This window comes from Zootoca vivipara, chromosome 6, assembly GCF_965207765.1.
Source record: "Zootoca vivipara chromosome 6, rZooViv2.hap1.1, whole genome shotgun sequence".
In the NCBI taxonomy this organism is placed as follows: Eukaryota; Metazoa; Chordata; class Lepidosauria; order Squamata; family Lacertidae; genus Zootoca; species Zootoca vivipara.
Genome location: NC_142589.1, coordinates 80,290,207 through 80,359,750, shown reverse-complemented (window position 1 = coordinate 80,359,750; position 69,544 = coordinate 80,290,207). Strand labels below are relative to the sequence as shown.

Genomic DNA, 69,544 nt, shown 5'->3' with positions numbered 1-69,544 from the left:
AGAGAGAGAATGGCTGCTGGCTAGGGGCTTTTCTCTGCCAGCTAATCCATCTCATCTGCATGTCTCATCTGCATGTCTGGAGGAACAGGAAACTGACCTGGTCAGGTGTTCCTCCAGGTGTTTCTCCAAGTTGACACTCTAGGAACTGTTGTGACTTGTCTGCTCCCAGTATTCCATCTCACACCCTTGTCACCTTCCCTGGCATCAATTTTTTTTGGGTGGCGGCGGCAGAGGCTCCGGAGCCTACGAGGTGTGTTTGTGTCCATTCTTTAACCTTTCTGCTGAGGCTGCCACTTCCAGGCTCCCAGGGTCTCAGGACTGGGCAGGCTGGGAGCTGGGGGGCGTCTGCTCACTGGTGATGCTTCATTAGGTGAGCCTCAGTTCTCAATGAATCCTCTTGCAGCATTTAATGTGCTGGGAGATTGATATCTGTACTGAATCCTCTTTTCTTATCTACTTTAAACACTTCATTTATTTGGTAGTATTGCAACCAACCTGTAACTAGCTGTCTTATGTCTTCCATATTTTTTAATTTCAATTGCTGTTCTCTTTCAATGAGCTGCTCTTTATAAGCTGCCGATTCTGCTCTTGCATTAACTTTTTTAAAGGATATCGCTTCAATTGGTGAGAGCCACCATGGGGTTTTCTGTTCTAACAATTTTTTATACTTTCCCCATACACTATAAATTGCATTTCTTATTACATGATTAAAAAACCTTTATGCACTTTGGTCTTCTCATACCACAAACATGCATGCCATCCAAATCTGTTATCATGACCTTCAAGGTCTAAAATATCTGTGTTTTTCCAAGTTATCCATTCCTTTAGCCAGCAGAGACAGGATGCCTCATAATACAATTTTAAATCTGGCAGAGAGAAGCCCCCTCTTTCTTTATCATCTGTTAATAATTTATATTTATTCCTTGGTTTCTTCCCCTGCAAGATAAATTTAGTTATATATTTTTGCCATTGCTTGAAGTCCCCCTCCCCACTGGCCACAGGTATTGTCTGAAATAAAAACAACATTTTCGGCAATACATTATCTTTATAACAGAAATTCTTCCCCAAAGTGATAAATTCATTCTTCCTTAAATCTCCAAATTCCTCTTTTATTTTGTTTGTTGATTGGAAAGATTGAATAAAAGTTATTTTATATATAAAAAACAAGGTCATATGTAAATGCTCTTAATTTATATTCTTTGCACCCACTTTTTGTCCAAATTTTAAGCACTAAGGTGTGATTGATTGATCTCTTGGCAGCTCCGGAAGCAGTATGGCCCAATCTTCACTGTCTACATGGGCTCCCGGCCAATTGTGGTGCTGTGCGGTTATGAAGTCATCAAGGAAGCACTTGTGGATAACGCAGAAACATTTGGAGGAAGGGGACCAATACAGGACTTGGATGACTTCTCGTCGAAATACGGTGGGAGAAATTTGCCTTGCAATGTTAGAGGAAGGCAATTAATTGATTGATTGATTGATTAATATGTATACCACCCTATACCCCTAAACCTCAGAGTAGTTCAGGAAGGCTTTTGCATGCAGAATGTCCCAACTGCAGTCTTTGGCATTTGCTCGAGACCCTGGAGAGCGGCTGCCAGTCAGTTTGCTAAGTTAGATGGACCAGGGGGTCTGACCCGGTGGAAGGCATTCCTGCATTGCAGAGGGTTGGACCAGAAGACCAGGGGGATCCCTTCCAACTCTATGTATATAAGGAAGATTCCTATGTTCCTTTTCTTCCTATTATCCCTTTTTGGCTTTGTGAATGTAGCTGGAGTGATGGGAGACAAGGATGAGGCTCAAAAAATCATGAGGAGTCTGAAGAGAGGTGCAGGCATGAATTTGCCTTGTTCGGTTGTGCCATCTCCAGGGGTAGCACTACAGGACTTGGTTTCCACTGGAAGACAGGATTCCAAAGATTTTTTTAGGTCTTCTATGACAGTGCTTCCTAATCACCTAATTACTAAGGAAGCCTTGTTTTTCAAAAGCCAAGCTATGAAGCCCCTACTTTTGAAAATTTGATAATTCTATGGTAGTTACCTGTGCAAAGCAATCTGTTGAACAAAATGTGGGGTAGCCTACCCTAATAAACAAAGCATTTTAGGTGCACTAAAAACAGACTAGGGCTGAGCGATATCTGGTTTTCAACAACATGATAAATCAGCAGCTAAGGACTGTGAAATTTCGATATATCATGATGTCTGATATTGGAGAACAGGCGTGGGGATGATGGAAGGATGGGATGGGTGGACAAAGTCTCTGTCAGTGAGGCAGCCAGTGGTGGCAGCCAGCGAAGATGCATATCCTCTGTGGCTGCTGCTGCTTTCCTGCCACGGTGCCTTGAAGTGAAGGCAATCAGCTGCCCTGTTCTCCATCAGCGTGAGGGAAAGGCAGAGCCTTGCAATCAGCTGCCTTGTTTTCCCTCAGCGTGAGGCAACTAAGATCACCAGCATTATTGGTATATTGCTGCACATTGCTGGGTCAAAATCATTATTGCAGTGTGATTTTGGCCAATATATTGAAGAATTGCACAGCGTTAAAACAGTCCATAAAATTTGTTACAATACCATGCAAAAATGCCATTAAATTAGTTTGGGGGGAGGCAAGGGATTCGCGGACCTCCAGGGGTCCCTGGACCCTGAATTGGGAGGCACTGTTCTATGAGGTTCATTCTATTGATAATTGCATAAGCAATGTATGTTGGATGCAAAGAGGCACTTTCATTGTAGGCAGCAAATTCTCTGACCTTGTAGCTCAGGAGTGGAGAACCCTTTTCAGCCTGAAAAGTGCAATCCTGCATAGGGGGAACTTTCTAAGGATGCTCACGACACTGGTGGGTAGAGCTGCAGTCGGGGGGACGGGGAGGAAAAAGTTTCTAAGCCCAAACGTCTCCCAACTCGTTCCATTCTTAATCTACCCCTGCTTCATTTTCACCTCCTTTATTTCTCTGATTTTACTGCTCTGCTACTCCTTTCATTCTGTCATTTTACTCTACTGGTGTTTTCCCTGTTGCCTTCTCTGATTTGTGGAGTCTCTCTCCATTTCCAGGAGTGGTTCCAACCAATGGGGAACGGTGGAGGCAGCTCCGTCGCTTCTGCCTCACAACTCTGAGGAACTTTGGGATGGGGAAGAGATCCATCGAGGAGCGGATCCAGGAGGAGGCCCAGTTCCTGGTGCAAGTGCTGCGGAAAATGGAAGGTGAATGTTCTTGTCACTCGTCTATGCTTTCCCTCAACTGAGTGAAAAGGTTTAATATTGCCACAGTAATCAAGAGAAGGATTGCTCTTTTTTCTAAGAAAACAAAATGGAATTCTGCTCAGATTTGGCGAATCTCCCAGATACAACGTGTTTGCCTTTTGATTCTTTTTCTGAATGTGGGCTGGCACTCTTAATCCTTTCATCTTCTTAAAGCTAGGGCTGCCATACACCTGCATTTTCCCGGACCCAACTGGGATTTGGACAGCAGAGTGGCTTGCAGGTAGATTTTTGGCGAATCTGCAAAACGTCTGGGAAAACCCAGACGTACGGCAAGGGGAGTTATCTTTTAACAAATTCATTAAATTACCAAAAAGTTCCAAAACTTAATTTTTGGGGGAGGTGTTCCCCAAAGCTCAACAACTTTGTCTGGATTTTCACTTTTGGGAATACAGTGGTACCTCAGTTTGTGACCGCAGTCCGTTCCGCGGAGGAGTTCGCTCGTGTGCAAAGGGCCGATAGAGCGCTTCTGCGCATGCGCGAGCTGCACAGATCGCTTCTGCACGTCTGAGCACCGCGGAACCCGGATGTAAACACTTCCGGGTCCGCGGCGTTCGTAAACGGAGGCGTTCGTAAACGGAGGTAGGCGTAAACCGAGGTTTCACTGTATAGCAACCCTACTAAAAAGACCACTCATGATTTTTAACTGAGTTGAGTTTTAGGTGCAGAATGTTTGTGTGTACACACAGACTGGATAGATTTCAGTTAAGACCCAGGGTCTGTGTCCCTTTAGAGAATTGAGACTTGGTGGAGACCATTGTTGTTGTTGTTGTTTAGTCGTTTAGTCGTGTCCGACTCTTCGTGACCCCATGGACCAGAGCACATTAGGCACTCCTGTCTTCCACTGCCTGCCGCAGTTTGGTCAGACTCATGTTGGTAGCTTCGAGAACACAGTCCAACCATCTCGTCCTCTGTCGTCCCCTTCTCCTTGTGCCCTCAATCTTTCCCAACATCAGGGTCTTTTCCAGGGAGTCTTCTCTTCTCATGAGGTGGCCAAAGTATTGGAGCCTCAGCGTCACGATCTGTCCTTCCAGTGAGCACTCAGGGCAGATTTTCTTCATAATGGTTAGGTTTGATCTTCTTGCAGTCCATGGGACTCTCAAGAGTCTCCTCCAGCACCATAATTCAAAAGCATCAATTCTTTGGCGATCAACCTTCTTTATGGTCCAGCTTTCACTTCCATACATCGCTACTGGGAAAACCATAGCTTTAACTATACGGACCGTTGTCGGCAAGGTGATTTCTCTGCTTTTTAAGGAGACCATTGTAGCTTTAAGGAAGTCCAGATCTTTCAGCATGATCCTTTCAAGAGGGGCCTGCCCAAGATGGATCCCAGTCTTTCTTCTTCCTTCTTCTTCCCAGCAACCCTTGCTGAAGTCTCCCTTTTTGTGTAACCTGACACCCGGTTACCCTGTCAATCTTCCATATCCCCAGTCTCTGTTTACACCTCAAGGCAAGGGGCGAGGGGCAGTTCACAAATTACAGAGGAAGGAAAGGAATAGAACCACAGCAACACCACCATGTTGGTTACATGAGGCTGGTTTTCTCGAACCTTGTTATGTACTGCACAGATGCAGATATCTGAACAGCCAGAGTTCGCCCACTCTGCAGCAGTCATTTTACAGCAGAAACCATGCTGGGAGGGAGGGAGGGAGGGAGACTGATCGGATAAATCAGAGTGTAGTAAGGATTGGAGAAATCCGATTTTGCATAGCCTCTCTTTTGCTGGTTAGCTGCAGGCATTTCAAGAAGAAACTATGAAGGGGTGTGGGGGCCAGAGACACTGGACAAATCACAGATCAGAAATGATCCCATAGGAAAGAATGGATTTTTTTAGCCCATTATGTGAACACTCGCTTAAGGAACTATTTCTGGGGAATACCTTGGGTTTGGAAAGCGGAACATATGTGTACTAAATATCGTCTATAAATGGTTTTAGGAAACATTAAGTAAAAAGGAGGCTGGCAGTGTTCACAGCATGCAAATCTACATATGGCAGACACAGGCCTCAGAGGCTACCCAGTAAATACACACTCCAGTTGTACCCCTTTCCCCCTCCGCAGGGCACCCATTTGATCCAACCATTCACCTCAGTCATGCTGTCTCTAACGTCATCTGCTCCATTGTTTTTGGCAACCGGTTTGAATATGAGGACAAGGACTTCATCTTTTTACTTGACACGATGAAGGAAACCTCATCAGTTCTGTTGTCCACCTGGGTACAGGTAAGGAAGTGGAGGGAGGGGGTGCAAGTCCTAAAACTGGTCTCTTGGATGTCACAGGACGCTTCCTTTATAACCACAGGAAGTAAGGAAGAGTGTCAGTTGGTTCATGTCCTCAGCTGCCTCTCCCTATATTTTTTGTAAGCCTAATTGCTCATTTTGCTTCTGGTGGATGGGACATAGTTCAGGAGCTGAATAATAAGGTCTAGACCAGGCATCCCCAAACTGCGGCCCTCCAGATGTTTTGGCCTACAACTCCCATGATCCCTAGCTAACAGGACCAGTGGTCAGGGATGATGGGGATTGTAGTCCAAAACATCTGGAGGGACGAAGTTTGGGGATGCCTGGTCTAGACCATGGGATGCATGGCAATAAGGAAGGGTAGGTCTTGATGGGGCTGAATGACCTTTTTCTTCACAGATCTGCAATTTTTTCCCAAGCTTAATGAGGATCCTGCCTGGGCCTCAGCATAAACTGTCCAGGTACAGGAAGAAGTTTATAAACTTCATCTCTCAGAGGGTCAAGATGCACCAGGAGTCCTTTGATCCAAATTGCCCTCGGGACTTCATTGACTGCTTCCTGGCCAAAATGGAGCAGGTAGGAGTATTTGGGATTTGTATGCTAATACTATTCTTTTATGACTTCGTTGTGTCTTCCTCATCTCCTCTGTGACTCAAGGACCTTTGTGGTGCTTTCCAAGCTTACAATTCCATGATTCCCTAGGTTCTGCCAAGCTCTCTCTAGCTATCATTTCTTTTGTAGAAGACACAACTGGGGAACCAGCACAACATCCTAGATATGCCCCCAAACACCTGCCACCACTCTTTGAATTAACACCTTCCCTGCTCAAGGGCTAGCTTCTACCTGCACAGTGGACCACTTGCTGTAGTTTCACCTGGTTCTTGAGCTTGTGAGTTTCTCATTGGCATCTTGTTGGTCATTGTGAGAACAGGATGCTGGACTTGATGGGGCAGCAGGATGCCGCTTCTCATACCTCTGTAACTCAGCGATATTTTTCACCAGTCAATTCTGTGATACTTTGAATCAGATTGGAAAGGAAATCTTGCCAGCCAGCCTTCCATAAAACCTTTCTGTAGACGTACAAATTAGCCCCAGGTTTGATAACATTGCTCTTTTCTTCTTCTTCTTTCCGTGTCAGGAGAAAACAAACCCAGCTTCAGAATTCATTCATGAAAACCTGTTTGCTACAGTGCTCAACCTATTCGTTGCAGGGACAGAAACAAGTGGCAACACCATCCTACAGGGCCTTCTTGTCCTCCTCCGATACCCAGAAATGGAAGGTAAAAAAAACACAAGATTAAATCCGTCTCACTCACTCTTGTTTCCTATCTGTTTGTATGGCTGATGGGTCCTCTCTTGCTAAATACTGTAAACCAGGACTCACTTTTCCCAGCTCTAACTCATGGGATCGTTGTTGGAAAAGCACTCAGGGCAAATGCCAGACAGCCCCAGAGTCAAAGCACTTTCCTGTGGCCATTCCCTGGCTGCCGCTACCGAAGCAGTCCTTGGGAGAACACTTAACAATAGTGAACAGTGGTTCTTGCCATTCCAGATCAGCTTGTTGCGAAGGTCTGGACCTGTGTCAATAACTGTGTCAGAACTCTGTGTGATGCTCTCACTGTCACTATCGGTGTCAGAATCCACATGTGTGTTGGCATCAATGGGGAAACTCTGGAGAACATGTGTCTTCTGTTTTGTAGTGCATTCTACCTCTCTAGTAAGAATCACTGTACCTGAGGAAGGTAACAAAACTCTGTACTGACCTTTCTCATAACTCATGAAAATGCCTCAGGCTGGTGTGCCCTCTTGTGTTCCCACACACGTCAGATCCAAAAACCTTAAAATGCTTGACAAATATAGCACTGAGGGCAACACTCCACTCCTGTACTTCCCCTGCCTCCACACTGCTGCAGAGCGCACCTTCATTTGTCATGTGCAACTGTCTGTAGGCCTCTCCTGGTCCCTGGCTGCGTGCAAGAAAGGTCCTTTCCATCTCCTTCTATATTATTCTGTTAACCGGAGAAGCCAGAGAACAAACCTTCTACATGCAAAGCAGGAAGTGCATCTTGCTCATACTTTCTTTGCTGCCTTGATATTCAATTGATGTAGTGTTTTACAAACTCCTAAACTACTGAGCCATGATTCTCCCTCCTATAACTATATCTAACAATTCCTAATTGCATGTTAGCTCTAATGCCACCGTATTGTTTATAGCAAACATTCAAGAGGAGATTGAGCGGGTCATTGGGAGGAACCGCAGCCCCTCCTACGAGGACCGGAATCAGATGCCCTACACAGAAGCCTTCATCAATGAGATCCAGCGATTTCTAGACCTCTCCCCAATGGCAGCTCCTCATTTAGTCACCCAGGAAGCACATTTCCGAGGGTTCACCATTCCGAAGGTAAAGTGAGTTGTGTGGCTCACAGATATATTAGTTCAGATTTACGCCTGCAGCTTAGGGCTTACCCACACTTACCTTTTGCCCCATTCTTTCCAAACAAATGTCTGCATTTAAAAGCTCAATGTTTGGGTTTTGTTGCTTTTTGCTGCACAAAAACCTGCTCTTTGCCACTCAGTTGGAGCAAACATCAATTTGGGTTTTCTGTGCGTTGCCATTTGCTCCAATTGAGCTTTAAAGAATGGGTTTTCACACGGAATGTTCCCCTAATTGCCTAAAAGCAATCCCTCATCAGTGGGAAAGGACTCTAGTAGGGCAGTGATGTACATCAGTATACATCATTACATCCTGTAATAACTGCACTTACTTCAGCCATCTTTACTCCTATATTTGAAGTATTGTAGTTTGAACTAAAGCAATGCTAGTATTTTAAAGGAAACAAGAGTCCTCTCCCCGCTTGCGTCAGCCCAGCCACTGGTGCTTTGAGGTATGCTGCCTTTGACAGTGGAGGGAGTGTGGGGGTGAGACATTCATTCCCAGAAAGAACATTCAAAGTTGCCAAAAGTTACTGGAAGTTTCCAGAAGCTGTGGGCATACTGGTTTGTTAACACCAGGGGGCAAGGTCATCCCAGTGAGAACTGTTCCTACACATGCACAGCTTCTGTGCTGGAGAAGGAGAGATTGTTTCATTTGTACTCCACTCTCAAACTGGAAGGATGTAATCCAGAGAGGTGGGGTCTTGAGGTGGAGTCTTGCAGCTACCCAGGGCAAGGCCTGCAATGTTTTAACTGAACCTCTATCAGGGCTCCCATAGAGGTTTGTTTCCCTGTATAGTTCTGTGACTGTTACAGTTTTCTAATGGTTTCAGGAGTCGAACAGACTCTCGGAACGGATTACTTTCGAGAACCAAGGTACCACTGTATGCTCCTGGCTCCTGCTAAGCCATACTTCCCAGGCCACATGTTGAGGTTCAGATAAATTGAATGATTACCTATGGAGGGTACCATCTCCTAATCAGCAGATTAGGTCCAGTCCTTGAGGGATTTGAACAAGGGATAAAGGCAGGCTAAAGAGGAAATATCTGAACTGGGTTGCTTGCAGTAACCGTTGCCCCCGGGGTCTCTGCCTTTCCTCTGCAGGGCACCACCGTTATTCCTTTCCTGTCAACCATCATGAAGAGCTCCCAGTACTATGAGACACCCAGGAAGTTCAATCCTGGCCACTTCCTGGATGAAAACGGGGCCTTCAAGAAGGTGGATGCCTTCCTGCCATTCGGAGCAGGTGATGGACCTCTGTTTTATGTGGCCAGAATGGAGAGAAGGGGCAAATGAGAGGGGTGGCTTGGCTTAACCTTAGGGGGAATATAAGGATCTGTAGTGGGAAGGAGAGGGGGATCCAAAAGAAGAGCAAAAAATGTTGGATTGTATAGCCTGGGAAATATTGGGTTAGGACTCACCCTGTATATATAAATGGAACTCCTGTTTCTTGCTTTTCTAGGAAAAAGAGCTTGCCCTGGTGAAGGTTTGGCCCGTATGGAGATCTTCGTGTTCCTCACAACACTGTTGCAAAACTTCCATCTGAAAACGCTTGAGCAGCGGGACGAAATAGACATTGCACCAGAAGTGGAAAGTAATGGACATGTTCCACGGCATTATCAACTTTGTGTGGTTCCACGGTGAATGGTCCTTGATACAAGTGAGCTGAGATCTCTGGGGACTCGAGGGACTTTGAAAATCTCTTTCACTAGAAAACCTTCTGCATAGATTTCAGTATGAACGTTTTGTGGTTGAATACAGTGGTACCTCTGGTTACAGACGCTTCAAGTTACAGTCCCTTCAGGTTACAGACTCCACTAACCCAGAAATATTACCTCGGGTTAAGAACTTTGCTTCAGGATGAGAACAAAAATTGTGAGGCAGTGGCATGGCGGCAGCAGGAGGCCCCTTTAGCGAAAGTGGTACTTCTGGTTAAGAACAGTTTCAGGTTAAGAACGGACCTCCAGCACGAATTAAGTTCTTAACCAGAGGTACCACTGTAACTGTTTTGAAAATCTCTATGACTAAATTGCCTTATGCATAGATCTCAATATAAAAGGAATCTCTCCGTTCTGAATTTCTTCTGTTTCTGATTGTTCTCATGGTAGAAAAAGGTAAATGGATTATTACCCAGGAGAAGAAAGCAAAGATCTTGAAACTGAAAATGAACTTCATAATTTGAATATGAAGGAAATAGGGGGGAAAGTTGAGGTATTAAATTTGAAACTGAATCAGGCCAAATGAGAAGAAGTTGGACTTACTAAAGGAGCTTGATAATCCACAATGTAAACCAAAAAAGCACCAGTCCAGAGAGCAATCTTAAATTCCAGACAACAAAGCTTAGTTCAGAAATGTCAGGTGCTGACCCACTTCATCAGGAGAAAGATTTGGAGAAGGAGACACTATATCAGTGACAATGACAAAAAACCAGTTCCAAGAACAACCTTGACATTGACATCATGTTAAGGAAAAGCAAAGATTTGGGAGTACCGCCTTCTGTAATTATTAAAAAGCAAAGCAGAAAGCTTGACTGATGGTGGAAATAAAAATTTAAACAGATGATATCTTTTTTGTTCCCTGCCACTAAAGAACACGAAAAAATGACAGTAGAGCAATTATTACTGGCTGTGAGAAGAAGAAGAGGAAACAGGAACACAAGAAAGTGTGAGCAAGCCCCATCTCCCTTGATTTATATCTACAGTATATCTATATAAATGTAGGCATTGCACACGCGGATTAAACAGCCTTTCTCTATATCTGTAATGTAACAAATTTTTCCACAACGTTCCATGCCCATCAAGGAGGGATCTGGCATAATCCCCCCCCCAAAAAAACACACACCTTTCATACCTAAAATAATGATTAAACACCAAAAAAGTGGTGCCCAAATTAGATGCCACCACCAGAAGCTCTGAAGACTCCTGAAGCTGCGCTGCCAGTTGACATCACAAAGTTCCACAGGAACCAACTGAAAACAGTCCTTTTGCAGCAACAAGGCCCAGCTTTTTCAATAGGCCACAGCATTGCCAAGCAGGGAAAAACAAACAGAATAGGGCCTTTCACAACGGGGGGGGGGGGGAGGGGCACAGGGATGAGGCACAACAAAGGGAGGGGGGAACACATAGCCATGGGGGGGGGAGGACCCTGAGTCAGCCAAAGCAGTGGGGGGTGGGTTGGGACAGGGAAAACTGAGTAGGCCGACCGCCAAAACGGCCATTCCACCTCCAAAGCCCAAGCCCAAAGCCCTCTCTCGGCGGCTGCATTAATAAACACCTGGCAGCATTAGGCAGTCATTCATCATTTCCCTTAACACGCACTTGGAGACATGGCGAGGGGTTTTTGCTTTTTAATTTAGTGGGTGTTGTGTCAGATATGAGGCTACGACGACCATTTTAAGTAAGGGCAGTCATGCCCCTTTTAACCTAGGCTTTATACTATGACTGATTGCCAGGCTCTGCGTCTTTAAAAAAACCCCACAACCATGCACTTTCTCTCCCCAGTTTAAGTCCTCAAACCAACACCACATCCTACATTCAAAACACCTACTCCAAAATTAGAAAATCCAAATAACCAAACAAACAAACAAACAAACAAACAAACCACAAAACACACAACAACGCCCAAATCATACAATACCCACCAAAATAAATGACAACCCCAAAAATAAAATTAAACAATAGTAACTTCTGCTTCTCATGTTATTATTTCAAAAAAATTTAATCTATCTATATATATAAATGTTCACGATGCTTGCAAAGTAGCCAATGTATGGAGATACAGGGGGGAGGGGGACAACACTCCCCGGGGACAACATAGGGCTCAGACAAAAGTAAATACAGTGGTACCTCGACTTACAAATGCCTTGACTTCCGAAGGTTCCCAAAACCAATCAGAGCCTGCTGGATCAGGCCAAAGAGGGCTCATCCAGGCTAGCATTGTCTTCTCACAGTGGCCAACCAGATGCCTCAAGGGGAAACCCATAAGCAGGACCTGAGCACAAGAACATCATCTCCCAGATACAACATGTTTGCCTTTTGATTCTTTTTCTGAATGTGGGCTGGCACTCTTAATCCTTCCATCTTCTTAAAGATAGGGCTGCCATACATCTGTATTTTCCCAGACACAACTGGGATTTGGGCAGCAGAGTGGTTTGCAGGTAGATTTTTGGCGAATCGGCAAAATGTCTGGGAAAACCCAGACGTATGGCAAGGGTTTTTTTTTTTAAAAAAAAATCCATTAAAATCACCCCAAAGCCCCAAAACTTAATATTTTGGGGGAGGTGTTCCCCAAAACTCAACAACTTTCTCTGGATCTTCACTTTTCAGAATATGGCATCCCTACTAAAAAGCCCATTCATGATTTCTAACTGAGTTGAGTTTTAGGTGCAGAATGTTTGTGTGTACACACAGACTGGATAGATTTCAGTTAAGACCCAGGGTCTATGTTCTTTTGGAGAATTGAGACACGGTGGAGACCACTGTAGCTTTAAGAAAGTCCAGATGTTGCAGCATGATCCTTTCAAGAGGGGCCTGCCCAAGATGGATCCCAGTCCTTCTTCTTACTTCTTCTTTCCAGCAACCCTTGCTGGTCTCCCTTTTCCTTTCACCTCACACCCAGTTTGGGCAATCTGTTATGACTTCCACTAGACCGCAGGCACTGAAAGGGCTTGGGTGAAATGATAGCATCTCTGACAAAGAAGCGGTGGATGAAGAAGGCGGTGGTTGGAAAATAGCCAACAAGCATAAAAAGATGCATGCTTGGGCAATGAGATATTAATCTCACAAATACCCTCATGGGGTCTGAACTGGTGGTGACAGATCAGGAATGAGACCTTGGGGCCATCGTAGGCAGCTCCATGGAGATGTTGACTCAGGGTGTGGTGGCTGTGAAGGAGGCAAATTTCAAGCTAGGGACTATTAGGAAATGAAAATAAAATTGCCGATATCATAATGTTATTATGCCAATCTATGATTCACTGTATTAAGAATACTGCGTACACTTCTGGTGGCCTCATTCCATAAATGACATTGTTGAAAATGCCTTAGATAAACTTTTATTCATTCAGGTTTCAGGTTCCAAGGAGTTAGATTTTTGTGGTTGGGGGGAGGACAGCCAAAGTTGTTGAGTGTTTTTTAGAGGATCCGCCAAAGTCATTGAGGTTTTTTAGGGGAACGCAAGGGTAAAAATAGGGGTTTCCTATATGGCAATGAGCATGCATCCTGATTTGATTACAAGACCTTCACACACCTTCCCGACAATGCTGGTTCATTCCACACTTTGCAACGCACTTCCCTGTTGCTTTCCAAACTGCAAAAAGGACCCCCCCCCGCTTTTTAGAGTGGATTTGGTACTTTAATCCACTTCATTTGCACAGATTTAAAGTTCTGACTCTGTCCTACATAATACTGAGATGCTGCAGGCATCTTGAGTTTCTAATCTTTCTAATCTCCCTTCCTCATTCATGGACAGGTAGGGAGAGTCCCATAGGGGCATGTAACTTTCTACCAGCATTGCCCAGAGAAATGCTTGTGCAAGTCGAAATTCCCCTGAATTACAGGTTTTTATTCTTTCTGCTTGCACTTTTACAAAAAAATTGTCCATTGTGAGGGGGTGAGGGGGAGGCTCCTTGGATTTATAGGCAACACTTGGGATGCCCATCCACTTCTTTGTACGACCAAAGTACAAGGAGCAGCAAAGTCAACGAGGGCCGTCAGCTCCCAAATGGGCCTCTTTGGAGTGTTGCCCTTCTTGCTGGTCTCCTGAATCACCTTTTTGCTTATCCTATTTTGGAGGAGAGATGCCACAAAGGGCAAACTGCCCCCGGACCCCAACCCCATTGCCTTTGCTGGGAAACTTGCTCCAGTTGAATGTTTGGGACATCATCTTGTCTTTTCAGAAGGTGAGTGTAGGTGCATAGCTGCCAAGTTTTCCCTTTTCTCACGAGGAAGCCTATTCAGCATAAGGGAAAATCCCTTAAAATAAGGGATAACTTGGCAGCTATGGTGTAGGTGTCTGTCACCAGAAGGGCTGGGGTTTGATATGTGAAGGAGGTATCCCAGTACCATTCAGAGTGGAAGAGGAGGAACTACTGCTAGGCTAGATGTGTTAGAGCCACCTTTTGTGTACTCTATGCTTTCTGAGGTTTCAGATGCCTGGGTCTGAACCCAGACACTCCAAGTGTCCCTATTTTCCAGGAACATCCCTGATTTAGAGAAGCCGTCCTGATTTCTGATTTGATCCTGGAATGTCCCACTTTTCATTAGGATCTCCCTATTTTCATTAGGCAAATGTTGGAGGGTTTGGAGTTAATCGACCCCTGAGCCGTTTGAAGGCAGTCTTGTACGGGAAAGTTTTTTTTTTAAAAAAATGCTTTATTATATTTTTACATATGTTGGAAGCTGCCCAGAGTGGCTGGGGCAAACCAGTAGGATGTGTGGAGTATATATAGTAAAATTATCATTATGGAATGGGTCGTGGGGGGGGGGTGATGGGAAGTCTTATGTATTTCAGTGAGAATGTATGGTGAAACGGACCAAATAAGATAGAAATGATTTATATATGATCTATATATGTACATCTGGATGTATCATATATAAGAACATTTTGTTATCGTTTTGTTATGATTTAATGTTAATAAAGCATGGAGGGGAGAGAAATTCTACAAAACACAGAAAAACCTTTAACTCTGAGTAGGCTTGTTAAGATGTTTAAGACTGAATTAGGTAAGTGCTGGAGATGCAAAGAGGTTGTGGGAATGTTCTTTCATATGTGGTGGACTTGTAAAAGGGTAAAGAGTATTGGGAAATGATCCATAATGAAGTGAAAAAAATGTTTAAAAGCACTTTCCCCTCAAAAAATGGAGTCCTTTTTGTTGGGGATAATTCAGACTGAAATTCCCAGGTGTCAAAAAAGGTTATTTATGTATGCTACTACCGCAGCTCGTGTTTTGTTAGCTACAAAATAGAAAACGAGCGAGGTCCCACATGACAAATTAAGCTGACAGAATATGCACAGCTTGCAGACTTTACACAGAATAAGAGAACAAGAAGAAGATACAGTGGTACTTCGGGTTACAGACGCTTCAGGTTACAGACGCTTCAGGTTACAGACTCCGCTAACCCAGAAATAGTACCTTGGATTAAGAATTTTGCTTCAGGATGAGAACAGAAATCACATGGTGGCAGCACGGGGGCAGCGGGAAGCCCCATTAGCTAAAGTGGTACCTCAGGTTAAGAACAGTTTCAGGTTAAGAATGGACTTCCGGAACCAATTAAGTTCTTAACCAGAGGTACCACTGTACATTTAGAGAAGATTGGAAAACATTTATTGACTATATGTGTACACCTGAAAACATTGGCAGCATTAAGATAAATTCAACAGTGTAAATAAGTTTTGATGGATGCAATAATTTTAAATTGTAAAACATAATATATACTGTATATAAAATAACTCTTTGTCTAAAATGCCTTATGCATAGATCTCAATATAAAAGAAGTCTGCCCATTGTGAATTTCTTCTGTTTCCGATTGTTCTCATGGTAGAAAATGGTAAATAGGTTATTACCCAGGAAAAGAAAGCAAATATTAGCTGGTGGGCCGCTATAATGGCGTCAATATTTACATACATCGATTCAACAGGCACAATCCCTGGTTGCTGGACAGAGGCGGTAATCATTCCAATCCATAAAAAGGGTCCTATGGCAGATCCAGCAAGCTACAGACCAGGCATCCCCAAACTGCGGCCCTCCAGATGTTTTGGCCTACAACTCCCATGATCCCTAGCCAAAAGGACCAGTAGTCAGGGATGATGGGAATTGTAGTCTAAAACATCTGGAGGGTCGAAGTTTGGGGATGCCTGCTACAGACCCATTAGTCTTCTTTCTATCCCCAGCAAATTGTACGCCAAACACCTCCACACTAAATTAATTGATTGGATGGAAACCGAGGCAGTTCTGGCAGAGGAGCAAGCCGGTTTCATACAGGGCAGAACAGCAATAGACCATTGCTTCATATTAGCACATCTCATCGACAAATATGTCAATAAAACACGTGGGATTCTATACGCAGCCTTTATTGATCTGAAGGCGGCCTTTGACTCAATTTCACGAGTCAAACTTTGGGCTAAATTAAATACTTCCAGCATTGACAAAAGATTACTATTCTTGATAAAAAAGCCTATACAAAGACTCTAAGCTGTATGTAACAACCTCAGTTAATGGGCAACTAATTGGCCCTGTACCAGCCACCAAGGGAGTCAAGCAGGGCTGCATTTTAGCCCCGGCCTTATTCAATTTATATATAAATGACATGGTCAAATACCTAACATCCCTGGAGTTTCATGCCCCTAAACTGGCTGAAAAATCAATTTCAGCGCTCCTTTATGCGGATGATGCAGTTCTTCTATCACGAACTAAAGTAGGCCTCAAAAGGCTACTAGGAGAATTCTCAGCTTACTGCAGGAGAGATCAACTGGTGGTAAATCACCAAAAAAACCAAAGTCAGCTAGACAGCTGCCCTAGACACAGAATTGACCTGCACCTCCATGGACAGCTGTGAGTCCAAAATGACTCCCAGGCTGCGCACCTGGTCCTTCAGGGGCACAGTTACCCCATTCAGAACCAGGGAATCCTCCACACATGCCTGCCTCCTGTCCCCCACGAACAGTACTTCTGTCTTGTCAGGATTCAACCTCAATCTGTTAGCCACCATCCATTTTTCCAGTCAACAGGGTCTTGGGAGGCTCATTATAAATACGCTAGGGAAAAAGCATCCCAAAGCGCCAAGATACTGTCTCGCTTTTACTATACGAAGGGAGGCAGGCATATTCCAGTGGCTCTAGAGGTTTTTCAAGCAAAACCTTTGGCGCAGTTACTCTATGGGGCCCAAATCTGGACGGGAAATCCTTGTAGCACACTTGAAACGGTCCAATCTAAATTCTTAAGACAGATTCTAGCCGTTCCAGCGTGTGCACCAAATGCGGCCCTATGTTTGGAGACCGGCCTCCCCTCTGTCGAGACCCGGACCTGGTTAAGAACATTCAACTATTGGCTTCGCTTAAATTTAAATCCATCCGGCCTATTGCCCCTAGTTACACGGGATGCACACAGAAGTCTGTGGTCCAAAGCAGTGCATCAAAAATTACTTACATGTGGCCTCCAAGCACAGCAATTACTTAAAATGGGTCTCCCCAGGGCAAAAACCCTTATTGACCAGCACCTGAAGGACATCGAACTGCAGAATAATCTGGCCTCTATTAAGAAATTTAGTGCTTGGTAGCTTATCTGCCCCCCTCCCACTTTGACTCTCGGGCACCATATCTGTCTAACCTAACCATCCCAAAATTTAGGCGGGCCTTTACGCTGGCCAGACTAAATATGTTACCCTCAGCTGTTCTCGAAGGTAGATACCAAAAAATTCCAATTGAGAACCGGCTTTGCCCCTGTGGATCCGGCTACGTAGAGACTGTGTCACACGTTCTCTTGTCTTGCTCCCTATATAAAGATCTGAGGGATGAGACCATCACGTCGCTCCTATCTGCCACCCCAGGCCGCTCATGTGAAGCCAAATTGTGTTCACTCTTAGCCGACCAGAACAGTTCGATAACAGAGAAGGTTGCCAGATTAATCGAGAGAGCAATGAGACTGAGAGCCACTATTTGAATGACAACAGTGTAGTCACCCGGATTTCCCGCCTAGGATGATATTATTATTATTATTATTATTATTATTATTATTATTATTATTATTATTTCAATAATAATTTCAAGATTCAAGGAATGAGATTATTAATCTATTTTTATTATTATCCCCTGCTTATTTGGTTATTATTATCTTTCTCCTTGTCCTGGCCATCTTCCTGAGGCTATAGTCACAATCCTTCAATTTGGCTGGACTCTATACTTAACCGGCCCGGAACAATCTACCAGAGAGAAGGTTGCCACCCATGGGACAGAGGGACATCGATTGAATGATAACCCAGCTTTTACCATGGGTTTTAATAGGTTTTATTGGGAACCATATTTGTAATGTATTTTTGTTGGTGTTTGTCCTTTTGATGCTATGGCCTGTCGGCTATGCAAATAAAGTTTGATTTGATTTGAATGTCACTGACTGAACTTTTATTCACTCAGATCATTGTTTTCCTGGGGTAATCAGGGGGAAAAAATTAACCTTTCTAGTCATGAGGAGTGTTCTCTGTTGCCTTCCTTGCTGATACCAATGTGGAGAGGACACCAAACTGTGCTGGCAAAACTCCTAATAGCATAAGTTGTGCAAACTGACCTTTCTCCCTGTTATTCTTAACACAGGCTCATTTGTGGAAAATAGTTAATCTTTAAATGAGTTCAGGCTCCTTGGATTTATAGGCAGCGCTTGGGATTCCCATCCACTTCTTTGCAGAACCAAAGTACCAGGAGCAGCAAAGTCAACGAGGGCCATCGGCTCCCAAATGGGCCTCTTTGGAGTGTTGCCCTTCTTGCTGGTCTCCTGCATCACCTTCTTGCTTATCCTAATCCGGAGGAGAGATGCCACAAAGGGCAAACTGCCCCCAGGCCCCACCCCATTGCCTTTGCTGGGCAACTTGCTCCAGTTGGATGTTCGGAACATCATCACATCTTTTCAGAAGGTCAGTGTGAGTCTCTGCCGCCAGCAGGGCTGGAGGCTGCTATGTGAAGGAGGTGTCCCCGTGCCATTCAGAGTGGAAGAGGAGGAGCTACCCCTAGGCAGGATTTATTACTGCAGAAAAAGAGGAAACTGCCTTATACAGATTCAGATTACTGATCCATCTAGTCATGTTTTTTTCTGCTCTGCATTGTCCGGCAGCAGCCCTCCAGAGTTTTAGATGGCAGGGACTGGATGTGGGTCCTTCTGCATGCAAAGCACGTGCTCTTCCAACAAATCACACCCTTTCCCGCTGTCCCTTTACGTCCATATATCAGGCACTAATATACAGTATGTTCTTTGTCTCTTGGCAGCTCCAGGAGCAGTATGGCTCAGTCTTCACTGTCTACATGGGCTCCCGGCCAATTGTGGTTCTGTGTGGTTATGGAACCATAAAGGAAGCACTCATAGATAATGCAGAAACATTTGGAGGGAGAGGACTGATGCTGGGTTTGGATGAAACCATCAGGGATTATGGTAAGTGGCAGCTTGAAAATGGAGTGTTTGTAGCAGAAATGAATGCAACCGAAAGCTGGGGTGGGATAAATTTATCTTGCAATATTAGAGGAAGGGCCATAGCTCAGTGTCAAGAGTACCTGCTCTGAATGCAGAATGTCCCAACTACAGTCTTTGGCATTTACTTGAAACCCTGGAGAGCAGGTGCTGGTCAGTATACTGAACTGGATGGACCACATGCCTGACTCTGTAGAAGGCAGCTTTCTATAATCCCTGTCTTTTTCTCTTTTATTTTTTGAATGTTATCCATATAAACCCAATAACAAAATAGAACTTTGTGAGTCAAACATATAAAAAGTAAATCAAACCAAGTCCAGCCTGGGATTCTACATTCACAAGAAGTAATAATAAAGCAATTTATCTGGATATTTGCGATGAGATACCGGTAACAGACAAGTGGAGAGTACCATCATAATAAATGAGGGAGCAAGAGGCGTGGTGCCAGGGGGGAGGTGGGAGTGGACCGCCCCGGATGTCATCACTGAGGGGGGTGACATTTGGCGCGCCACCCACCCACGACTTCTAAGCCTACCCCAAGCCATTGGGGGAAGTGGGGAACTGCACTGCTTTTCTGACAGCCTTTCCCCCTTCCCCCTTTGTTCTGACAGCCTTTGCCCTGACACGCTCCCGGGCTGCTTCCTGGGGAGGGGGGGAAGCCTTTTCTATCAAAAAGAAGGGGGAAGGGGGGAATGCCATTGGCAAAGCGGTCCCCCCCAGAAAGCAGCCCGGAAGCACAGGCAATGGCACACAGCCTGCCCACGGCTCCCAACCCTCCCCTGAAAGATCCCCATACCCGCTCCTGCTTGCACTGGAGTAGGAGCTAGATCGGGGCTGCTCAGCTGGGGAGCTGAGGGGTCCACGGCTGGGGGACCCCTCACCTTCTCAAGGGAGAAGTTTAAAGGAGTCCCCACCTCACCATCAGAGCCCCTGCATAACCTGAAGGCAGCCAGGTGGGATAGTTGCTGGGGTTGGGGAAGGTGGAGGCAGCCCGGCAGCTGCATCTGAGAGCCCCTGAATCGCCTCTGAGGTGGGGTGGGGTTGTTTTAGCCCTTCTATTAATAATTTCAATGTGGGGGTGTGTGAAAAGAAATTTTCTGCACGGGGTACCACCTGACCTTGCAACGCCACTGTGTGGTGCACTTGATTTACAAGACTTACCAAAACATGAACCTAGAACTGAAGCCACCAGGGACAGAAGGAGTACTGTGATTCTATAATTTAACATAGCTCAGGACTGAATAACTACTTTTAGCCTGAAAATTGCATTCCACCATAGGAAACTTTTCAGTAATGTGCATGACTGTAGTAAGTGGTGCTGGAGCCAAGGTGTGTGGGGAAAGAAGAGGAAAAGGTTTGCACGTCCTTTCGGCCTTTTCCCCTTCCTTCCTTCCTTCCTTCCTTCATTCATTCCTTCATTCCTTCCCCCCTTTCTCCTTCTTTCTGTCACACACCCCTCAACCTTCCATCTGTTCTATTCCCAGTATTATCTGAGTCAGATAGACCAAGGGGTCTGACCCAGTAGAAGGCATTCCTGCATTGCAGGGGGCTGAACTAGAAGTTGATGGGGATCCCTTCCAACTCTATGATTCTAAGGCAGCTTCCTATGTTCCTTTTCTAGGGATGGGGGAGAAATTTGACTCACTTCTGATTTTCTCACTTTCCCCCATTTCACTCCTAGGAATGGAAAGGTCAACCAGTTTGGCTTTTCTAGACTTCTCATTTTTCCACTTCTCCACATTTTCACACCACTTTTCTTTTTTTAAAAAACCCAAAACAAAACACACCAAACCTCTCCAAAATTCTACCGTGTTTTAGTTCAGATATCTCCTAGTAAGCACATAATGTACACATTTCATCTTTGCAGGCAAGTTCCCCCAATACAATGCATTTTGATGTTATTTTCACTGTATCATGAATAGATTTTTATGCCTGCTTTCCAGTGTTTTTATAAATATTGGCTGGAGAACCACACTGCAAAATTTGGACAAGTACAAATTTTGAAGCGTGGCTGTGTTTCAGTTCTCCTATTGTTTTGGAAAGTGCAAATGAGTGCGAATTAAATGTGAACCGAATCTAATCTTATGTCTGTCCCTATTTAATGCTGCTGCTTCTCTCTCCCTTCACAGCTGCCTCCTCCTCCCTGTCCTCATTCTCACCTTCTCTCTCTCCATCTTCCATTTCTTTCTTGTTACCACTGGCACCAATGGAAGCCATTGGAAAGCCTAAATCTTGTTGGGATGGTTGGGAGGTCCCAAGGAGGAGAGCCATAGGCCTGGTGGTTGGTTCCTGAGTTCCAGAGGTCTGCTGCCCTCGAGCTGATTCAAGGTGCTGAAATTATGCCACAAGTCTGCTTCCCCGCACATTATGCCAACTGTCGCTCCATCTTTCTGTGCGGTTACTTCCATGCCAGGGCTTCCTCCATAACTCCTGCAATGGAGGGGGCTGGACTAGAGGACCCCTGGGGTCCCTTCCAACTCTACAATTATACAATTCTATCCATCTCAGAGTAACCAGAAAAACATGGCTCTTTCCAGTGTTTTTTGTTTGGCCCTTCCATCTTCTTTTAGACCTAACTTGTAGTGAATAAAATGTCCCCGCAGCACATATGGCTGCCCCTGTGAGAACGGGATTGTTAGACTAGAGGGATGTTCTGTGTGCCATTGTTTTCTGTGTAGCGCTTCCATCTTTTCTTCCCCCAGTCTTCTGCCTTTTTTGTGGCGTTTTTCTCCATTTCCAGGCGTGGTTTCCACCAATGGGGAACGGTGGAGGCAGCTGCGTCGCTTCTCCCTCACAACCCTGAGGAACTTTGGGATGGGGAAGAGATCCATCGAGGAGCGGATCCAGGAGGAGGCCCAGTTCCTGGTGGAAGCGCTGAGGAAAACGGAAGGTGAACATTTCCCCTCAGAAAGGGCACCGTGTGCTTTTTGACATTGTGGCAGGAAGTGAGGAGAAACGATGTTGTAACTGAGGAACAGCTGCTCAGTGCTTTCCTCACAAGCGTTCAGTCACCTGTCAAATAAGTGGGTCTGGCTTTCCTCCTTTGCACCTGCCCCTTTGCCCACAGAGTTTGTCATCTGGAGCCAAAGGGACTAAACTGAGATTTCAGGAGATGGCGTTAGTCCCTCAGGAAGATGGTGGCGTATAAAGTAGCAAAGGATCTCCTTCCTCCTTGTGCTCCAGCCAAGATGTGCAAAAAGTGCTTTAAGTCATGGTGTGGGGATTGTAGATTTATGTAATCACCACAAAGGGGTCAATTGCAGTGCCAGGTTCTGTGGTTTTCTGAGCACCCGGCGACTTCTCTAGAAAACTCAGCCAGATAGGCTGAGTATGTATGTATGTATGTATGTATGTATGTATGTATGTATGTATGTATGTATGTATGTATAAATAAAAAGCAACCTTTGGTTTGTCTGGCTCCGTTCCCTCTTCCCTCAGAGACTTAAGGGGTGAGACGTCTGGTGGGGAACCAAATGAGTCCTGGGATTGTTTCTGTGGAGAAATAAGACCCATTTTTCTCTCCCCTCAGACCAGACAAGGGATGTGAGCAAATTGAGCAGAGGCAATGCAGCCGTCCTCTAGCGGAGGCGTTTTCCCACCCTTTCCCCCTCCCCCACCATGAAGAGGCTAAATTAACACCAGGCTCAAAATGGCTGCCTTTATGCCAGGAGCTGCCTCTCCCTCTCTCCCTTTCTCTCTCTCCTCAAGGCCTGGAGGGTCAGGGGAGCCTTTCCAAGGCCATGGGCCTTTAGAGGGCCGCAGGAGTTGCCTCAGGATTTTGTTTTTTAATGGAGATCCAAAAGGTTCTTCTGCCCTCTCCCCTCCCCCCCCCGGAGTAAGCCCTTCTCAATGGCCCTTCTAAACAGCTACCGTCTGAAATAAATTAATCACTACACATGCCTCGTTCTGAAATAAATTAATCACTATGCACACCTCATGAGTCCCTGAGGAATTTGGAAGGTTCCCCTAGAGGATGGCTTGGAATTGCATTGCTGTGTCCCTTTTCCTTGTTTCCTTAGGTTTTCCCTCAGCTATTGAAAAGGCATAGCTGCTTCTCTTTTACCACAGCTTTCCAAGTCATTTTCTTGAGGAATTCTTGAAATTCGCTCTGTAAAGTTTCATTTTCTTGGCCACGGTTTGCACATGAAATAACCCAGGTGCCATTCCGTTTTTTCTGCCTACGCCTTGACAGTGTATTCTTTAAATTTCTTCTTTCCTTTTTTTGACAAATAGTCCCTCTAGAAAGTTTCGAAGAAGTTTTTATCATTTAAAATAATCATTGAATAATTTTTATTCAAATTTTTAAAAAGCAAAGAAGATTACACAACTTACATACCATGGAAAAAATGAAGTTTCGAAGAAGTTTTTAATGGAGTTGTGGAGAATTTCTAGAAAGCCCCCAAGCTTTCTAGTATTCCCTTTAAATGGTAGAAATATGAGGCTGGCTGGTTCTGCACTGGCTCACATGGCATGTTAAGTTTCTGCCCATGTGCAGAGGTTTATTTGGCTTCATCTAGCTGGAGAAACTTCGTTTGCATATTTCTGGATGCTGTTAAAACATTCAGGAGCCTTTTTAGCTAGATGCACCAGTGTCCATTAGGGATATTCTTTCTCCTGAGGAAGGCAGCCCTGTTTAGGGAAGTTTTTAATGCTGGATGTTTTATTATGTTTTTAATATTTCTTTGGGAGCTGCCCAGAGTGGCTTAAGAAACCCAGCCAGATTGGCGGGGAATAAATAAATTATTATTATTATTATTATTATTATTATTATTATTATTACTCCTTTGACCACAGGATGCATCCTGGCATCTTAGGTGATGTTGTGTCCATTTTTCACATCCACAGGGCACCCATTTGATCCAACCTTCTACCTCAGTCACGCTGTTTCCAATGTTATCTGCTCTGTGGTTTTTGGCCAGCGGTTCGAATATGAAGACAAACAGTTTGTCTATTTACTTGATGTGATCAACAAATCCTTCCAGCTCATGTTTTCCACATCGTCGCAGGTAATGGAGGCACCTGCTCACCTGAGACAGAGAATGCATCCATGGCCTCCCGTAACCTGGTTATTTCATGCCCTCCACTTTTTTCATTTATTAAAAAAATGGCTCATTTCTATTTGGGTGTGGTTTGGGAAGGCATAGTACAAGGCCTGGGCATTAAGGGGTCACGTGCATGGGGTGCAAGGCAATGAGGAAGCTTAGACAGTTACATCTGTTACTTTTCTTCAAAGATGAAGAATTTTTTCCCAGGCCTGATGCGGATCCTGCCTGGGCCTCACCAAGAAGTGCCCAAGTACATGAAGGAGTTAATAAATTTCATCTCTCAGAGGGTCCAGATCCACCGGGAATCCTTCGATCCAAATTGCCCCCGGGACTTCATCGACTGTTTCCTGGCCAAAATGGAACAGGTAATTGTTGGGGGGAACCAAGGGTCTCCCAGTTTTTGGAGGTTGACCTTCTAACCAGTCTTTGTTCTGGCACAAAGGACTCATCCAGACTTCCTTTTGTGCTGCATTTCAAGGCACAGGTCCACACTTGAAAGTACCATGTCTAAATGCTCCTCCCACTTTTATTTTTGGCCCTATGATTTCTCCATTACAATCTACTCTTTTTTTTTAAACATAATTTTTATTGATTTTACAAATTACAAAAGACGGTACATACATGAACACCTTTTCCACCTTCTTCCCACCCCCCTCCATGGGTCCTCCCCTGCCACAGAAGTATCCCACGTAGGTGAACAGTCAGAAATGGTCCATTTTATGATTGGATTTCTGTCCTCCTCCCCCTCCCCTGCCCCCAAAGCCCCCCCCTGCCACCAGGGAGCTCCAGTAAACCAGGGCAGTACGCAGGAGGTCATCCATCCAACCATCTATTGTCATACCAAAAAAAGAATAAAAAAAGAGAAAAGAGAAAAAAGAGAAGAAAAAAGTGACAAAAAAGAAAAAAGACAATACAAAACAAAACAAAACAAAAAAATCTTTCTTCCATTCATAATTGTTAAACCATATTTTGTGGGCTTCCCCACCCTCCCCCCTTCCCCGGTTTTCCTCCCTTTTTTATCATCTTCAACAGTTTCTTATTTTATAAAATACACCTTTATACCTTATACTACTTTTAAATTAGCTATTATCATTTTCACCTAATGTCCAATCACTGAAAAATCAAACTCCCATTTTTTCTTCTCGTGCCTAATTTTTACCCCCTCTATAAGCCTCCATATTTTCACCTTTTTCCAAAATCAATTCACTTTTAAAACTATAACTATTCCCAATCTAACCTTACATCCCCGATTACCGGCTCCACCCCCCCCCAATCCAGCAAGTTCCGTAGTCAGCAGTCCAGTTATAATCCTGTTAATCCATCCTTATAATCACAACTTCACTTTCCCTTCACCCCACCCCCTGTTTACAGCCTTTTGCCATCCAGGCCTCCATACAAGACCCCTGAGCTTCTTCTCTTCTCTGCTTATTTTTCCCCTCTTCCCTGTGGGCATTAATCCAATCGTGCCCCCCTCGAAGGGGAGGCACTCCATCCGACTTTTTGTAGAGTAAAATCATCATTTTTTTCCTGGTGGGCTTCATTTTGTGTTATATTATCACAGTCCGCATCTTTTCCTTCCAAATCACAGTCCCCATCATTATCATTCTCACACTCGTCTTCTTCAGTTTCAATAGCTTCATCCTCTAAGAAGTCATATTCTGCCATCACCATCTGGAATTGTTGCTGTAACTCTTGCTGTTGTGTCTCCTCTTGACATAGTTCTATTCTTACTTCCCACATTAAGGTCAAAACAGTCCGCTGGAACTCAGGCGAATACCTTTTTGTTGACATAGTTCAATCCTGTCAAGGTCAAAACTTGTCACATGGGGTGGAATATGGTCACAGTTTATTTTCTCGACTCCGTTTTAACAAGCTGGCTGCATTCTTCAAGTCTTATTAAAAATAAAGTTCGAACTCGCATTTCAAAAGCATATAAACCAAAAAGGAATTTTCAAAAAGTCCAGAAATAAAGATAGAAATAAAATTTGACTTATAAATCCTGATCAGCTCACTGGGTTGTCTGGGCTGCCGGCTCCCGAGGAAAAGAAAGGTCTTTCTTGGTCTTAACCTCTTTCTGCAGGGCACTCACAACCACAGTCTCTCTCCCCTTTTACCCTGCATTTAGGGGAGATTCTCTTTGATGCCTTTGAGGGATCCTTTTAAGTTGAGATCTTCTATTTACGGCTTCGGGTTTCTATTTACTGTCTCTTATGTTGCCGTGGGGGGGGGTGGCTTCCTCTTTTCCCCCCTCTCTCCCAGGTCCAAATTGTTTTATAATCCAAATCGTGAGGTTACTTACAGTCTTATTTCCAATCGTTTTATTTTCAGAAGAATCCAGTGCTCTCCGCCTTCGGCTTGAAGCTTCTCACCGCTAGGATAACGTTACCGCTCAAAATGGCCCCCGCGACTTCTACCCTCCTCGCTCCGGAGCTCTTATTAGAGCTTGCCGGAGAGTTGGGGAGTCCGGATTGGGGCTCTGCCGAGCAAAATTCGCCCCCGGGACGCCCTTCCCGAGGTTCTAAGGGGCGCAGCGTCGCTCTCGCTGCCCTCCCCACTCCTAGCAGAGACGGGCCATCTCGGAGACGAGACGGGACCCCGCCGATCGGCGCTGGCGCTGAACCGGAAGCCCCTACAATCTACTCTTTGCCAATGAATCGGCGCAAACAGCAATCCATGGAACAACCCAAATTGCCATTTGTTCTGATCCAGCATCAGGGGTGGAGGAAGGGGGTGGTGGTGGTGGTCCGCCCTGGGTTTCACCACTGAGGGGGGTGACAAAACGCTGGGCGGCAATCACCGCAGGGCCTGTAGCACGCCCAAGCCACACATCTCTCCTGGGAGAGACGCGGTGGCTTGGGCAACCGCAGGCTCTGCGTTGCCCAAACGGCCTACCTGCTGCCTCCCCCCCCCCAGCTGTGGGACAGCTGAGAGGGAGGAGGCAGGCAGAATCCAGAGGCTGCTCACCCGCCCCTGGGCAAGTCACCCCAGGCACCAAAGTGGCTACCCAAAAGATGGGTTCTTAATTGACACAATTTGCCCAACGTGGCCTTTGTCAACAGCTTATCCAAAAAGATAATAATATAATATTTATTAAACTATTGTTCAACCACACTTTAAAATAGTTTAAAAACTTACAACGGTTTAGAACAGAAATTCTATTGAGTCAGATATTTAGGGCGGGGGGACTAGAAACAGCTGCCACAACCGCCATGTATATACATAAGGGTCTGGTTGATTCTGTTTCAGTGTATCTGACGAAGTGTGCATGCACATGAAAGCTCATACCAAAATAAAAACTTAGTTGGTCTTTAAGGTGCTATTGAAGGAATTTCTCGTAGGAGGACCACACTTAAATATTTTCTGTCAAGCACAGATGTCTTCATTTTCATTAACTCCTATCCAGTCATTATCATTCAGGGAATGTATAAACCAAAATCTTTCTATATAATAGAGGTTATATAGAAGATAGAGGATAACTCTATCTCTCTTTTAAATCAGAACCAGTGAAGGCAGTGAATGTCCTGTGTGAGTGTCTGGAGGTGGTTGGAGGATGGTTGGCGGCTAACAGATTTAGGTTGAATCCTGACAAGACAGAAGTACTGTTATTGGGGGACAGGGGGCGGGTGGGTGACTCCCTGGTCCTGAATGGGATAACTGTGCCCTTGAAGGACCAGGTGCGCAGCCTGGGAGTCATTTTGGACTCACAGCTGTCCATGGAGGCACAGGTTAATTCTGTGTCCAGGGCGGCTGTCTACCAGCTCCATCTGGTACGCAGGCTGAGACCCTACCTGCCTGCAGACTGTCTCACTGGAGTGGTGCATGCTCTAGTTATCTCCCGCTTGGACTACTGCAATGCGCTCTACGTGGGGCTACCTTTGAAGGTGACCCGGAAACTGCAATTAATCCAGAATGTGGCAGCTAGACTGGTGATTGGGAGCGGCCGCCAAGACCACATAACACCGGTGCTAAGAGACCTACATTGGCTCCCAGTACGTTTCCGAGCACAATTCAAAGTGTTGGTGCTGACCTTTAAAGCCCTAAACGGCCTTGGTCCTATATACCTGAAGGAGTGTCTCCACCCCCATTGTTCATCCCGGACACTGAGATTCAGCGCCGAGGGCCTTCTGGTGGTTCCCTCACTGTGAGAAGCAAAGTACAGGGAACCAGGCAGAGGGCCTTCTCGGTAGTGGCGCCTGCCCTGTGGAACACCCTTCCATTGGAGGTCAGGGAGATGAACAACTATCTGACATTTAGAAAACACCTAAAGGCAGCTCGTTTAGGGATGTTTTTAATCTGTGATATTTTAATGTATTTTTATATTTGTTGGAAGCCGCCCAGAGTGGCCGGGGAAACCCAGCCAGATGGGCGGGGTATAAATAAATAAATAAATAATATACGGCACAATTGATCTTTCATAATTGACTTAAAAATACGGCAAGGAAATCCTGCTGGCCATACACCAGCCTTCCATAAAACGTTTTTGCAGGCATGCTGATTGGCTCCTGGTTTGATAACATTGTTCTCTTCTTCTTCTTCCCTGTGTCAGGAGAAAGAGAACCCAACTTCGGAATTCCATAATGAGAACTTGGCTGTTACGGTTCTTAACCTGTTCTTTGCAGGGACAGAGACAGTCAGCACCACCCTCAGATACGGGCTTCTCATCCTCCTCAGATACCCAGAGATAGAAGGTGAAAAAACAAGACTGAATCTTCCTCACTCGCTCTTGTTGCCTGTCTTTTGAGCTGGCTTACTGGTTCCTTTCTTGCCAACTAAACCAGGACTCCCTTTACCTCTAACCTTTGAAAGTTCCACTTGGACAAAACCCGAACTCTAGGCTGCCCAGGTCCTTCCTTTGATCACCCCGGGGATGGAACATCTATGACAAGCACTCGTACTATTCTAGGGTTCACAGTGGAACAGTGGTAGTTTGATGTGAAATTGCTACTGGGAATAATCTGGAGTAGTCTTAGACCATTCCTAGTAGCTTCTTATGATGATGGGGCAGGTTGTTGGCTTTTGCATGACTGGAAGGTTGCCAACTGTCCAATGTTAAGAGAGACACACCTGTTGCTCCATCCACTTTTGGCTTTGGTTCTACCCACCATTGTCATGTGATCCCTGAAAGGTTCTACACAAAAGATTATGGTCCCTGGTTTCAAAAAGGTCTTCCTTACCCCTAGTCTAGCCCCTTCTTATCTCCTTTGACTGGCAGCAGAGCCCCAGACTCTCACGTGGAAAATGGTTCTTTCCATCACCTTCTACATTAATCCTTTAATTGGAGATGTCAGAAAAAGAACCTTCTGTATGCAAAGCATGAGCTCCATTTTGATTTTACTTTCTACACTGCTCTGATATAAAATATATCAGAATTGGAGAATAGCCTCTACCAAAGGCATCATGGAACTGTGAAGAAGCACAATCTCAGGATGAAGGGAGACACATTTGGCAAATCCTCACTGTGATCAACTCCTGCCCAGAAACCTATGTCCCTACTGTGGAAGAACATGTGGATCCAGAATTGGCCTCCACAGTCTCTTATGGACACACTGTTAAAACCATATTCATGGAAGACAATCTTAATTGGCTACGAGTGATCACCAAGGAAAGAAAGGATATCAAAAATATTTTGAGCCAAGGTTCCTCCTCCTATAAATGCATATTTCTAATCACCTCCCACCGCCTGGGTACCACAGTGTATAGCTTTAACCCTTCTCTCTTCTTTACAGCTAAGGTCCAAGAGGAGATTGACCGGGTCATTGGGAGGAACCGCAGCCCCTCCTTAGAGGACCGGAGTCAGATGCCCTTCACGGATGCTGTTGTTCATGAGATTCAGCGGTTTATAGACATCACCCCACTGGCACCTCCCCATTCTGTGACCTGCGACACACATTTCCGGGGTTTCAGCCTTCCCAAGGTGTGGTGAGCCATGTGGCCAACAGAAGCATTAGTGACAGGTCAAAAATCCTACCAACATGTGTACAGCTGGAGCTGTGCACATATGTGTTTGCACCCCTGCTCCCATGAAAGAGTAGGAAGCTGCAGTGGCCTAGATCAGGCATAGGCAAACTCCAGGTCTCCAGATGTTTGGGACTACAATTCCCACCATCCCTAGCTAATTGGACCAGGGGTTAGGGAGGATGGGGATTGTAGTCCCAAACATCTGGAGGGCCGGAGTTTGCCTATGCCTGGCCTAGATGGTTGTGGTTCCACTTTCCATCATTTACAGGAAGCAGAAGGAGATGTACCTCTGTGTAGTGCAGCAAACTCGAGGACTAATCAGTGAGGCTGGATGCCTGTGGTGCAAATCCCGCCTAATGGACAGAAAAACAGTCCCTCATCACTGTGGAAGGACTTTAGTATGGCAGCAAACTCAGTCACACACAACATCCTGTTATAATGGTGCTGTCTTACCTTAAATAACCTCTGCCATCTTCACTCCTGCATGTGAGGAGGTTTGAACTAACTACATGTTTATTATTGTATTCTTAATGCAGAAAGTTCAAGAGGCTTAAGCTGTAGGTGGGTCTGGCACAGGGCCAAAGGCCAAATGCAGGATAAAGAGGAAACAGAAGGCCCTAAACATCCAGTTGTTAGTAGTAGTAGTAGTAGTAGTAGTAATAATAATAATAATAATAATATTATTTTTACCTCACCCATCTGGCTGGGTTTCCCCAGCCACTCTGGGCGGCTTTCAACAGAACATTAAAAACATTCAAAACCTATTTTATATATCAGTAACCGGTGCTTTTGGGGTCTCTGTCTTTCCTCTCCAGGGAACCACAGTAGTGCCATTCCTGTCGTCCTCCCTGCATGACCCACAGCACTTTGAGACACCGAGGAAATTCAATCCTCGTCACTTTCTGGATGAAAGAGGGTCCTTCAAGAAGAATGAGGCCTCCCTCACATTTTCAACAGGTATTGCACATCAGCTTTATGGTAGGGAAGAATGCGTGGGAGGGCTGCCATGGCTAAAGAACAGGCAGCCCCAAACTTCGGCCCTCCAGATGTTTTGGACTACAATTCCCATCTTCCCTGACCACTGGTCCTGTTACCTTAGGGATCATGGGAGTTGTAGGCCAAAACATATTGCGGGCCGCAGTTTGGGGATGCCTGCCTTAAAAGGAATTAAGGATGTGAAGGAGGAAAGAGTGAGAAGGGCAAGGATGTTGGGTTCATTAACAGGAAATTAAGTCTTGGATTGAGCATTGGGTTAGGAGGAATAACGTTTTAAAATTATTATTATTATTATTATCATTATTAGGCCAGTGCAGAGCTTGTCTGTGGCCCAGGGCAGGAGTCCTTGGTCAGTTGGGAGTAACAGGGTGTTCCAGGCATGGCAGTGTAAGTCTGGCAGGGCACCCTTGCCAGCTTATCATTCGGAAGCCCAGGGCAAGTTTCCCCAGCTGTCTCTCCCACCCTTTGCACGAGCCTGAATATTATTACTATTAAATTTGTTTACTGCCCTTCATCCGAAGATCATAGGGCAGTTCACAACATAAAAAATACAAAATGAAAACAAAAAAATGCATAATAAAATCCTATTTGTCGTTTCTCCAGGGAAAAGGGTTTGCCTTGGCGAAGGTTTGGCCCGTATGGAGCTCTTCCTATTCCTCACAGCGGTGTTGCAAAACTTCCACCTGAAATCCCTTCAGGAGAGGGAGGAAATAGACATTTCAGCGGATGTGCAAGGCAGTTCAAAGCTTCCCCGGCCTTATAATCTTTGTGTGGTTCCACGGTAAATTGTCCCTACTGCATGAATGCTGAGATATCTGGGGGATGCAGGTGCCTCTGCCAGTATGTTTCTGCTTAATCTCTTAAACACCTTCTATATCTCTTTCTGATTGGGAGATAATATTAACACAATGAAGGTTTGTGGCTGAAAAACTGCTTTAAAAATCACTATGACTAAAGTGTGTTATGTGTAGATCTCAATATAAAAGGAGTCTGCCCTGATTGTGCTTCTTCTGTTCTTGATTTTTCTCATGGTAGAAAAAGAAAAGAGTATTAACCAGGAGAAAAAAGTAACAAATAGGTGAGGTGGCTCACTCAATATTTTATACTGTGGGAGAAATGCAGAATGTCTTAAGAGGAGAATTTAAGATCTTTAAAGAAGATATATGTGAATACACAGACACATTGGAGGAAGTGCCTGGGATATGCAGGGTTGTGTATGTACCTGTTTAGTCTAAACACCTTCTCTCTGTCTCTGAATGGAAGATAACACAGTACATACCCAGCGGCGTAGCTAGCCGCCTGGCTGCCTGGGGTGGCAAACCTGAAGGCACCCAAAGGCGGGGTGTCCTTCACATGCATGCGTCGCGCGTCATGCCACATGATGCATGCATCACGACGTGCATGTTGCGGCACTTGGCGCATGCGTGCACAGGAGGCATGTGGCACGGCAGCGCGGCAAACCCCGTGGGCAAGCTATGGAGTGAGGCAGTCTCGGCTGCATCGGGGCTTCTCTTCCATGGTGGCGGCCGCGTTGTGCAGCGGCCAGAGGTGGTCAGCCCTGTCCAGCCTGCTGCCTGGGGCGGTGCTCCCCCCGGCCCCTATTACTACACCACTGTACATACCTTTGCTGTGAGTCCTGGAAGACCTGCTCCCTGCCCTGCAGGATTTCCCCCACCCTGCTTGGGAAAGCAAGGCCCTGACTGACTCCAGCTACAAGAGCTGTGGCTGCTGAGGAGGCCAGAGGTCATCTTTAGTGCAGAACTAGGTCATCAAGCCTGAGCTTCCACAACTGCCACCAGCCATGAACCACCCCATAAAATGCAGTAATCTAACCTAGAAGTTAACAGAGCATAGGCAGCATAAGGTGGCTGAAGCCTTGTTTTTCTGCAATGGGTGGAGATGGAATTAAAACTGCGGTTTCACCCTGACACAGGGCTCGTCCACACTTCCATTTGTCCCATGTTTTCTAGGCATGGGTCTGAGAGGTTTTTGGTTTGCCTCACAGCTTTCCCTGAGAAAACCCCCTGCTTACCGCTGTATCATAACAAACATCAACCAGGTTTTCTGCATTGCATCCATTGCATTTTTAAACAAAGACTTTTCTGAAAAAACATAGGAAGGCAACAGGGAAAACCCAGAGGAATTTGCTGGGTTTCGATGTCACCGCTGATGAATTACTATTTTCTTGGTCAAACTATCAAGTTAGCAGTATAAACATTGAAACAGACTGTTTGTTGAAAACCCAGCCGTTGTAAGTTGGGTGGGGTGAGAAGTTACACAAGGAAACCCCTCAGAAGCTAACCCTGGACATATCTCCTTTTAATTGCTTCCAGCCCACCACCTACTGCTCCCTTCCTGAATTCCACAAACCCCTCTCCTTCATATCCTTTTTGCTGCTTTCGCTCATTCCACGCATTCATTTCACTTACTCATATTTATTTAGGATTCCATTCCCAGCAGAACCATTCTTGTTTGGCAGGAGGAACCTACAGTTGCTTCCATCCAACGCCACAGCCTGTAAATGAGCCCTAAAGTTCTTGCAGAAGTGGGGCGTGGGAACCTCAGGAAAAATCCACGGCCATCAGACAGTGCACCCATCGCCCCCACTTTCTGTTTGGCCTTTCATCAGTTGTCTTCCAGGGGGCGGGGGGGGGGGAGATAGGTGCATTCTCTCTCTCTTGTCTTTCCCAAAGGCACATCTCGTACACCAGTGGGCCTGATGGTTCAGCGAGGAATGAGACACAGCTGGTACTGGCGGGGGGCCACCCCAAACCCACTATATTCCGGGGTGATGTCAATTTCCTCAGAGGCGATGGGAGACATTAGGGTAAACCTCTGCAAGATGGTGGTCAAATAGAGGAAGAGCTCCATCCTAGCCAAGCTTTCTCCAGGGCAGGAGCGTTTCCCTGTGGGATGACAGCAGGGGAGAAATCAATGAGCAGAATTGTTTTAAGCAGTGCTCACTCCAAGGGGTACTCAAGGGTACACAGTACCTGTACATCTCTCTCTCTTGCTTAAAAAGTGTGGCACTTATTGTAACAATTTCATGGGGAAAAAAGTATTGGTTTTAAGAGTTGTTTTAGATGTCAGAGCCCAACTTGTTTGATTTTTTTGAAAGGAGGTAAGAGGCAATAGACATCCTCTGGAGGCTGGGGGAAGTTGAATTTCTCAGAAATTTCAGGGTGTTGGGTTGGCTCAGCTATGTTCAGACCAGCAGTGGGGCATCTCCAATTAGGCCTGTCAGACTTTACCTTTTGGCCCCTGAAGCCCCTTTGGCCAAGCCACACATCCCATCCTACCTTTGGCATCATGCATGATGTCAGGTGTGGGGCAGGTAGAGATGTGGCTGGGATGAAAGGGGTTTGCAGCACCTGAAAATAAATCCCTGTGCAAAGTGGTTTTGTTTTGGTTCTTACATTTAAATAAATAGCGAGAAAAGAAAGAAAGAAAGCCTCATGGCTGCTGGAACCAACAGCAAGTGTCTCTGTACCTTCCTGGCCACATTTCCTGAGTCAGAAGACTCCTGGGAGTGATGCTCTTCCCATGAAGCCCTGGGACATCTTTGAATGAAAAAGGTGGCCGGTCCCAAGGGCTGTTTAGCTGTACCAAAAAATATCATCATGTTGGGGAGAAGAAAGTGAAACATGGGATAAATGTTTCATGTAATCCTAAGCAAATTTAGTCAGAGGTAAACCTAAATTTGTTCAGTGGGACTTACTTCTGAGTAAACATGCTTAGGAGGGCAGCACCCTTAACAAACTGTGGCTCCCAGGATTCTTTGTGGAAAGTAACATGGTTTAAGCATGCTTTAAATGCATGGTTTGTATGCAGCCCATGATGACTCGGGAAGGGTAATTCCCAATGAGTTGAATGGGCCTTACTCCCAGGCAAATGTGTAAAGGAATGCAGCCTAAATTACTTTAACTGACATGCTGTCATCATGCAGTCAGTTCAAAGACCAAGATGATCGGCTGTTTAGCATCAGTGTATTTGATGAGGGTTAGCAAGTTTGGTTTTTCATTACATCTCCAATATTAAAAGATAGGAATATTGCTCTGGGTATTTAGTTTAGATAGATAGATAGATAGATAGATAGATAGATAGATAGATAGATAGATAGATAGATAGATAGATAGATAGATATGTTATTGTGCAACACTCACCTGCAGAAAATGCTATGAAGGCAGGAGATTTCTTAAATGTGCCTCCCTCGTCTAGGAAGTGCCCTGGATCAAAGGTCTCTGGTGCTTTGAACTGGGTGGGATCATGCAGGACAGTATTAAATACAAAGAACACAAAGGTACCCTAGAAAAATGGGGCAGAGGTGAGAGGAAAGAGAGAAAAGGAGATATAATTCAGATAGTGGCTTTGTGTGCCTTGGTGTGGTGAGTTTTTGGGCTCCATTGAATGAGTTCTGGCTCCCCTCCTTGAACCGTTTCCATCCCAGCTGCTCCTTTTAAGAACCTTATAACAACATCCTCCATCCCTTCTTTCTCTAGTCTTTTAGATTGGAAACCTAGGGGTACACACTATCTTTTTTATTGATCTGTAAACTGCTTTGGGAGTCTTTTCAGCTGAAGAGCAAGGGAAAAGTGCTTTAAATAAAAGTTCTTGCTGGAAAGAACATGCTGGGCTAAGATGGGCCCCCTTGCTCTGATCCAGTTGGATGAGTTTTCATGTTCTGATTTTGTCAGCTGAGTGCACGTACCTTAGGAATTGTGTATCCCATGAACTCTGTATCACATGTCACAGAATGGGGAATCCCAAGCGGGTTAATATCAATGAATCTCTGGATTTCGTGGATCACAGCATCCGTGTACGGCATCTTCACCCTGTCTTCCATTGCAGGGGCCCGGTTTGGCCCAATGACTTGTTCTATCTCCTCTTGGATTCTCTCTGTGATGATGCAGCCATAGGAGGACAGATTAGTAAACTGCAAGGCTTGGGTGAATTTAACACCTGCTTTACTGGTGGCCAAGGGAGTGACATTTCCTGCCATGACACCTGCTCTGCTCCATATGGGTTCCTTTCCCAGCTCAACTCACCAGTGATCTCGGGGTACTTTGTGAGGAGCAGGAGGCCATATCTCAAGGTGCTGCTGATGGTCTCAGTCCCAGCGAAGAACAAGTCGAGTGCAGAGACAATGAGATTCTCCTGGTGGAATTCAGTGCCAGGAGTTCCTCTCTCCTACAGGCAAAGGAAGCGAGGAAAGCAAGTGGAAAATGAGCTGGAAGTAGAATTAAAAATGGAAGTTCTGCACAGCAATGATATTATCCAGCAATGCCCTTCCCTGTGCCCAGGATCATTTATACAGCTCACACCCAACTAAGTTCCATATTGCACAGATACATCTCCACCGTGTTACTTAAAAGCAAAGGAACTTAGCAATTGCAGGGCAGAATTATCCCCTGCCTCCTGTTTGCCTGGAATTGCTGCGGGCGGCAGCCGACATACCCGACACATCTGGATGAGGAAGGTGTCGATGTAATCCCGAGGACTGGCTGGGTCCAAGTTGTCCTCATGTTTCTGAACCATCCTGGCTGCGAATTTCTTTTGCGCCTCATAATTCTCAAAGAGCCTGTTGTGTGGACCAGGGAGGTGCTTCAAGACTTGAGGGAAGAGGCCATAGAGCTGGGTATTCAGAAAGGAAACCAAATCAGAAGCGAAAGGAAAGCTGCTTCTCCCTTCAGTGGGCAAAATGTACCTGTCAGTGGGAGTGGGGAGCTGCTTCCAAGTCTACTGAGTGGAGCCATCAAAATATGATGGAGCAGCTTACTTTTTGTTTTTATTAAAGCTTTCTGGGTTTACAAAAGTATGTGCAATGTCTCTTTTTTCAAGTTACATTTTCTACAGATCTGTTTCATTTGTTGAGACATTAGTGCTACATTAGGAAGGAAAGGGGGAAAGAGGTGGAGGGGGGCATGGTGGGTGGAGTGGGGTCGGGTGGCAATGTGTCAGCGTCACTTGTGTGGGTTCTCTTTACTACTCATAGTTGGTAAAATTTGCACCTGATGCTAGGACACACTCGGCCCTGTGAGTGGTGCAGCTTTGATCTAAGAGGCAGTCTTGGACTTTGTGGGGATTTGCACCAAAAAGACTCAGGACCACCATGAGGAACAGCACCACCAAATTAGGGTTAGACATGAGAAAAGTGTGGAATGATTAATGGGAAGACATAAAAACACTGCACAAGCAAAGCAGGATAAATACAGGATGAACACTTGTATGGTCTGCTCATGTAGAAATCAGAAAGAATGCTAATTCAAGACTGGATATATTATCAGCTCCACCTTTGTGCAAGCAAATCAGGCTGAATGGTCAGCAAATAAGATCATCCGGAGGAGTCCTTAATTCATCTAGAAGAAGCCCTCTCCTTTTCTGTTAGACAGCCCTCTGTTTTGGAGGGCACTCCAGAGTGACTGCTAGCTCCCATCTTTATCCATTTAAAAACATGTATCACTCAAGGGAGCTTAAGAATAAATACGCAGCATGGAGTCACAGGAGTACAACAACAACAGAATCTGTGCAGAATAGGAAGGATAATGTACAGAGAGCTGCAATTAAAGCATTCAGTATCTCAGTTATGCAGAAGCTCCACAAGCCAAACGACAACCCAGCCATATACTCAGAAATAAATACCGTACTCAAGTGAACCATTTAGCCTAGTGCTAAAAAGGTAAGGAAGGTGCCATGTTGATTTCTCCAGTGCAATGATAAAAAGGGTCTCTCCCACAACATCCAGTTCTCTTATACCATAGAGGGGTGGTTTTTTGGGTGTGTGTGTGTGTGTGTGTGTCTTATTCCTTCAAACCCTGAATCATCAAGAGGAAGGATTATGCAAGAAGGGAAGCAGAAACCACTCTTCAAGAAGTCCAAATATTTTCCTTGCCAGCCAATAACTGCTCAGTGCTTGGGGGTCTTTGCCACCCATTCCAGCCCTCCATCTCTGCCCACCTGCACCCATACAGTGTCCACCCGCCGGAGATTCTCTTGGATAAGGTTGAGTAGGGTCTGGAACTCCTGGTCGCCATACTGAAAGCGCTCCCCAAAGACCACAGAGCAGATGATGTTGGACACGGAGCGGCGCAGGAGAAAGGTGGGGTTGAAGGGGGAACCTGGCAGGAGCAAGGGAAGAGAAAAAGGGATGGAGGAGGAGCAATGGAACTGCCTGCTTCTGCACCAGAACTCTCTGAAAGCTGGAGGTGAGGGGCAATACCAGGCCCATGCTTGAGTGCTGCAACTGGATCTGAAGCCAAAAACCAGCACTAGCTCCATCACACAGATGATCTGGGTTCTATCTAGAGTGGGAGTGAGAAGCCGGTCTTGATGACAGAATTCTTTGCTGCCCAGCCTGTAAGATACTCATTTTAGGCAAAGATATTTTACAATATTGTCATGGCAGAGGAAGCCAATTTGATGCCCTGCAGATGTCGTGAGACTACGACTCCCATCTTGTTCGACCATAGGTCCATTCTGCCTGGGGCTGATGGGAGCTGTAGTCCAAAGACATTTGGAAGGCACCATGTTGTCTGAGCTATGCCAATTGTTGATTGTGAACCCCCCCCCCCCCAAATCAACCTGGTAGCGGGGAGAATGAACACCTCAGACCCATTCCTGTGACTGAATCACAGATTCAATTGCCATTAGATTATTGCAGAGGAGGGTGACTGAGAGGATCATGGGTCTGGAAAAACCAAGCCTTATGAGGAACGGTTGAGGGAGCTGGGTATGTTTAGTCTGGAGAAGAGAAGACTGAAAGGAGATGTGATAACCATCTTCCAATATCTCAAGGCCTGTCACATGGAAGATGGAGCAAGCTTGTTCTCTCCTGGTCCGGAAGATAAGACTTGAACCAATGGCTTCAAGTTACAAGAAAGAAGATTCTGACTGAACATCAGGAAGAACTTTCTGACAGTGCAGTGGACTCCCTCAGAAGATGGTGGACTGGGGTGGGGTAACATCCAGTGAGGGCTATTAACTTCTTGATCTGCTTCCCAGAAGTATCTGGCTGACTAATTGACAGATCAAGATGCTTACGGTAGGAGATGGACCCTTGCTCTGGACCTGGAGAGTTTTCCTTATGCTACTGTGTTCTTTGCCATGGCCTCCTTGCCTCGGGGCCATTTTAACAGACTTGAAGGAAACAATAAAAACAGTAACGTGTGTTCCAAGGGCATGAGGAACAAGGAATGTTTTAGACTGGAATCATGTGTTTGGATTTATATACTGTTTCAATGTTCCAGCATTCGGACCCTTAACATATGCCCAGCCTAGCTGACGACAACCCTTTGCCAGAAATCTGCCGCTTCGGACTTCAAGGAACAAAGATCCAAACCTTGAGTTTTCCTGAACTCCTCCGTCAGGAACTCGATTTCCTCCTTGATCCGCTCCTCAATGGACCGTTTCCCCATCCCAAAGTTCCGGAGGCTGGTGAGGGCGAAGCGACGGAGCTGCCTCCAAGTCTCCCCATTACTGAAGGCGATGCCTAGAGGGAAGAAAAAGCGGGCAGAAAAAGCACACCTACAATAAACCACTGAGCCTAGGGCTTGCTGATCAGAAGGTCGGCGGTTCGAATCCCTGTGACAGGGTGAGCTCCTGTTGCTCGGTCCCAGCTCCTGCCAACCTAGCAGTTCAAAAGCACCTCAAAATGCAAGTAGATAAATAGGAACCGCTACAGCGGGCAAGTAGATAAATAGGAACCGCTACAGCGGGAAGGTAAACGGCGTTTCCATGTGCTGTTCTGGTTTGCCAGAAGCGGCTTTGTCATGCTGGCCACATGACCTGGAAGCTATACGCCGGCTCCCTCGGCCAATAATGCGAGATGAGCGCGCAACCCCAGAGTCGGTCACGACTGGACTTAATGGTCAGGGGTCCCTTTACCTTTACTTTACAATCAGGCAGGCTGGGTACAGAGGAGAAAGGCAGGCAAATCATCCTTCAGCTTGGGGATTCCTGGGCATTATAGGCTCACCTCTGCCAGCGAGTCTTGAAACATTCTCAAGTGATCAGGCCAACGATGCTCCCCTACATTTTTTTTATTTACAATTGTGGAGGGAGCTTCTTGCATTTGGACCTCCAAGGGGCTCAGGGCAGCAGCTGCAGCAGCATACACGGGCCTGGGCTCAGGAGCAGACAATGCAGGTGACTGTGCGGGGCAGTGCCTGTCTCAGGCTACTGCCTCAACTAATCACTGATGCAAATAGGTGCCAGCATCACTTGTAAATAGGTCAGCACTGATTGGCATGGCCAGCATTGTGTTTACCTCCCCTCCCCTGTTCTCACTGTGGCCAACCAGATGTCCACTATGGGAAACCTGCAAGCAGGACCCGCTTGCAAGAGCCCTCTCCCTTCCAGTGGTTTCCAGCAACTGGTATTCAGAAGCATTGCTGCCTCCAACTGGAAGCAGAACAGAGCCATCCTGGCTAGGAACCATCCATAGCCCTCTCTTCCTCCTCCATGAACTTCTCCAACCCTGTTTTAAAGCCATCTAGGTTGGTGGCCACCAATGCCTTCTGTGAGAGCAAGTTCCATAGTTTCTTACTTGTCACACCCACACCATACATTTAAGATAGTTAAAGTGGTATGAATGTTTTGTGGGGGATGTGACCATTGTCAGTCAGGGTCGGTAATACTACCGGTAAGCAAGATGGAGCAGTGGTCTAAATCGGGATATGGCAGCATCCTATATTATATTCAGTATTGTGGGCCCTTATTCTGCGTGGCCCGAATCATAGGCACAAGTCCTCCCCGTCTGTACCCCCACCCCCCACCCCTCAAGGACTAGTAGTAGCAAGCAGGGGATAGTAAACAAGCATTAAGTAATGGCAGCGAATCAGAACCAGAAGCAGACATGCAGTGCAAAGAAAAGTCCCACTCACCATAGCCTTTGCTTGTCTTCTCCACAATGGAGAGTTTGGCCCGAGCCCCAAATTCCTCCGCTTGATCCACAAGGGCAGCCTTCACCATTTTGTAACCACAGAGCACTACAGCCCTCTGGGATCCAAGGTAGATGGTGAACACGTCTCCATATTGCTCTCTGAGCTGCACCACAGGTGGCAAAGGGAGAAAACAGAAGCTCCGTTTCAGGGCTAGCAAGATGCACTTTGATTCCAGTACAGTATATTAGAATCGTAGAGTTGGAAGGGTCATCTAGTCCCACCCCTGCAATGCAGGAATCTCAACTAAAGCATCCATGACAGATAGCTATCCAACCTTGCTTTTTCTTTTAAAGGCATTCAGGTTGGTAACCATCACTGCCTCCTGTGGGAGAGAGTTCTGTAGTTTAACTATGCCCTGGTGAAGACGTACTTCTTTTTATCTTCCAACTAATGAACATGTGCAAATGTTACACAGTTTTGTGATGATGGGCCTGTGCCCTGAGTCGTTCGAGTTTTTATACGTCCCTGCCCCAGACCCTCTTTCCAATGCCGCATTTCTGCCCCAAAATATGTGAGGAAATAAAGGAAGAAACAGTGATTCAGGTTATGGACAGGGAGTGTTTCTCTCCCTGTCAGGAAGCTGCAATAACCCTCTCAATCTTCCGAGATTAAGGAGAAGCATTTGCAGGCGGAGGTTTACAGTTTCCAGATGTGCTGCTTTGCAGGCGCAATGCTGAAAAGCAGATGGGAACAAAACAAGTCAGCCCTGGCCTTAGTCTGCCCTGCCCCTCAGCAGCCACCTCTGCCCACCCCCTCCATTGGTCCCAAGGGAAAGGAGTTGCTTTGCACCCAGCAGCCAAGCTCCCCAAAAGCTCACCTTCAACAGGCTGTGCAGCAAGGAGGGCCCTTTCAGGTGTAGCAGGCTGCCCAGCAGAGGCCAACTGGGAGGACCTGGGGGAAGGTTTCTGGGGCAGTTCTTCTTCCACAGCAGAAGCAGCAAGAGGAGGAGAATGCCCAGGGCCCAGAAGACCCCCAGACAAGTCCTCATCCCTTCCCTCTCTCTCCCCCCCCCAAAGCCAGGCTCCTTGTTCCTGACTTCTCTACGCCCAGAAGGAGGAAGAGGAAGTGAAAAGGAGGCAAGTAGTTTGCTATAGTCACTGCTGGTGATGATTGCAACACATCCTGAAATACTGCCCGAGGAAGGAAAGACTAGGAAGTGAGTCACTTTCCAAGCCAGGATCGAGGTTTGTCACGGAAAAAAAACAAACCTCAGGCACGGAACAGGATCCTTTTGCCTTGTTTTCCTCAATGAAAACCAGTTGGATGCAAGAGCTAATTTCTGGCAATTGGTGTAGGAAGTGGCAATCTAGAGTTCCAGCTACTTATGGAAACCCACCCTGCCCTCATTGTACATGGCATTATTACCTGGTACATTTCCCACCTGAGAGTGGAAAAGAGAGTGACTTGCCCAAGGCATGTATGTAGCCAGTCGATCTGAGGGTTGATGAAGTCACCCATTACCATGTTATGACAACATCTCCTCTTTTGGATGCCACATTGATTTTATTTTTCATCTCAAGATCTCCGTGTGCATCTTGAACATCTGGAGGGTCACAGGCTCCCTCCCACTGACCTAAAAGAGAGAGGTCCTGCCTCAAACCAGGAACCAACTTCTTCCCTTTGTACAGTACCTTTCCTCAGAACAGGAACAAATGCTTTCCTTGTGGAAGACATTGTGTTAGCACCCTGGGCACAAGGGCCTCATTCACACAGTGCATTTGAAACATTATTGCACCACTTGAAACAACAAGGCTTCCCCCAAAGAATCCTGGGAAGTGTAGTTTGTTCTGGGTGTTGAGACTTGTTAAGGTATTAATTTTGATAGTAATTAAATCAAAATCTGAATCAATATAATCCATTGCAAGAATTAGCACATCAGAGATGCTGAAGAATTATTTAGTGTTTTTCTCTCAAACAACAGCACATAATGCTCTCAACTAAAGGAGTGTTACCGTACTTCCACTCTTAAAATAATGCAGGAAGTATTCAGCTATGTTAATATGATGAAAATTAATTGTGTGATCCTTTTTTTGTCTTCTGAGAACTAAGCCTCATTGAGTTAAATGGAACAGGATTATATCCCAAGGGGACGTTAGCAAAGAAATACTCCCACCCGCTTACCTGGGAGTAAACTCTGTGGGAAATTGTGGGATTTGACTTCTGAGCAAGGGTGTTTCGAAACCAGACTGCAAGACCGTAATCTGATAGGCTAACAATTCCAGTTGCATCTGTGAAATCTGTCCAGTACAGTATATCTTTCTGCTGACCACCAGGCGTCCTCCCTTAGAAGAAAGACGTTTTAAAACCCATGATTCAAGCCTAAACACCACAACCAGATTTTTGCTTCCCTAAGGAGAACTTTCTTGTTTTATTCTGCATGGAGGGATTGCGGAAATGCTGGTGCCTTGTACAGGACAGTGGGTCTTTTGGACGTGAACGCAATTCCTGTGCACCTTTTACTCAGAAGCAAGCCCATCACCGCTCCTTGCCTCCCTCGTAAACTGGGCTTGGCAGCTGAGGTAGTCCCACAACCCAAAACACCTGCTCTATAAGGGCAGGGTTCCTCCAAGGATCGCAACAAGGTCAAGCGCACGTGAAGCGTCTAGAAGACACGTAATGATGCAGAAATGGTTGCAATCTAGGGACATCAGAAGCTGCAGCATCCGACAGGAGGGTCTACTCGAAAGTAAGTCCCGTTGGTGTCATTGGAGGCTGATGCAGAAATCATGGGCAGTAACATTCCATTAAATCATTTCCAGCTGCCGACACAGAGCAGAGCAGAGCAAAGCGGTTCTCCCTTTCCTGCCTGATTTTGCCTCCTTCTTCATTCGCTACACCTGTGCAGGTGTTAGGAGGAACGCGATTGGAGGAGAGATGAGGGCGGAGTCGGAGTCCTCCGACATCTCAAGGCTCAGTGTTTGCTATAAAAGGCTGTGCAGGGAGCACAGTTCTCCGTTCGCTTTGCGTTGGGGTGACTAAAGGGAGGAAGGGTGTGTGGAATTGAGTTTGCTAGGTAACAAAATAGCTTGATCATCTAAGGGTTCTGAAAAGTAGAGAGGGATTAGTTTAGCAAGGGACTTGTTTTGCAGCATCTCCTTAACATAGAAGTTTCTGCTCCTGCCTTTGAGGCAGTCTTTTTAAAATATATATATATAATTGAAAACACCTTTTGAAGAACTGCAGATAATTTTTTTTAAGCTTTTAAAAAATCAGAGTGGGAAGCTTAAACTTGGAATTTCCTACCCCCCCCCCAAAAAAAAACCCAAGGGTGGAACTGAAAGAAATTTGTGTTTTCCTCACCAAGAATCAACAGCAGTCCACCCAGCAAAGTGGTGCAATTTACAGAGGAAAGATTGTGCTCTTCTAGAACTAGGAAAAAAGTTGATGCACCTATAAGGTCATAATTGATGGGTCAAAGGACCTCTCCAGCTGTGGTAGATATATGCAAGATAATAGGCTGTGAAGTTTGGCCCTCTTACACATAGTCAGAAAGTTTGCTGTCTGGAAGGGGCTGAAATATGAAGAATGGCAACCTCTAATACAGAGTTTCTGAGACCTTCCTCACCAGGCTTGCCTGAAAGAGCTGGAAGTTACTACCAGTCCCAGAACAAAATGGCAATAGAGGGAGGTGGGGTTTGGCATAACCAGCTGGAAATCACAAGTTCATACTGACGTCTACAGAAATAGCTGTAGTGTGTTTCTTGTGACTGAGTTCCATATACAGTATCACACAATCCAACACCAAACAAACCTAGGTCATGTAAAGTTCAACCATAAACCACAAAAATGCAACCTGCTGAGAAAATTACATGCAATGTCTAATTTATCTCCACATAGGGGTAAACGCACGCTGTGAATTTTAAATCTATTTTCCATAATTTCCCCCAATCTTTCATTACCCGAAATCTTGTGCCCATTTAATCATTATCCTTCACTTCATCTTTGAGTTCCCAATCTAATAGTAATCTGTAGGTTTTTGATATTTTCTTATTGTTTAATAATAATTTTTCGTCTAATTTATAGATCTGTGTTTCAAATCCATTTTTCTTATCTAGTTTGAAGACGTCATTTACTTGGCTACTTACCTGTAACCAATCCAAGCCTAATTGTTTGAGTTCTTCAAAGTTTTTACAGTAATTTTTAATTGATTTTTCTCTTCCTCTAAAATGTATTGGTATGTCACCCAATTGTAAGACAATTTTTTCTTTTTTACTGCGAAAGCCTCCGGGGTGATAACCACCAAGGTGTCTTTGGTTCTAATAACTTTTGGTATCTCTCCCAGCCACTGTATAAAGACTTTCTAATCTCATGATTGAGGAAGCCTCTGTGTGCTTTAACTTTGTTATAACCCAAATACCTCTGCCAACCAAATTTGTTACCCCACTCCTCTTAGGTCCAATATACTTGTTTTTCAAAATCATCCATTCGTTTATCCAGCAAAGACATACAACCTCATAATATAATTTAAGATCCGACAATGCAAAACCCCCTCTGTTCTTTATCTCCGTCAGTAGTTCATACTTAATTCTGGGTTTTTTTGCCTTGTCATATGAACTTTGCTAGCTCTTTCTGCCACTCCTTGAAAAAGTTTGGACTTGATATCCTGCCTTTCACTCCCCTTCAGGAGTCTCAAAGCGGCTAACACAGGCATCCCCAAACTTCGGCCCTTCAGATGTTTTGGACTACAATTCCCATCATCCCTGACCACTGGTCCTGTTAGCTAGGGATCATGGGAGTTGTAGGCCAAAACATCTGGAGGGCCGCAGTTTGGGGATGCCTGGGCTAACATTTTCCTTTCCCTTCCTCCCCCACAACCAGGGCTGGCTCTAGGTAGAGTCCCGGTGGTGCGGGGTGCCAGGGCGCCGGGCCAGTAGGCGGAAGCCATGCTGCGCCCTGTGAGGGCGGGGGTGCTGGAGCAATCTCCGCCCCTCAGCGCCAGGGCGCCCAACGTGCTCAAGACTGCCCTGCCCACAACAAACACTCTGTGAGGTGAGTGAGGCTTAGAGACTTCAGAGAAGTGTGACTAGCCCAAGGTCACCCAGCAGCTGCATGTGGAGGAGCGGGGAAGCGAACCCGGTTTGCCAGATTACGAGTCCACCGCAACCACTATACCACACTGGCTCTCCTTGAAACAACAAGCGGCTCTCCTGCTTATTATTGGAACAATCTGGAATAAGAATAGCATTTTTGGTAGCACGGACATCTTGATAGTTGAATTCTTCCCCATAATGATTTATTCTACTCCAAATTTCTAGATCTTTTTTTTATCTCCCTCCATACTTTAGTATAATTATCATTGAATAGTTATTTTGTAGATCCAAATTCCTAGATGTTTGATTTTTTTTTGTTATCAATAGACCCGTCTTGTTTTTCATGATCGTCCATATTTTTCAATAAGTTTCATTTCATTTTTATTCAATTTAAAATCAGATATCTCGTGAAATTCATTCTTTACAATGCTTTCAATGTGCTTTCTATTGGGCTTTCTGTTGTTATTGTGAATGTATTCATCAACACAGTGTGCACAGCGAAAGGGGTGTAGAAATAAAAAGCTGTTCACAATATCTTTTCTTAGTTTTATTTTCAAAAACATAACAGCCAAACACTGTAAGTCATCACGCCTCCTCACAAGACATTTGATCAAATTAAATAGTTTCAATTAACCAATTATCCTATCACATTCCTTTCTGCACCCGGTGCAGAAAGTAACTCCCCTTTTAATTAGGCAAAAAGTCAAGAGACCACTGGTCTGCAGGTCAAACTGCAAACGTACACCTCTGAAATCAACCTGTTTCCTGAGTAGCATTATTGACCATTACTGATAAAGAAAAACCAATCTTGACTTAGACCTTGAAACTTCCATTCCAAAAGTCCAGAAGCCTCATTTATATGGCTTCATTCCATGGATTATAGCACACTGGCCACTTCCTCCCAGGCATCACCAGTAATGTTTAGTGTGTGTGCCCCCCCCCCGCAGAAAACCCCCACCCAATTAAATTTGTTGCCCCTTTCCCTGCCCAGCTTCTCAACCAATCGTTCCTCAGCGTGGAACTGTGCAGAGCTGGTAGGCGGGTGGGATGTTTGCAAAACCATTTGCTGTGGCTGTGAGGTCTATGTCCTTAGGGTTGTCGGGGGACTTGAGTGTGAAATGTTGCAGGATGGAAGTCAGGAAGACAAAGAGCTCCATGCGCGCTAGGCTTTCCCCGGCACAGATCCTTTTCCCTGCAGAGAGAATCAAGCAGCACTTTATGGCTTTAGTCTGGTGTTTGATGGTGCAAATTTAATTTAATTTTTTACAAAAAAATTTTTTGTTTTTGTTTTTCAAATTAAAAATTTGCAGAGATATATAAATAATTAAAACAAGATTCCTAGGAATCTCCTGGACTTCCATCCTCCCCTTTGTGGGTCCTATTATTAATCATTTCCTCCCGCATCTTTTATGATAGATACTCCAAATCCTTTGCCTGTTCCATTATGTCCAGAATTCAACCTTACACTACAAGTGATATTCCAATCCTAATAACGATTTTAACTGTTTACAATGGTCCTTAAGATAAGTTGTAAATTTTCCCCATTCCTTACTAAAAATTTGGTTTTCCGATGATACAGAAGTTAGCCCTCTGATTCTGTAAGCAGGCTCTTCCCATTTCTTTGCCAGATGCAAAGATTGAGGCCTTGTGCCCTGCAGCAGTTGGGGGGGGGGGTTGGCAAAAAAACCAAGCAGCTAAAAGCTCTCCTTCCCATCATAGCTGTCAACTTTCGGATTTGAAAATAAGGGATCAGCAGCCTCACCTATCCTGGGGACATTCTACTGTATATTTAACAATCTAGGATAGCAGCGGGAAATGGCGCTGGAATAAGGGAGTTTCCCGCAAAAAAAAAGAAGGGTTGGCAGCTATGCCTTCCCATCCTGTCAGGGAAAGTTCCTCTGCCTTGAATTCTGCCATTAAAGGCACACAGCTTCTGTCCGGGGAAGATAAACGGAAAGAGATAAGAGGCAGCCTTACACAGGACAAGGTCAATTTTGATTTTTTTTTTTAAATCTCTGGTCAACAAAGGTAAAAAGCGTTCTGCGTCTGAAGTGACAAAATGCTTCCAAGCACAAGCCATTCCTATGCGTGTTCTGTTTGTCCTACAAATATGTCACTCCACAGATGCCCACTAGAGGGAATCTGGTTCTTTCTTCTGCAAGTGGCAAGGTCTGTGGATGTATAAAAGACAGACTGACGTGGAGTGGTATCCTTCCAGGTTCATTTGCCGCATTACTGTTTTGGTCTCCTCTCCAGTGATAGGAAGCACAAATAAAGCAGCAATGTCCCCTTTCTGCCCCAACCTTCAAGAAAACCCAAGGTAGCAGTAAAGGTAGTTTATTGATCTTTCTAACTCTGGCATGACCTCCCATAAATAATCAATCAAAATCTTTCTAGTTGTTACTTTTATTTAGGCTATCTTATTGAGTCACAGGGCAACTTAAGCATTCTAAAACAGTCACGCCCGTGTACACAAGTCAACAGAGCAAGAGGCTTTGACAGGCTGTGAAAGGCTGGAGTTTAGCCAGGTGAGAAACAATTCAACTTTTCTGCCACCTGAGGGGTGATTGTACAGTATGTGAGATATTGGCTGGAAACTAGGCTCTGTGGCATGGGGAGGGGCAGCAGCAGCTGGATAATGAGGGGTGGAGGGGTAGATGATAAACTCCCTGGTGTGGTTGCAATGACAATCCTCCCCAAGCCAATAGAGCAAAATACTCTATTGGAGTGTGCAGAGTTTTCACGATGAAAAACGTGTTCATTCAAGAGACTTGAAACGAAAAAATTATGGAGAGAGAGATATATAGATCATGAGAGGGAGATTTGAGGGATGAAAGAGCATTTCGGTCAGGCCAAGTACCCCCACCAGTTAACCTATGAATGCCTCCCCCCCCCCCGGCCCTCCTCAACCTGGTACCTGTGGAGAAGGGCATGAAGGCGTCGTTCTTCTTAAAGCGACCCTCTTCGTCCAAGAAGTGGGCTGGGTTGAAGTTCTCGGGGTCACTAAAGCATTCGGGGTCTTTCAGCGCAGAGGTCAGCAAGGGGATGACATCTGTGCCCTAGAGGCAGGTGAGAGGAGGTGGTATAGAGGAGGGTCTGGATCTGTCACAGTCTGAACTCAGAAGGCAACTGGAAGCCTCTTAGCAGAACCAAATAGAACAGGCAGTGCAAACCCCTCACTTTTCTGGAGAGATTGCCCCTGATTGACCTGGCCTCCTTCCCTCCCTCTAAGGGTAGCATTTGCTGTTCAGGAGCTCCTTGCCAGCCTCTAAACTCCACTCTCCTTTCAATGGCAGCCAGGCAGGGCAACTGGCCACCTTCCTTGGTGCTTCTTATTGGAATGGCTCACCTTAGGCAGTGTGTAGCCCCTGAGCTGCACCGTCCGGGTCAGGGCGTGGGGCAAGTTGGTGGGGATGACGTCACTAAACCTCTGGATCTCGTGGATCACCGCATCTGTGTACGGCATCTGGGCCCGCTTCTCCACCGCCGGCACACGATCCCTCCCGATCACATCATCGATCTCTCGGATCACTTTTTCTGCAGCAGAGACGGGCATAGGGGTAAAGTTGGGCTCCCGTTTATGATACGCATGGAAATGCAGTTTGAAACTGGTTTTAACCTCCACTACCCCCGCCCCCCGAACTCTGGAATTTTGTGAAGCTGCTCCAAATTTCAGTTTTCCAAATTTCAGTTCTCCACATTTCCACATCAGTTTGCAATAATAAAAAATAAAGTGTCACCAACATTTCATTGTGAATTTCTCCTAATACTGTATACACATTTGCATGCAGACCTTTTTTAAAAAAGTAACTGTCCCTGGTTTATTTGCAAACTCAAAACTTACTTGTTTAATCCATTTAATATTATTTTCTATTTCATGATTTAAGTGTTGGTAACTGATTTTGTAATATTCTGATTTTTTTTAAATTATGTTTTCATTCTTTGGGTCTTTAGCTAGAATTTTTTCATTCATACAGACTTCGTTTCTAATTTGTTCCACTTTTGCTTCTCTAATTCTATTTTATATAGCATTTTGTTGTATGTAATAACCTCTTCTAAAGGCTTTGCTTGCATCCCATATTACTCTAATATCTGTTTCCTGAGCCACACAGAAACATATTATTGTTTGTTCTAACTCGCTTGTGGGAATAACTCAGAGGATGTGAATGAAGGAAGGATAACAACAAAGAGAAATAAAAATTACCAGAAGATTTGAAATGCAGTAGGACTATGATGTTGATTAGAGCCCTCCAAAGTTTTGAAGCATGGGGAGCTCCCCCAAAATTATAATTTGGCAGAATATTTGGATTATTTGATATGTATATGTATAATGTGGAACATCTGATATGATATGATTTGATAGTTAAAATGGAAAATTTAATAAAAATGATTTTTTTAAAAAAAGAACACCACCACCACTTTCTGGACATGGCCCAGGACAAAGGAGCGGAACCACTGTATAACAGTACCCCCAGCTCTTAGCCCCTCTAGATGGTTCAGAAGGATGTTATGGTCGATGGTGTCAAAAGCCGCTGAGAGATCCAGCAGAACTAGGAAACAGTTCTCACCTTTGTCCCTAGCCCGCCGGAGATCATCGACCAGTGCGACCAAGGCAGTTTCAGTCCCATGATGAGGCCTGAATCCCGACTGGAAGGGATCCAAATGGTCCGCTTCTTCCAGGCGTGCCTGGAGTTGTTCAGCAACCACTCGCTCAATCACCTTGCCCAAGAATGGAAGATTTGAGACTTGCTAAGAGTTGGCCATATTGGCCACATCTAAAGATGGTTTTTTAAGAAGTGGTTTGATAACTGCCGCTTTCAGCGGGTCTGGGAAGGCTCCCTCACAGAGAGAAGCATTCACCACCCCACGATGCCCATCGCCCAGCCCTTCGTGGCTAGCTTTTATAAGCCAGGATGGGCAAGGATCGAGGAGACAGGTGGTTGGTTTCACTCGTCCAAGCAGCCTGTCCACATCCTCGGAGGTAACAGATTGGAATTGATCCCACACAACTTGACTAGACAGGGCTCTAGCACTTCTCAGCTGTAACATGATTGGGTTGTGATCTGATTTAGGTTGTATTTCTACCTTTCTAATTTTCAAGGTTAAATTGTTTGTAACCCAGATCCTGCCAAATCTTCCTGTCAATTGTTTTGCCTATTAGTGATGCGTGAATTGTTTTTCATTTGGGTATTTATGTCTCCACGCGTCTTTTAAATTTAAATCCTCTACCATTTGGAAGAAGGATTGTGGAAATCTCCCTTCTTTTGATTTCCCCCCTCTTTCCATTCTATCTAATTCCAGTGAGGTGACCCCATTAAGATAACCCATTAGACCAGGGGTGTCAAACTCAAATTCATCCGGGGCCGCATCAGCAGTTTGGTCACCCTCAAAGGGCCGGTTGTGTCTGTAGGACTATGTGTCCACTCTTTATTATCATAAATTATTGTCACTGCATTCAATTATTACTGTTTTTTGTAATAATGTAAGCTCATTCCCGCCCCCACGCGGGAGGGGATGTAAACGAGGGAAATTTGAACAAAAGGTGGGGATTGACGGCTTCCCGGGGGGGGGGGTCAACTAAACCTTCGGCAGGAAGGAGAAAGCCACTGCTGGGATTAAAAACCTGCAGATGGAAAGAGGGCTTTCCTCTCCCGCCCTGCACACACCCAAACCCCGCTAGGCAGGATGCCACACGCTGCTACCCACCCCATGCTTTGGAGAGGGGCAGGAACATGCGGTGCAGCGCCAACTCCCTGCTTTGCTTTTGCATCCTCCCTCCTCAGCGCCAGAGTCCCTTCCCCTCGCACTGAGGGAGTGCAGCGGATTTCCTGAGGAGGAAGGCGGCGGCAGCCCCAGCGGACGTGCATCTTCGCCTCAGAGCTGCTCTTCCCCCCACCTGCGCTGTTGTCGTCTTCGCCGCCGCCTCTCCCTACCGGAACTGCAGGCAGAGGAGGCTTGAAAACCTCCTCCCCCCCCAAAAAATTACCCTCCCACCTACTCAAACCGCGAGGCAATTCCATCTGGAGCCCTACATCACGAGGGGCTGAGAGGAGGCGGCGGCAGAGCGAGAAGAGCAGGAACCCGTGCTGTCGTCGTCGCCTCCCTCCCAGCCGCCCCCCGGGGAGCAGCTCCGCCGGAACTGAGAAGCCAAAGGGTGGCTCGGGGGTGGGGGGCAGAGCAAAAGCCAGGCACCCTCCCGAGTGTCTATGAGGAGAAAATGGGGAAGAGGGAAGAGAAACCTGGCTCCATCAAGAGAGCGGCTGATGCGCTTCGCCTACTTCCCCCTCAGGCTCACTCCGCGTCCCTTTCGCCCGCTCGCTCGCCCACCTCCCGGATGCAGCCGAGGAGAGGAAGGGAAGCGGCGGGCGGCGGCTCCCCAGTGCCGCCTCACTCTCGGAGACAACAGCAAAGCCCGCCAAAAAAAAAAATCCAGCGCTGCTCCGTCCCGGCACCAACTTTGCCGGCGGCGCCTGTAGGGCTTTCCTACCTCCTCGGCGGGCTTCCTCCTCCTCCTCCTGCATCTCACTTCCCCGTCTGGCCGCTGTGCCACCGCCTCCCTCAGCCTCATTCGAAATTGAAATTCCCTGGCCAAGGCCGTCAGCGCGGCTCCAGCGCAGCCCGCAGCCCCGCCCCCGGTTTTGACCCTCGGCCAATCGCAGGCTCCAGAACTACTGTCAGCGGCTACTGTCGGTGGCGGCTACGCGGGCCACATGACGAGGTCTGGCGGGCCGGATTAGGCCCCCGGGCCTTGTGTTTGACACCCGTGCATTAGACTAATCTCTTCATTGATATATTCCAGCATTTTTTCCCCTCAACTGATTTAAAATACTGTGTTTTATTTCCATTTGGTGCATAAATTCCTACAGCTATTATCTTTTCTATCCCTCTTGTTAATTGCACACCCAGTAATCTGTTGCCTTCATCTTTAAAAATTAATTTTGACTCTATTTTTGGGTTTACATATATAACAATTCCCCCTTTTTTGGATATCAGAGAATTTGGTTCCTAATTTCTTGTTATTCAATACTCTTCTGTGTCTTCTAGCCACATGTGTTTCCTGCAGGCAAATTATGTCCCATTTTTCCCCTTTAAAATGTTTTCTATTTTATTTCTCTTTGTTTTATTACTTAAGCCATTAACGTTCCAAGAAATATGCATTCTTATGGATGTTACTTGGCTGGGATGCTGCCTTGCAAAATTCAGAAAGGTGTGAATTTTGAAGGATGGCTGTGTTTCAGATTGCGTACGTTTCAGAAAGTGTCTTTAAATGGGAACTGAATTGAATCCCCCCTTCCCTACTGCCAATGGACTACAGGCCCCCAAGGTGCTTCCTTTGGGAGTCTTGATCGCTACACAGATCTGGATCTTGCTTAAACACACAACGTTAAGAAAAAATAGCCATTTTTTTCCTATGGAGATCTTCTTGGCGTCTTGCTTATATGGTGTCTCTGGGAATGTGCCAGAAGGAGGATATTTAAACTGATATATTCTGGGTTGGGGTAGCCAACAAGTTTCCTTCTAGATATTATTGGGCAACAATTGTCATCTATACCCAACATGGGTAATAGTCCCATGGGTAATATTAATTTACAAGGCCATTAAGAAATTTGGGCCCAGGACACCTTAAGGATTGCTTGATTCCCTGCCTGATCAATGAGGGCTTCAGTGGTCCCCTATGGTTAAGTTGGGCAGCATGTACTCAGTCCTGAATATTACACAGGTAACTGCTGTGGGTCTGATTCTGTGGGAACTCCTTCCTGGCTGAGATCAAACAGGCAGCTCTTGAGAACAGGCAGACTGACCTCTGTTCAAGTCCCTATTTTCTCTCCCTCTGGATAGAGAAGCCTCAAATTAAGACTGCATCACCCACTGCTGGCGCACAAAAGATGGCCAACCCCACTCCCTAAGATAATGCATCCCCTTTTAAACTTAACCTATAAGTGCCCTCCCTTGGCTCACATCCGTCCCCTATTACCTTGCACCTCTGGATATTTCAGCAGAATCAGGAATCCGAAACGGAGTGTGGAGCTCACAGTCTCAGTCCCAGCAACGAACAGGTTGAGAACAGTCATGATCATTGTTTTGAGATGAAACTCGCTCAGAGGGTTTTTGCTCTCCTTCAACAAGAATAATAATTATTTTTATTTATTTATACCCCGCTCATCTGGCTGGGTTTCCCTAGCCACTCTGGGCGGCTCCCAACAGAATATTAAATTAAAAACTTCCCTAAACTTCCCAGAGGCAGGGATATTTTTCAAACAATGACTAAACCTGCCTCCTTTGTAATGACATGGTCTGCTCTTATCGTAGGTGCTCCCCCTGCCTGTGATCACTGAGATCGGGTGTCCCAGTGTATCTCCCCCCCCCCCGGTGGAATCTGCCCCAGCCATTCTGTTGCCTGGGGTCCACTCCCAGGCAACCCTGACCCTCTCCCCTTAAGAACAGAACACAAACTATACAATAAACCAATAAAACAGTAGAAACCAATAATAAGAATAATTACAATTATACTAAAATTAAACTAATCTCCAGCCCCAACTAAAGGTTTATCCCACCACCAACAGAGCAAAAACAAAACAAGAACCCCAAAATTTTAAACGTCACAGTTTAAAAACTATTTAAAAACATTTAAAAGCATTATTGACATTTGCCCCAACCCCAAAGTTTGTTCCACTGAGTGCGGGCTCTTCAGTCCCCGCAGCAGGGCAGTGTCCCTTTGGCCTCCCAGGAATCTGAAGCAGAGATGGGCGAGTCTAGTCCCCGACTCGTAGGCCAGGTGGAAAACTGCCTACCATGCTCTTCAAATTGGTTTTCTCCACAAAATGACTGATCTCTTACTCCGTCTTTAAATCCCGTCTTAAAAAAGGCAATGCCCTGAAGGTGTTCACACACTTCTCTCAAACACAACAGGCCTACAAGGTAGGCCACCATCATTATTCTATTTTTTAAGAGAGCAATCCTATGCTCCCTGGGGAAGGTGGCTGAGAGGCCAGAGGAGCCTGTGAGATGGATTAGCTGGCATCTCCCCCCCCCCTCCATTCAAAGGACTAGATCTACACCAGCCAAGACTTTTAAGTGTACTAGATTCTTTCCCACTGAAGCCAAACAGAGGCCAAAGTCAAAGGGTGGGGGGAGAGAGAAGTTAGCTGCCCACATTCCACACTGGCCACAATGAGTCAACATGGCAGTTGCTTCGCCACAGATTCTTTTTGCTAGTCTCTCCCCATCCCTCCCCATGTAGGATCACACTTTTATTTATAAGTTTATATTCCACTCTTCAGTCTATGTGCCCCTAGAGCAGATTACAAGATTTCCATTTAAAAGACACACACACAACACACACACACAAGCAAAAGAATAACCAACCACTTAATATAATACTTCATAAGAAAGAGTGGAGCAGCCAGAAAGTGCCAGCATTTAAAACAGAGCTGAAAAGATCTAGTAAGGCTGGCCCAATATTAATTATTATTATTAATTTATTGAATTCATATACTGACCTATACCCAGAGGTCTCAGGTTAGTTCACAGAAAAGTTCAAAATATTTAAAATCAAAATAAAAGCAATAACCAAGTAACCGCCCCCGCCCCCCAGAGCCACATTTTAAAAGGGTATTGGATGCCCACCAGGTCAACCAAAGGTCTGGTTAAAAAGGAACGCTTTTGCCTGGTGCCTAAAGTTGTATAGTGAAGGCACCAGGCAAACTTCCCTGGGGAGAGCATTCCACAGACGAGGAGCCACTGCAGAGGAGGTGCCATTCTCTGTTGCCACCCTCCGGACCTCTCGAGGAGGCGTCACACGAAGAAGGGCCTCAGAAGATGATCTCAGGGTCCGGGTAGACAATAAAGAAGTCTTGCCCTGGTGCCTGAGGGATATCAGTCCAACTAGTCTGCCTGTAGACTACCCTCCCTTCCCTCCCTCCCTCCCTCCCTCCCTCCCTCCCTCCCTCCGTGGTCTCCATTTGCCTCATTTCACCTCTGAAGACCCCAAGGGAGTCATCTTCATTGGGCTGGTTGAGGATGGAGAAGGTCATTGCTATGAGCAAATAGCCATTTATAACCCATGGTTATAAAAGAAGGATACCTTTTTCATTTGAATAAGGAAGCAGTCGATAAAATCCCGGGGGTTCTCGGGGTCAAGCGACGCTTCGTTCACCTTGACCCTCTCGGCCACGAAGTCGTAGATGTCATCCAAGTTCTGGAACATCTTCTTATGGGGCCCTGGCAGGAACCTCATGATCCACGGAAACATCTCGTACAGCTGCACGAAGAGCAATGATCTGTCATGTTTCAAGCATTCGTCCTTCAAGCACCTTGATGTTGCTTCTGACACCCATAGCCTTTCCTCAATGATGGCTCATTATGAAATAGACACTGAGTTAGGGTTATGGCAGCCCTCCCTAACCTGGTGCCATCCGTGATGGTGGAGTCCAGGAGAGACGGCTGAGATGGTGGCGAGGCCTCCACCATTATGTATCTGTACAGCCCAAACTTTCCCACCAAATAGATTTCCATCACCTTTGATCACTCGCTAACATCTTGGGTATCTGAAGAAGTGTGCATGCACACGAAAGCTCATACCAAAGACAAACTTAGTTGGTCTCTAAGGTGCTACTGGAAGGAATTTTTTATTTTTTGTTTTAATATCTTGGGTGTCACCAGTTTTCTTTTAGTGCTGCCTGCTCCTGGATGTCGCTCCCAGAAGGCCAATTATGGTGGTCTCATTTCAACCCCTCCTAAAAATCTTATGCTTCCCCCTAAGTAGTGTTATCTGTTTTAGCAAGTTTTCTTCAGTGGGTCTTAAGTCTGGGGTCTCCCCTCCCCTCTCGAGACCACCCCACAACTCTCCAAGGGTGTTTCCGTGCTGATTATGAATGAATGAATGAAATCTTTATTACGAAAAGCTATAAGCCGTCACAATTGTTCACAATGCGTAGGGTACAAATAATTAATTTAAAACTGAACAGCAAAGCAAACATACAAAAAATGCAAAAATCACACCTGCACATGTTAAGCACTCCACTTTTTCACACTCCCCCTTATGTTACTTATCTTGGTGCCTAGCTCTCAACTTACTTGCGGCCAGGGCAAATTTTGCAACCTGTGCAGTAATAAATACGTTATTGCCAGCCAGCAAAATAGAGATTTGCTCAAGGGGAGGTCGGTTGGAGACAGAGCAAAGGATGTAATTGAGGGATTTTTGTCTAGGGGATGTATATAAAGGGCACCGTAACAAATAGTGTTGGATGTCCTCCACCTCTCCTGACTCACAGATGCAGAGTCTTTGGTACACAGGGGTGTTATTAAATCTTTCCGTTAGATATGTGGAAGGCATACAATGAAGATGCAAAGCTGTGAATGCTTTTCTAAGTGGTGACTGGTTATGGGGCTGCTACTCCTCAAGCATGCAAGATTTTAGCTGCATCCACATCATCAGCATCTAAATGCCAGTCTGTATTTCCTCCCATTTCATCTGGATTTGCCCTTTTCCACAGAAAATCTGCTAAATTAAAAGCATAAATGGTTGTCAATCTCTGAATGACCTCTTTGCTAAGCTAAGCCTCCCATCTGGAAGCACCTTAGATAGGCGGAAACAGAACACTTGTCAAACTTGTGGCAATAAAACTCCATACATCAAAAAAGCACGTCGGTGAACCTTCCTTTGGTTTGTCCTGCTGCCTCATTAAGGTTCCCAAAGTAGAAAAACAACAGCATCACCTGACCTTGCCTCTCCTCTCAGACCTGGAAGCCTACCAAGGAAAGTGAATCAACAAAATTTTGTGCTGCTCTCAATCAACAAAATTTTGTGTGCTGCTCAAATCCCAACTAAGTTAAAGATTCATCAGGCTGGATTTGCAGCCAGCCTTGGCCTCCAGTGAGGAGAAAGGGGACGGTTCCTCTGGGATCTCCCTTGCAGGGCAACTTCTCAGCCCACCTTCCTCGCTCCCCAGCCAAAGTTCTCACCTGGCCCCAAGTGTTGCTCATCACCACAAAATTCTCATTGATCTTGGCTAGCAATGAGAGGAAGTCTTTGTCTTCGTAGTCAAAGCGCTGACCAAAAACAATGGAACAGATGACGTTGGAAACAGACCGGCTCAGGAAGAACGTGGGGTCAAAGGGGGAACCTGCAGGGAGAATGGGAGCCATGACATGAAAACCAGGATTCAACCCTTGTCTTTTGCTAGTGGTGAACTTTGCAAGTCTGGGCCTTAGTCAGTCTGCAGAGTAGACAAGCCAACGGCCCCTGACCTACCACTCTTTCAGGACCTGTTCTGTGCACCTGGCATGAACTGTGCTTGGAGTTGGGAGGTGAGGGAAGAGTGTAAATGCAATGGTAAGAGAGAGGAGGGAATTGAGCAGAGAACAACAACTGGGAATAAGATGGTGGTTTGGAAGGGAGAGAGGTTGGAGGCTAGTCAGGATTCAATGGGTGGGGTTTAGGGGATCGCTTGTTCTCATTGCAATCATTCCTGACTTCAGTTTGCTGTGAATGTACAGTGGTACCTCGGTTTATGAACACAATTGGTTCCGGAAGTCTGTTCATAAACTGAAGCGTTCATAAACTGAAGCGAACTTTCCCATTGAAAGTAATGGAAAGTGGATTAATCTGTTCCAGACGGTCCGCGGAGTACTTAAACTGAAGCGTTCATAAACTGAAGCGAACTTTCCCATTGAAAGTAATGGAAAGTGGATTAATCCGTTCTAGACGGGTCCGCGGAGTACTCAACCTGAAGTGTACTTAACCCGAAGCAAGGGTGTAATTGGTTCCCAAAGTCTGTTCATAAACTGAAGTGTTCATAAACTGAAGCGAACTTTTCCATTGAAAGTAATGGAAAGTGAATTAATCCGTTCCAGATGGGTCCGCGGCGTTCGTAAACCGAAAATTTGTAAACCGAGGTGTTCATAAACCGAGGTTCCACTGTATTAGTAATGTTCGTCAATAAACCCTCTGGCCATTGATAACCCTGGATAATGCCCTTCAGTTCTGCAGATGGAAGCACATTAAATTTAATGCTTTCCTAAATTTTGGAGTACTGTAGTCAGATTGATCAGATGATCAGCAAGAGTTGAGAGCCTGCCCTCTGTTGGAAAAAATAGAAGCTGCATTTATATAATTTTGCAACTCGATATCCCAGATGCGTTGGTGTATGTTTTCTTTGGCTTTTACATAACTCATGGCAAGAAAGGAATTCGGTGAGAATCCTAGACTGAGTACTTTCTTATTTACTATCTTCTTCCACCTTGACTGAAATGTATCAGTAAAGGTCAAGGGGGCCAGTCCTTTAGGCATAGATAACAATTTACTTATATCAAGATCTGAGACGCAATAGAAATTTGTCCAGTTTCTAATTGTAAAACTACATTGGGCACACATATTAGAAAGCTGAGAACAGTTCTCAGAATTTTGTTCGGACAGATTCTAGAGCCTCAAAACAGTTAAATGTACACACTTATGCCCCACATATCATTTGTGGTAATATATTAACATTAAACCTGGATTGCTTGACTTAAAAAAGAAAGCAATGAATGAGTTATAACTCAGTTGTGCATTTGCAATCACATTTGACACTTGAGTTTTCCAGGAACTGATAACTTGTAGAATTGCTCCCAAATACTTATAAAATTTGACCTGTTCAATTTTATATCTGTCGATTTGCCAGTGATGTTTACACAGTTTTGGGTAAAGACTAGAACTTCATTTATCATAGTTACTTGCCGGTTGTTCTGTATTACCCTAGTAATCCAAAGCTCTTAATAGCTGTCTCAAACCTACATGTGACAATGGCTGAAGTACTGCAGAAGAGCGGGGGTGAAGCATCCCAGAAACACATCCAGCTGTTGTAGATCATTTTCCTAATCAAACCAACACTTAAAAGTTTGCACCCCTCAGTTCAACCTTGGGTGGTACTTTGCGGTCTTCTCCAGACTCCTCCATGCTGCAGTTCCCAACTGTGCTCTCCCAACACTTTCCATTATTCTAGCTCTCTTAAAGTGTTTCAGTCACTTATGTCTAACAGGTTTTCAACTCCTGCTCTTCACATTTCTCACTTCAATTCTTTTCTACTAATTACCTAGGTAACTTATATACAATTTCCATTCCCTCTTCCAACCTTGAAGCCAGTCAGGGGCAGAATAATGTTGGCGGTTATGTTTCTATTTCCCCTTAATTGCAAGGTTTCTAAGATGAACTCTTCTGTGCAGTACCTCCTGAACATACACCCCCCCCACTTGTACTTTTAACTACAAGAACCTTCAAAATAAAAAAAGCACACCATTTTACTGTTGGATGAAAGTGAATGCATTTAATAATAAAAATAATAATTTTATTATTTATATCCCGATCTGGCTGGGTTTCCCCAGCTACTCTGTGTGGCTTACAGCACATAAAAATTGTAAAAGATTAAACATTAAAAATTTTCCCGATACAGGGTTGCTTTCAGATGCATCCCTCTCTTGCGTTTGTAGTTGATGCATATGTTACTTTAAAGCACATGAGGGCACTGTTTGTCTAGTGACCTAGGCACACTCTGCTTCTACTATATCTAAGCTAACTCCACCACTAAAATCTGAGCCATTTTTGTTTGCTGTTTCTCACCAGACAAGATGTCTGCTATTTCTCTCTTTCCATTTCCACTCAACCTGTAAATAGTTCCTGCGTGAATAAAGCCTCTGAACTCCAGAAACTGTAAGTGATCTTTTCAATCCAACTCAAGCTGCCAGGTCTGCTAACATTTACTGCCCCAGTTTTACAACCAAAAACTCAACACAAAATGGCTTTAAGTTCTATTTATTCACAACCATGCTTGAAGCATGGACATGTACCTAGCCACTGCTACTTACGATGCATAAATAATATAACAGTTATATACTGTTTGATTGTAATAAAACCTCAAAGCAGTTGACTTACTCACACAGTGCTGTTGGCATGGTAAGACTATGATGCACCTCTATAGAACTGGTGGCATCCCAACATCCTACACAAAGTATCTTTATTATCTGTAGACAACCCAGCCAGATGGGCAGGGTATAAATATTAAATTATTATTATTATTATCATTATTACCTTGCGATGCCATTGGGGATTGAACCTGTGACCTACATGCCAAGCAGTTGCTCTACCATGGAGCTATGACTTTCCCCCTATTTCACAGTACAAGAAAGGAGGAAAATATCCTGACCGTCAGTTTTTCTGAATTCCTCCAACAGGAACTGGGACTCTTCCTGGATTCGCTCTTCGATGGACCGTTTCCCCATTCCAAAATTCCGCAAGGTGCTGAGTGTAAACCGACGGAGTTGCTTCCAGCGTTCCCCGTTGGCAAAAGCAATCCCTGAAAATGCAGAAACAAAGAAACAAAACCCAACCCCCTCAGCAGCCAATGACAGCAAACGGAGAACCCTACAAATTTCATCCTTCCAGATTTGTTTCCCCTGCTTTCATTCTTCTGGATAACCCTGTTTGCGCATTAATCTGCTCTCATGTTGGGTGGTTCATAGAGCCCCAGCAGAGATTTAAAATCATACAACATGCAGCAAAGTAAAGCATGGAAATAAAGGCTGTTAGACCTTTAAAATATCCCCTTCTTCCAAAGCTCCCTGCTTCCCTTAGCTGAGAAGGAGACCACCTGTTTGATAACTGAAAAATGGTTTACTTACAGACTCTTCAAAAGTTGCCTCCAGAAAAGACAGAGGTGGTATCTTGCATTCGAAAAAGTGGTAAACGTTTCTAAATTATTTGTGTTGTTGTTGTTGTTTAGTCGTTTAGTCGTGTCCGACTCTTCGTGACCCCATGGACCATAGCACGCCAGGCACTCCTGTCTTGCACTGCCTCCCGCAGTTTGGTCAAACTCATGTTCGTAGCTTCGAGAACACTGTCCAACCATCTTGTCCTCTGTCGTCCCCTTCTCCTAGTGCCCTCAATCTTTCCCAACATCAGGGTCTTTTCCAAGGATTCTTCTCTTCTCATGAGGTGGCCAAAGTATTGGAGCCTCAGCTTCACGATCTGTCCTTCCAGGGAGCACTCAGGGCTGATTTCCTTCAGAATGGATAGGTTTGATCTTCTTGCAGTCCATGGGACTCTCAAGAGTCTCCTCCAGCACCATAATTCAAAAGCATCAATTCTTTGGCGATCAGCCTTCTTTATGGTCCAGCTCTCACTTCCATACATCACTACTGGGAAAACCATAGCTTTAACTATACGGACCTTTGTCGGCAAGGTGATGTCTCTGCTTTTTAAGATGCTGTCTAGGTTTGTCATTGCTTTTCTCCCAAGAAGCAGGCGTCTTTTAATTTCGTGACTGCTGTCACCATCTGCAGTGATCAAGGAGCCCAAGAAAGTAAAATCTCTCACTGCCTCCATTTCTTCCCCTTCTATTTGCCAGGAGGTGATGGGACCAGTGGCCATGATCTTGGTTTTTTGATGTTGAGCTTCAGACCATATTTTGCGCTCTCCTCTTTCACCCTCAATAAAAGGTTCTTTAATTCCTCCTCACTTTCTGCCATCAAGGTTGTGTCATCTGCATATCTGAGGTTGTTGATTTTTCTTCCGGCAATCTTAATTCCGGCTTGGGATTCATCTAGTCCAGCCTTTCGCATGATGAATTCTGCATATAAGTTAAATAAGCAGGGAGACAATATACAACCTTGTCGTACTCCTTTCCCAATTTTGAACCAATCAGTTGTTCCATATCCAGTTCTAACTGTAGCTTCTTGTCCCACATAGAGATTTCTCAGGAGACAGATGAGGTGATCGGGCACTCCCATTTCTTTAAGAACTTGCCAAAGTTTGCTGTGGTCGACACAGTCAAAGGCTTTTGCATAGTCAATGAAGCAGAAGTAGACGTTTTTCTGGAACTCTCTAGCTTTCTCCATAATCCAGCGCATGTTTGCTATTTGGTCTCTGGTTCCTCTGCCCTTTCGAAATCCAGCTTGCACTTCTGGGAGTTCTCGGTCCACATACTGCCTAAGCCTGCCTTGTAGAATTTTAAGCATAACCTTGCTAGCGTGTGAAATGAGCGCAATTGTGCGGTAGTTGGAGCATTCTTTGGCACTGCCCTTCTTCGGAATTTGGATAAAGACTGATCTTCTCCAATCCTCTGGCCATTGCTGAGTTTTCCAAACTTGCTGGCATATTGGGTGTAGCACCTTAACAGCATCATCTTTTAAAATTTTAAATAGTTCAGCTGGAATATCATCACTTCCACTGGCCTTGTTATTAGCAGTGCTTTCTAAGGCCCATTTGACTTCACTCTCCAAGATGTCTGGCTCAAGGTCAGCAACCACACTACCTTATTATTTGTATAGAAATACAAAGGTGGCTTGCTAAAGCCATACAGTCTAAGCATCCAGGTTAGACCTCCTTAGTGATAGGATTCACATGGTGGAACAATAGAGAACAAAGGGTTTGGTAAACCTTCTCCCAAGGTGAGGGGGTGTGGCATGGTAGCTTACTCTGTGGTCTTAACCCCTCCATCCATTTATTAGAGTTAAACATGTTGGTTATACGAGGCTAGATATATCCTACAGTTGGGACTGGTGCTCCCAACATCCCCAGCCAACTCAGCAAGAATGATGGGAATTGTAGTCCAGCAATATCTGGGCACCAAGGTTGAAGGGGACTGCTCTAGGCAACCAGGATTATTTGCAAGCGCTGGGATGCTGTCCAACATCAAGAGGTGTTGTGGTCAGAGCTCCTTAGAGAGCTACAAAAATAAGAAGAACTGCCAAAGTGGGTGAAGGTGAAGACATCGGGCTGTTGAGATTCTAGAGTAGCAAAACATGCTTCAGTTGGGTTGCTTACTGGGAATGGCCCTGCAAATATACTAATATGGAAGACTAGTACAGACTTGTTTCTGCTGTGGCTTCATGGAATTGACTGATCCCTTTGGAACTCACCGAAACCCTGAACGAAGTCGTCCACTGTGGCCAAGTACCCTCTACTACTGAACTCTTCGGCATGGTCCACCAGGGCTTCCTTGATGGCCTTGTATCCATACAAGATGACCACCCGTCGGGGGCCCAAGTGAACTGTGAACACTGGTCCATACTGGTCTCTTAGCTGCAATGAGAGCAAGGCAGGGTCATTAGTGATCTTCCCTGGGACATATCGTATTGGTTGTAAGTCATTTTGGGTTGTCCTGGGCCAAGATGAAAAGCCTAACAAATTCCATAAGAATGCGCAGAAATGGCGAAACTTACCAGAAGAATAAGAAATGAAGATAACAAACGGGAAATAGTTTATTGAATATTTACAGATAAAGACATTGGCAAGATTATTGTAATAACCTGCAGTTTCATAAGAGAATATATTTAAAGTAGATAATTAAATGAGTAAATTGAATGAATTTGGATATGCGGAAGATATTAAAAAATAAATTTAAGGAACCGCAGAAAGGGGTGGGGGGAGGAAGTCAATCTTTGAAATGTTAAATTGATTGTAAAACTAATGAAATGTATAAACTTGAAAAGTATAGATGTAAAGGTGACTCCCTACAGGGAGCCAGCCCAGGGGCGTAGCCAGGATCAAAACTAGGGGGGGGGGCAAGCCATGGTCGTTCAGGGGTGGGGCCAAGGCACAGAAGGGGAGGGGCCACGAAGTGGGCGGGGCTAAAGGGCCAGCGGGCCTGATGACATTGTGGCGGCGGCAGCAGCAGCGGCCACCTTGTGCTTCTGGGGCTGGTAGCGTTGGCGGCTACCCTGCTTGGCTGGAGAGGACGGGAGGGTCGGGCAGGCGAGAGGGGGTGGCAGGGCGGGCGAGGGCGAGGCAAGACACGGCCGCAGCCACGACGGCTCCGAGGCGTTGCTGCATATCAGCATAATATTTCAACCATGGTTCAAGCCCCACCTTAGGAAAAAAATCCTGCATTGCAGGGGGTTGGACTAGATGACCCTTGTGGTCCCTTCCGACTACAATTCTATGATTCTATTGATATATTACCATAGCATATGCATCATTCTGCTTTCTTGAATTGTCCTACTCCTAGGCATAGCATCCAACTCCTAGAGGCCTAGGTGCCCCCCCCCAATTACTGGTAAATACCGTATTTGAAAGAGTCATCCCCCCATGTTGATGGGCTTTCTATGTGGGGCTTATCTGCCCCCCCCGTATTTTATTAAGGATGGAAGAGGGAGGGAAGGAAGGAAGAAATAGAGAGAGAGATAACTCATATTTGTGGGTGTCTCTGGATGACGCTGTGATGCTGGAACTCTGCAGCAAGAGGACAGGAGGGTCAGGCAGGTGAGAGGGGGTGGAAGGGCGGGCGAGGGCGGGGCAAGGCATGGCCGCAGCCACGACGGCTCCGAGGCGTTGCTGCATATCAGCATAATATTTCAACCATGGTTCAAGCCCCACCTTAGGAAAAAAATCCTGCATTGCAGCGGGTTGGACTAGATGACCCTTGTGGTCCCTTCCGACTACAATTCTACAATTCTATTGATATATTACCATACCATATGCATCGTTCTGCTTTCTTGAATTGTCCTACTCCTAGGCATAGCAGCCAACTCCTAGAGGCCTAGGTGCCTCCCCCCCCCAATTACTGGTAAATACCGTATTTGAAAGAGTCATCCCCCCATGTTGATGGGCTTTCTATGTGGGGCTTATCTGCCCCCCCCCGTATTTTATTAAGAATGGAAGAGGGAGGGAAGGAAGGAAGAAATAGAGAGAGGGATAACTCATATTTGTGGGTGCCTCTGGGTGACGCTGTGATGCTGGAACTCTGCATGTACAGGAGCCTTGTAAGCAGCTTTCTCTCTGCTTGATTTACAGCAGGCACGTCCAACAGGTAGATTGTGATCTACCAGTAGATCACTGGATGTCTGTGGTAGATCACTGGTAGGTCACTGGCACCCCTAAAAAAAGCTCACCCAAAATTTTCCTCCTCCCTCAAAAAAGTTGAACTATGACCTGAAGCCCTAAACAAAAATGGGCCTCCCTCTCTCCTAAAAGAAGCTTCCCTTCCTTTAAAAAAAACAACTCAACAGCTTTGACCTGAACCCCCCAAAAGGGGGTAGATCACCCCCAGTTTTAAACTCTGAGTAGATCAGAGTCTCTTGGGAGGTGGCCACCCCTGATTTACAGTATACAGATGCAGGAGGAGGGGCAGACTGGAACACCAATGCTTTTTATAAACATCACTGTGTCTGTCAAAGCTACAGCCTCCCCCCTTTATTATTCACTTCTTTTTAGCCTTGCAGAGCCACCTTAGTCAAATTGAATCCTCTGAGTCTGCACCCTCATTAAATCGCCAATAGAACTCTTAATGCTCCTGAATGCTCATTAACAACTCCCACTTAAGAACAATGGGGTGAAATGGTCAGCTATCGAATCTTGCCTGGGGATCATAGCTGCCAAGTTTTCCCTTTTCTCGCGAGGAAGCCTATTCAGCATAAGGGAAAATCCCTGTAAAAAAGGGATAACTTGGCAGCTATGCTGGGGATATATGCTCCATTGTCTTAACTGCTTAACTACTGGTAGCCACTTTGCTTTATTTATTTGATGTGTTTTTGTTACTGCTGTGTTTCCCCCCCCCCCCCAGCAAGCAGAGACTTAGCTGCTCTTGCTAAAGCAAAGCCCTTTCCACTTCAGTTTTTGGAGGGGAAAAGTGCTGGTTATGGTCTGTAAATTACATTAATTTTTTTGCTTCTAGGGGGGGCAGCTGCCCCCTCCTGCCCCCCCTGCCTACGCCCTTGAGCCAGCCCCCACCATCCTAACATCCACCTTGCCAAGCACAGGGAGCTGCAGTGGGTCTGAAGCAGCCGGGGGGAAGGGAGAGACTCGGAGGGAGAGAGCGGCCAGCATGTGGAAGGATGGGAAAGCCCAGGGGAGGAGAAATGCAGGCAAGGGCTCCGGGATGCTGGAGAGCCATTGCACTGCTTTGGCCAGGAGGAGGCTGAGAGGGCATCGCTCCTTCCAGCGCAAGAGTTAAGAAGAGCACCGTGATGCAGGGAGGCGTTTTGGGGTGCCCCGACTACTTTGCTGGCGTAGGAACAGACATACGCCATTGCTGGATTCTGGTTCGGACTGAGAGGTCATGTTTTAAGCTATCTCTGCACTGAAAATACAATGCACAATAAAAGTATTTAAAGACAAACTGGACTCAAGCGGAGTTACTCTAGAGTAGCCACGACGACCCTCTGACAATAATTAAAAACTAACAAATTCAATAAGTAATAAGTAATATCCCTGCTAGCCTTTGCCTCCTGCCGTGGCCCATCTAGCACAGCCCTCTAACAACCCGATGCCCTACAGATGTTTCGAACTACAACTCCCATTGGCCCCAGCCTGCGTGGCTGCATAATGCTAGGGATGATGGGACAACTGCTGTGCTGGCTGGAGCTGATGGGAAGTGCTGCCCACTGCAACATCTCGGCACCATCTAGTTTTCTACTTGACTATCAGCCGCTGCTCTCCGAGGCCTTAAGTGAAGGACGTTCCCCCTGCTGCTCACTGGGATCTGTGGGCAGGCAGAGCACCAGCTCCACCATGGAGCAAGGTGCCCCAACCTGGTGCCCCACCCGGACTGGCTGCATTCACGGCGTTGGAACCTGAACCAACAAGGGCGCCTTGGTATCGGTTTTGGTGCAATTGCGTTACCTCCCAAAACAATGCAGATCATGACGCAAGGGCCCCGGCGCAGCTCCAGCGCTGGAGTCACGCTGGTGGTAAATCCCCCTTTGTCTTTGTTCTCGCCACAAGGCTCTTCTTCTGCCCCCAGAAAGAGCCCCACCCGCCCCACCACCCTAACAAGCCTTGGCACATTTTCTCCGAGAGGGTAACCCGATACCCTTTCAAAGGGCTGCACCTCTTGGGAACAGGCGGTGGCTGGGAAATTTAATACCCACCACCTCTGCAAACTCCATGGGCACACAGGCTTATCTCGCTGTAGCCAGAGGTGGGTATTAATCCCAGTTTATTAATGCACATCTGTGGCCCACTTTCGGTTAATTAAATAAGACTGAAATTTGCTGCTGGTTGCATCCATTCATTTGCTTTCCTCCTTCAAACGATAAGCCAGACTTGTGAGTGGAAATGGCCTTCAATCTAAAAGCAGATAGAAAGATGTGCAAGAAAGGGAAGGAAGCACGTGAGGGAGAGGTATAGAAATTTAGAGGTGAAAACAAAGCAGATAGATTGCAAAGTATTCCTTAAAAGAGGGGAAATGGGATAGGCCTATGAATTTGCTCAGAGTCAGAGGTCCAGCAAAGTCAGCAAAAAAGGAGAGACCGACAGTGGAAAGTGCAGTTTTATATGTTAGGCGGACAAGAACTCAGAGCAGAGCCTAGCAAAAGCAGGAAATAATAGAAAGAGAAAGTGGCTCTGAATAGAATGAGAAGAGGGTTGGGGTTTTATTGGTCACCTTGTTCGCCCAGCTTTAATTTTCTTTTTTAATTACAAGGTTCTAGCCCTCGTGATTCTCATCTTGACACTTGTCTTGAGGCAGGAGAGCCTCAAAGGAAAGGGGCAATGGTAGATCGCTTAGTCCTCATGCAGAAGGCCCTGGGTGCGATCCCTGGCATGGCCACTCAAAGGCTGAGGTCATACAAGTGATGATGACAAAGATATCTCTTGCCCTGAGGCTCTGGAGAGCTGGGGCTGCCAGTCAGAGTGGACAAGACTGGACAAACAGTCTGACCTCTGCAAAGACGGGTGCTGTCGCCACAGCTTACCTTCTTGAATGACGTGAGCATGTCATGGGTCTTCAGATCCAGCAAGTTGCCCAGGATCGGGAGGGGCGTAGGCCCCGGGGGCAGCTGCCTTCTCTGAGCCATTTGGCTCCATGCTGAGAGGAGGACCAAGGCTGAAAAGCAAACCACCAGCAAGGCCAAGAGGCTTTCTGCCAGCTCCATCATGCCCGAAGCAAATGGAGAGGGAGGTTTACCTGGGGACCTAGGGAACTAACAGAGCCACACCTGCCCTCGCACGGCGGGGCTGATGAAAGCAAACAAAAATCAGCGTGACTGGTGCAAATCTTGGAAATCTTCACCTTTATAGCAGAACCTGTAGCCTTGGTAAACATAATTTGTACCCAGCCCAGCCCTGAACATGCTGTCTATGGCTGTATGCCCTTTGCTCCCAACTCCCAGAATGTAAATTGCCTTTGGTGCATGAGATGGCAGTTTCTTCATGGGGAGTTCCTGCACCTTTTTTTTTAATAAGTATTGCTTAAAAGCAACAGCTGCAAGAGGAGCAGGTGTTGCAGCAGAAACAACCATTTTGTGGAATCTTGGAGACCAAGGCCATCATACATAGGCAAGTTTTTAAGCATCAAAGCAGCCTCCCCCAAGCTAGTGCCCACTGGATGTTTGGGACTGCGATTCCCCTCAGAGTTAGCCAGTGTGGTCATATGCTGCTGGGGCTTATGGGAATTGTAATCCAGGAAGTCAGGGGGCACTAGGTTGGATGGGGGAGGGAGGTGCCTTAAACGTTTAAGATGCCACAAACACCTCCCTTCTTTCAGTCCTTAAAGTATGACTGCAA

The 69,544-nt window shown here is 45.7% G+C and overlaps 4 protein-coding genes and 1 long non-coding RNA gene across 6 annotated transcripts; 3 read left to right on the top strand and 2 right to left on the bottom strand.

Annotated features, from left to right (window-relative positions):
* Nucleotides 1–5,437: 5,437 nt before the first annotated feature.
* Nucleotides 5,438–10,113, top strand: LOC118086147 (cytochrome P450 2C18-like). Its single transcript, XM_088671357.1, has 7 exons — nucleotides 5,438–5,479; nucleotides 5,897–6,073; nucleotides 6,636–6,777; nucleotides 7,712–7,899; nucleotides 9,036–9,177; nucleotides 9,394–9,525; nucleotides 10,040–10,113. Exons 1-7 carry the CDS (start codon nucleotides 5,438–5,440, stop codon nucleotides 10,111–10,113), a joined length of 897 nt encoding a protein of 298 aa, XP_088527483.1.
* Nucleotides 10,114–13,591: 3,478 nt separating this feature from the next.
* LOC118086691 (cytochrome P450 2G1-like) lies at nucleotides 13,592–33,182 on the top strand. The gene is made up of 10 exons (XM_035118616.3): nucleotides 13,592–13,830; nucleotides 18,237–18,553; nucleotides 18,903–19,065; nucleotides 21,842–21,991; nucleotides 23,947–24,107; nucleotides 24,335–24,511; nucleotides 28,693–28,834; nucleotides 29,873–30,060; nucleotides 30,920–31,061; nucleotides 31,704–33,182. The coding sequence occupies exons 2-10, from the start codon at nucleotides 18,377–18,379 to the stop codon at nucleotides 31,883–31,885; spliced, it is 1,482 nt and encodes a 493-aa protein (XP_034974507.3). The 5' UTR covers nucleotides 13,592–13,830; nucleotides 18,237–18,376; the 3' UTR covers nucleotides 31,886–33,182.
* A 337-nt stretch (nucleotides 33,183–33,519) lies between these two features.
* Nucleotides 33,520–42,141, bottom strand: LOC118086692 (cytochrome P450 2G1). 2 transcript variants are annotated; one of them, XM_035118617.3, is made up of 9 exons: nucleotides 41,856–42,141; nucleotides 40,979–41,141; nucleotides 39,436–39,585; nucleotides 38,055–38,215; nucleotides 36,555–36,731; nucleotides 36,146–36,287; nucleotides 35,809–35,996; nucleotides 35,264–35,405; nucleotides 33,520–34,006 (listed from the first exon to the last, which is right to left on the bottom strand). In XM_035118617.3, exons 1-9 carry the CDS (start codon nucleotides 42,024–42,026, stop codon nucleotides 33,825–33,827), a joined length of 1,476 nt encoding a protein of 491 aa, XP_034974508.1. In that variant the 5' UTR covers nucleotides 42,027–42,141; the 3' UTR covers nucleotides 33,520–33,824. The 2 variants fall into 2 exon arrangements, with proteins under 2 accessions (XP_034974508.1, XP_088528918.1); XM_088672792.1 differs by lacking the exon at nucleotides 33,520–34,006 and adding an exon at nucleotides 34,207–34,471 and having other exon boundaries at nucleotides 41,856–42,111.
* A 2,907-nt stretch (nucleotides 42,142–45,048) lies between these two features.
* Nucleotides 45,049–69,043, bottom strand: LOC118086688 (cytochrome P450 2G1-like). The gene is made up of 9 exons (XM_035118612.3): nucleotides 68,734–69,043; nucleotides 63,961–64,123; nucleotides 61,248–61,397; nucleotides 58,033–58,193; nucleotides 56,153–56,329; nucleotides 54,044–54,185; nucleotides 49,418–49,605; nucleotides 48,986–49,127; nucleotides 45,049–47,260 (listed from the first exon to the last, which is right to left on the bottom strand). Exons 1-9 carry the CDS (start codon nucleotides 68,914–68,916, stop codon nucleotides 47,079–47,081), a joined length of 1,488 nt encoding a protein of 495 aa, XP_034974503.1. The 5' UTR covers nucleotides 68,917–69,043; the 3' UTR covers nucleotides 45,049–47,078.
* On the top strand, nucleotides 45,896–61,507 carry LOC148685483 (uncharacterized). Its single transcript, XR_015950719.1, has 3 exons — nucleotides 45,896–46,027; nucleotides 60,668–60,754; nucleotides 61,276–61,507. It is a non-coding gene; the product is annotated as an uncharacterized LOC148685483 (long non-coding RNA).
* Nucleotides 69,044–69,544: the final 501 nt, after the last annotated feature.

Coding starts and splice junctions, on each gene's coding strand:
- LOC118086691 (XM_035118616.3), top strand. CDS start 18,377: ATGGGCCTCTTTGGAGTGTTGCCCTTCTTGCTGGTCTCCTGCATCACC. Junction 24,512..28,692: donor TCCTGGCCAAAATGGAACAG/GTAATTGTTGGG, acceptor TCCCTGTGTCAG/GAGAAAGAGAACCCAACTTC. Junction 31,062..31,703: donor CTCCCTCACATTTTCAACAG/GTATTGCACATC, acceptor TCGTTTCTCCAG/GGAAAAGGGTTTGCCTTGGC.
- LOC118086147 (XM_088671357.1), top strand. CDS start 5,438: ATGAAGGAAACCTCATCAGTTCTGTTGTCCACCTGGGTACAG. Junction 7,900..9,035: donor GAGGGTTCACCATTCCGAAG/GTAAAGTGAGTT, acceptor TTTCCTCTGCAG/GGCACCACCGTTATTCCTTT. Junction 9,178..9,393: donor CTTCCTGCCATTCGGAGCAG/GTGATGGACCTC, acceptor TTGCTTTTCTAG/GAAAAAGAGCTTGCCCTGGT.
- LOC118086692 (XM_035118617.3), bottom strand. CDS start 42,026: ATGAGGACTTGTCTGGGGGTCTTCTGGGCCCTGGGCATTCTCCTCCTC. Junction 38,216..39,435: donor GGAGTTCAGGAAAACTCAAG/GTTTGGATCTTT, acceptor TGCTCCTGCCAG/GTTCCCCCTTCAACCCCACC. Junction 34,007..35,263: donor CTTCATAGCATTTTCTGCAG/GTGAGTGTTGCA, acceptor GTCATCCCACAG/GGAAACGCTCCTGCCCTGGA.
- LOC118086688 (XM_035118612.3), bottom strand. CDS start 68,916: ATGATGGAGCTGGCAGAAAGCCTCTTGGCCTTGCTGGTGGTTTGCTTT. Junction 58,194..61,247: donor GGAATTCAGAAAAACTGACG/GTCAGGATATTT, acceptor TTCTCCCTGCAG/GTTCCCCCTTTGACCCCACG. Junction 49,128..49,417: donor GGGGCTACACACTGCCTAAG/GTGAGCCATTCC, acceptor ACCTGCCTCTAG/GGCACAGATGTCATCCCCTT.